This window comes from Eleginops maclovinus, chromosome 1, assembly GCF_036324505.1.
Source record: "Eleginops maclovinus isolate JMC-PN-2008 ecotype Puerto Natales chromosome 1, JC_Emac_rtc_rv5, whole genome shotgun sequence".
Lineage (NCBI taxonomy): Eukaryota > Metazoa > Chordata > Actinopteri > Perciformes > Eleginopidae > Eleginops > Eleginops maclovinus.
The window spans coordinates 5,346,716-5,418,804 of record NC_086349.1 but is presented as its reverse complement, the minus strand read 5'-3'; the positions used below and the strand labels follow the sequence as shown (position 1 = coordinate 5,418,804).

The following is a 72,089-nucleotide window of genomic DNA, read 5'->3' as shown; positions in this document are numbered from 1 at the left end:
TTTTTCTTACTTTTGTCCTTACTAATCCCACAAACAACATCTTGCTTCTAGGAAAAGAGCCCTAAATGCAGTATGATCTTTGCTGAAAATAGTCCCCAATAAATGCGTCTCCTTTGGAGTGAATTTTTTTTTTTTTAAGAATACAATGCAGTTTTATGATATATAATCCATGTATATGGATTTTTGCCTAGTTTTTGGGGGCTGAGTAATACATACAGGCTAGGGAAGTCAAAAAGACAAAAAAGTATGAGGTATTCTTGCAATTAAATCAGTCACTCGGCACTGTGCAGTGAAGGAGGGTCATTTTCTCTGTATCCATGTATGATGTTCTCTAATTTGACGACTTATGGGAAGCTCTGTTGTACCTTTTGAAATGTATATTCCACAAAACCTGCTTTCAAGTCATGAGATACTTGTAACTGAGTATTTGAGTATTTGAGTATTTCTCCCACTACTGCCTACTCTACATTTCTGATAGTCTCCAGTCTCTGGGGTTTACTTTTGGAGGCACCCTGCAGGGCATGTCTGAGGGTGTCTGGGACCAAGTGGTTGACCACAGCAGAACCCTGCCAAGCCATTGTAATGTTAAAACAACCACTGCATTCCTAGCACTGCAGTACAAGCAGCGAGCCAGGCTTGGAAAGTTACCGATTGGGGCCCACAAATTCCCCATTGCTTCTTGGAGCTCAGATAATAGCCGTTCTGCTGCAAAAGGAATTAAAAAAAAGATTATCTTTGAGTGAAAAGGACTTTGTGAACCCAGGGGTTTTTAATTGCTGCAGAAATGTTACAATGCTGGCAGGCATCAGATTGAGATATATAACTTTGACACTTGGGTGCGATTCTGCACTGGCTGATAATTTTAGACACGGGTTGCCAATAGCTACATGCATTCTGAATGAGCACCCAAATTCAAACATTTTTACGATCCACTATGCGAGATTGCCAAAACTAGAAAGCTATAAAACCATGAGGTTTTGTTCTACTTTCTGGCAGAGAAATGAACGAGGGCCACATGGAGCAAAACTGTCCTTCAAAGTTATTAAAAATGTGTTGGAGATCTAAAGTATATTAAGAGAGATAATTATGACAAGAAATCTTCTTTTTTAGCTTGGTCAGCCATTCTTTTTCTAGGAAAAAGGTATTCTACATCATTGGTATGCAAATGTGCCATTCCCTTTCCCCGATGTCTTGAAATGTGTTGGTTGTCACTGGATAATAAAACAGAATCAAAACATTAGATTATCACATGTTCATTAGAGGCCAAAGTCAGTCAAATGGCACTCTTTTTCCCCTAATTGTTCTAATCTGATCCCTATGACAGGCTATCTACAGGTGATTAGATTGTTGTAATTGGTTTCTTGATTTGGTAAAGACTTTTGTCTTTGTACTTTTGGTGTTAAATTGTTGCATTTGAGTCCAAATCCTTGTGTCACGTTCTGGACTCTAGGACACTTGTGCCATAGAGGAATGAGGCACTTCTGTCACCCTCAATTTTACATTGTTGTTGTGTTGCAAAGAAATCAAAGACCCAGATTATTCAGACTGAATCACATTTCATACCAACCCCTAATGTGGTTTGAATCCTATTTGCTTAAAAGGAATTTCATGAGTTTTTTTGCTGACTTTCTCAAATATGGATACATCTGTTTCTGCCAAAGGACGTTTTTGGGCCAAGTTATAAGTTCAATTGGCCAACCCATGTAGAAAGATTGTTATACGACGATTTAGAATATGTGGGGTGCAGATATGTGGTGTCAAGGCTCTGACTTTATAACTCTCCAAAAGCTAGTCAGAGAACGGCTACTAATGGATGTATGTATGTATGTATGTATGTATGTATGTATGTATGTATGTATGTATGTATGTATGTATGTATGTATGTATGTATGTATGTATGTATGTATGTATGTATGTATGTATGTATGTATGTATGTATGTATGTATGTATGTATGTATGTATGTATGTATGTATGGATGGATGTATGGATGGATGGATGGATGGATGGACGGAGGGACGGACGGATTCTTTGAATCCCATGTTGGGATTTTTTTTTTCATTGGTCAAAGCATGTGAACATTCATTAACAATGTTTGACAAATAAAAATAATAATAAATAAGATTTCCACAGTAGAAAAGAGATGCATCAATAAAGTATCTAAAATGTCCAACATAGATACTACATGTTTTACAAATTGTGCAACGCAGCTGTTTTTAAAAATAGTAATAATAATGATAAAAATTAGATCCCATAAATACAATATGCAGGTGCAATATGTGTACATTTTTAAGGGTTAAAGAAAGGGAAAAACTGAAGAAAATATGGAGAAAGTGTTCGTTTAGCAGCCGAGGACCATATGGGAACTTTTAAGAAGAAAACAGTTGATACAATAAATACAGTTTAGCTAGGCATCTCTTACATTTAAGCTGCTAAGACTTACACAAAAAATACTTTGCTCTATTCTGGCTGAATGACTGTGTGTGTGTGTGTGTGTGTGTGTTCTCCATTATACAAGTTCCTCATTAACCTGAGATTTGAACCTGTGACCTCCTCTGTCACATTTCCAAGCCACTCTGCCAGCCTTCAGCTCGGTGCCCAGTTGACTAACAAACACAGAGTGATTCATTATTACTGCAGTTGGCATCAGCAGGACTGAAACTAAATAACTCAACCTGAAGCGGTTTTACCTACAGTATATAGCCTCATTTATAAGCCACTGGTGGAGCTATTGCTGTATGTTTTTTATTCTTGTTTGACTCTTTAGGTGATTTATTTCCATTAACTGAAAATATCTTGGTCAGACTACTGTGAATTTGCTCTTTCTGTAAATGTTATTTTGTACGATAAAGCTAATAAACATGCGTTTCATCTGCATACAGCATGATCTGTTAACACATGATTTGCTTTGGATTTGCCAATCGGAGACCTCCAATTGGGCTTAATTTCCTGCATGTTGTCCAAATCAGATAACTGCAGCTTTGACATAACGCACAGCAGTCAAAAGCCTGGCACACACACAGCGGGACTTTGTGTCGGCCTTGCGCCTGGTAGAAATTCCTCTTCAGATATCGGTAAAGGGGCTCCTGCTATCTTAAAAAAATAGGTAGGCAACTTTGTCTATTCTTTAGAAACAGTCGTCCCTCTGTCACTCTGTATCTCTCATTTCCATTACCGCTATTATTCTGCCATCTTTCTGTCATGTTCCGGCAACACACTCGGCCAATTCACCCGATCAAATTTAATCTTTTTTAGTGTAATTGCGCCGCGCAGTGTCCTGCCAAGTGTTTGTTTGAATTGGATTTGCTCTCAGTACAATCTCATCATGTCTCCCACCAACCAGTCTGACTCATTCCACAGAGGTCCCATCCCCAACCACCTTACATAGAAGATAAATAACACAAATGACTTCACCTCAATAAAAACAAACTGTGTCCCTGCAGTGGCTTTATAATGATTTCTACCAAACATATTAAAAAGGTCTAATATATCTGTGAACACAACACGGGAGTTGATCTTGAGCTGAGTGCTAATGGAGGCTTTAAGGTTTTTGGCAGTGGGTGAATTGACTTGTTGTTCCCTTTTAGGGTTTGGCTTTTGGGTAAAATCAGTCTGATTAAAGGGAGCATTGCCTGCTTCAAGCAGAGCTGTAAGGCTTTTGTCTCGACCATCAATCTGTGTCCATTAACTGTTCCTTCCAGCAGAAAGACTCCTATTTAACCTTAGATACTGGATGTCGATTTTTTATAATAGGGTGTTAAGTATCAAAACTTTTCACAGCCCAGAACCTGGCAGGTTTCTAACACAGAGACGTAGGCCCCATTTACAAGTCAACAGTCGCGGGTGAAAACGCTAAAAACCTTTTATCAGATGTGCCTTTAGTTTAGACAGCGACGGCGTTTTTGGGGCTTAAAAACGCAAAAAAGTAAAACCTCCCTCCAGAGTGTAAATCTTAAAATCGCTCCACCGTTGCAGTCCCATCTAATGGGTAAAAACGCTCCGATCTGCTCATGTCCTGTAGGCGTTTACGTCACAAGCATGCGCCAGTACAGGAAAATAACAACACGCATGTCAGATTATTTCCATCCGTCGAACCTTCAAGTTGCCCTAGCAGCTCTAACAAACATCCAAGAGTCTTTTCAGCAGTTGTACCGAATCTTTACAGATGGTATCCCTGAACAGAGAAGGCGCATTAATTACCTCCTTCAAATTGTTGATGCACCAATTTGTCGGAGGCGAACCAGACGTCTTTGGACGAGACCTAGGAGAACCGCGTGGACTTGGTGGTGTTGTGTGGCAGTGTTTCACACCCCCACATAGCCGCCTGGCGTGCATACAACATGGAATTCCACACACTTTTGCGTCACCATATGCACGCACATTTCCCCCAAAAAACGTTCGTCTAAACGCGGAATAAAAAGTGAGAACGCAACGCCACTTTTGCGTTTTATGTTCAGACCGTTTCCGGTTAAACATGGCCTTAGATATTTCAGTCTTTCCATCGTTGGGCCTTTATCAGAAGCAGGCCTGCAGCCCATCTTTCATCAGCATTATGGTTTTCAGCTGGTTAAAAAGACCCTGGACTAAGCCACAGCATCAGCTAAACTGTTGAAATGTCAATGAGTAAAACACTGGTTGCATCGGAGCTTTTCCAAATACTCTCACATAACACCAAGTACAATGCATTGTGGGAACCCAACCCATCACAGATGGTAGCAATGAGTGTTGTCCCATGTTCACGTCACATGGGAGGGATGACAGAGATAAGAAGAAAAAAAACTGAAAAATGTTGAAATGAGTTGAGCCCTGTCTAAAATGATCTGCGTTTTAGGGCTTTCCCTTTCCTGTAGTGTGTTATAGGTTTTCCTGTGGTGTTTTCGAATGTAAATGGTCTCACACAAAATACAAATAAGAATCTGAAGATTAGCATTATCCCTGTCTCTCAATGTTGAAGATATACTGCTTTTCATTGAATAATTATTATATTGAAGTACTTTTAAGCACATTTGTTTCATTGTACTTTTACTTAAGTAACGCTATCAATGTAGGACTTTTGTTTGCAACAGAGTATTTTCACAGTGTGATATTAGTATTTTTACTCAAGTAAAAAACATGATTACTTCCTCTACTTGACCTCTACCTGATCAGACACTGATGAGACACACCTGGGTTGACCAGGATCGCACTGGTGGAGGAGCTGACTTCTGTATTTGTTGTTGGGAACTATGTTACACAACTAGGACATTGACAGCCAATGTTAGACCTATAAAATCAAACTTGAACTGCTTCAAACATGAAGAACAAGATGGTAAAACTGGATTAGACCTATAAGCTTGGTTACTTACATGGACTACAAAGACAGGCTTGGGAGGGTGATTTCTGTAAAAGAAGAAATCAGTAGCCTTATATAGCAATCAACATGCAAAAGTAATGTAACCTGATTACTTTTTGTTACTTTTGGATTACCTCAATGTCAGATATGAGAAGTGTATTATGTAAGGAAATCATTATCATGAAGCATATTCAGGCAGCCTATACACCAACAATGAAACACATGGATAAATATACTACAGTTTAAAAAAGTAGTGATACAATGTGACCTGGAGAAAACACTTTGTTTTAGTTTCATATACATTAAACAATGTACTCACACACACTATTTTATGAACATATAGGTTCACCTACTGAATTATAAAGACCAAAAGTGAAAACCATAAAGGAGATCAGACAGGCGGATAGATTCACACTTAAAGTATTAGCCTACAGAACAGAACAGCTCACAGAGAAGAAAAACCGTCTGATCCTTTTACAACAAACACTATATGCTCTTTTAAGGTTTTTACTCATATTGCAATGCTGCTAGTAATCCCCATTTTTTTTAATGTAAAAGTAATCAGATTACATCTATTTTGATGTTTATTGCATGCTGATTATGGAATCCAGTTATCTGTTACTTCCCAGGATGTTCCTATTTTCCCCCCAGGCTCTGGGCTGGTAAAAGTGTTGTTACTTCACACCCTTTAAAAAAAAGGACATCCAGTTAAAAGGTTAAATAAGAGTCTGTATGCTAGATGGAACAGCTAATGGTGCCAGGTTGATGGAGATTGAAGACCAAAGTCTTTTTGGACCTGATTACGTAAACTTGTTACATTTAATCCGTTGCTTCCAAAGCCTGGTCATATTGTGCAAAAGCGATACACAGGAGCAGGATGTTATAAAGACTTTCCCTTCTTTCTACCCCAGTGTCTGTTAGTTTGCATAAGTATTTGTCCACCAAGCAGACGTCTTGCATCTGGGTTCATATGACTATTTTACTGCCAGCGCTGCTTTCAATATTGAGGCCCGGGATAGTGCTTGTTATAAAACAGTACCTCCCGTGGGATATCTGCTTTCTCTAGTACACTGGAATGTACAGAAATTGAGACCTTGTGAAGACTTCAGAGTAGGGCATCCTAGAGAGAGGAGAAAGGTAGCAACACACACACACACACACACACACACACACATACACACACACACACACACACACACACACACACACACACACACACACACACACACACACACACACACACACACACACACACACACACACACACACACACACACACACAGACAAGTAAGTTTTGTCCTGGACACAAAGCTTTAAACACTACCACATGCTAAGAATCCAGCAGCAGGAGAGACACACACACTGTGTACACACATGGTTGTGCAGGACAGAGTGTGTTCGTGTATTCATGCTCACTTATCTGAGTCTGTATAAGAGTTAGAAAGAAAGAGAGTTGATTGTATTCTCTACTGCTGATGGTTCTGACCAATTATAGGACTGATTAAGCTGGATTTGGCAGGAAACCACAAGGCTGTGTTTGCCTGCTAAAAGCCAATAAGAAACACGGCCAAAGATTTAAAGTGTTGTTTAACTTGGTCTCTCTGAATGATGCTTTTTACAATGAACAATAGTTCTGTGGGAGACTTATGTAAGAGTATGCATGGCCGGTCAAATGTGTTTTACAGAAACTGTCGTCCAACAGTTCCTGGGAAGCGTTACGGTTTCCTTCTGTGGTCGAATAATATTCCGGCCCTCGTGTGTGTGTGTGTAGATATTTGTGTATATACTACAGTACATTTTTCCCCACTTTTATATGAATGTCAGACCAGCCCTGGACATTTCCAACAGAAAGCATTCATTCAGTAAAATGATCCAGATCCAGAACCACAATGAGATGAGAAAATCACATCCAGCACATCTCACAGACGGAGTCTATCCAATATTCAATAGAGTCCTTTATGTGAATGGATTGGAAAAAAATGGAGGGTTCCATAAGTTGAGTGTGTTTATGTGTGTTTGTTTGAGTGGGAAGGGTTATGTTGTGTTTGACATTTCATTTGCTGGGCAATTTACTGATCACCAGTAGCACTTGAAATGATGTATAGCACGCGAGTGTATAAGAGCTCTGCAAAAAATACTGTTCATAAGTTTTAAAATGACAGAGCTGCATTATATTTTTTTAAATATCTAATAATAATAGTTAGTGTTCGAACTATGCCGAGATTTTCGGGGGGTCCCATTTTTCTCTCGGGGGGGGGGGGGGGGCGCTTGCTCTTGCGCTTGACTTGACTGATATTTTAGAGACCCCCCAACATTTCCCAAATCATGTTTTCGGGGGATCTCGTGTCAGTTTCAGGGGGTCTCGGATCCCCCGAGTCCCCCCGTAGTTCGGACACTGATAATAGTCTTCTGCTTTGTATGATTGTACAACTATGACTCCAATGCATTGCTAACATAAAAAGAATGTTGTCAGAGACTTTTATACAAATGTGTTAGAAATACACAGTATTTGCATTAAGTTAACAATGCCTAATTCGTGTTGATTTTTAAACTAAATTTGCCCTAAAGTAAGGTTACTCTCTTACCCCAATGGTATATTGTTTTAATTACAGTTTCTCTCTTGCCCCTAGGGGTATCTTTTCATGATGGTAGTGGTTTATTTGTCCAGGCTTTAGAATATGCCTACAATATATACAGTGGGGCAAAAAAGTATTTAGTCAGCCACCAATTGTGCAAGTTCTCCCATTTAAAAAGATGAGAGAGGTCTGTAATTTTTATCATAGGTATACCTCAACTATGAGAGACAGAATGAGAAAACAAAATCCAGGAAATCACATTGTCTGATTTTTAATGAATTAATTGGTAAATTCCTCGGTAAAATAAGTATTTGGTCACCTACAAACAAGCAAGATTTCTGGCTCTCACAGACCTGTAACTTCTTCTTTAAGAGGCTCCTCTGTCCTCCACTCGTTACCTGTATTAATGGCACCTTTTTGAACTCGTTATCAGTATAAAAGACACCTGTCCACAACCTCAAACAGTCATACTCCAAACTCCACTATGGCCAAGACCAAAGAGCTGTCAAAGGAGACCAGAGACAAAATTGTAGACCTGCACCAGGCTGGGAAAACTGAATCTGCAATAGGTAAGCAGCCTGGTGTGAAGAAATCAACTGTGGGAGCAATTATTAGAACATGGAAGACATACAAGACCACTGCTAATCTCCCTCGATCTGGGGCTCCACGCAAGATCTCACCCCGTGGGGTCAAAATGATCACAAGAACGGTGAGCAAAAATCCCAGAACCACACGGGGGGACCTAGTGAATGACCTGCAGAGAGCTGGGACCAAAGTAACAGAGGCTACCATCAGTAACACACTACGCCGCCAGGGACTTCAATCCTGCAGTTCCAGACGTGTCCCCCTGCTTAAGCCAGTACATGTCCAGGCCCGTCTGAAGTTTGCTAGAGGGCATTTGGATGATCCAGAAGAGGATTGGGAGAATGTCATATGGTCAGATGAAACCAAAATAGAACTTTTTGGTAAAAACTCAACTCGTCGTGTTTGGAGGAGAAAGAATGCAGAGTTGCATCCAAAGAACACCATACCTACTGTGAAGCATGGGGGTGGACACATCATGCTTTGGGGCTGTTTTTCTGCAAAGGGACCAGGACGACTGATCTGTGTAAAGGAAAGAATGAATGGGGCCATGTATCGTGAGATTTTGAGTGAAAACCTCCTTCCATCAGCAAGGGCACTGAAGATGAAGCGTGGCTGGGTCTTTCAGCATGACAATGATCCCAAACACACCGCCAGGGCAACGAAGGAGTGGCTTCGTAAGAAGCATTTCAAGGTCCTGGAGTGGCCTAGCCAGTGTCCAGATCTCAACCCCATAGAAAATCTTTGGAGGGAGTTGAAAGTCCGTGTTGACCAGCGACAGCCCCAAAACATCACTGCTTTAGAGGAGATCTGCATGGAGAAATGGGCCAAAATACCAGCAACAGTGTGTGAAAACCTTGTGAAGACTTACAGAAAACGTTTGACCTCTGTCATTGCCAACAAAGGGTATATAACAAAGTATTGAGATGAACTTTTGTTATTGACCAAATACTTATTTTCCACAATCATTTGAAAATTAATTCATTAAAAATCCTACAATGTGATTTTCTGGATTTTCTTTTCTCATTCTGTCTCTCATAGTTGAAGTGTACCTATGATGAAAATTACAGGCCTCTCTCATCTTTTTAAATGGGAGAACTTGCACAATTGGTGGCTGACTAAATACTTTTTTGCCCCACTGTATGCTGATACACAATAACAATGGCTGTGAATGGAGTTTTGTGATGACTGATTAAAATTGTCAACTGAATTACTTCTTAGAAACAATGTTTTTGTTACTCTGGTTAGGGTTAGGTTTGTTTAATCCAAACAGCACATTTTGTGTTTCCTTTGGATAGATAGAAGATCCAATGAAATTCCAAACTACAGGCTTACCCTTGTGAACTACAAAACTATCAATTATACAACCAGTTTTGTGATTCTGTCGATGTAATATATTACAAACTTTTGAAAACAATATATTACGCATAATCAGATTTCAAAAATGTTTATCTCATTATGGCATTTGTAACAACTAGTAAATCTCCTTTTTAGTACAAAGCAAATATGCAGAATAAGGATGATATGTGTTCGTTTAGACTCAGTGAAATATTTAATCTACTGTATTGATCTGGTGTACCATCAGTTAGTGAGAAAGTCCGCTAAGTTTTACCATTGATTATATCAAGCAACAGCCCAAGGTCCTGCTGGCACTCTGAACGCTGCTTGGCAAAGAGAAAAAGAGGTTTCTCTCTCATGCAGGAAATAAATACTTCTCTCTTTCTTCTCATCGGATGCAGTCACTTTGAAAGTCCTCCAGAGTGTGACTCACCACAGACAGAAAATGAAAAGCGGTTCAGTGGCATTCTTTTGCATCATTGTGTGTACTTATGATTCGACTCGAAAAAGCGCTTTTGCAGATAGAAACCGCATATGTGGTCATCAAGTCTCATTCAAGGTTGCACTTGAAGGAATACATATCACAAATAGCACTTTTTACACACACTGGGTAGGTCTGAGCCTTTCAGAGTTTATTTTTTAAAGAGCTGAGAAAGGCCAAAGTTATAGACCCTTGTAAGTACCTTCTGTTCTGGTGCTCTACTAGTGAGCTTGGCAAGGCAACTTGGCAACTACTGAGCACAATCACGCCATACAGTTGCAAAATTCTCTCAGGACCGGCGATTATATGCCACCAGCTGTCTTGAGCTGTCAGCAAAAACAAAAAAAAACACAAACCAGCAAACAATGACAAATCATAATTTGTTTTTGATATGTGAGGAAGACCATGGAAGGAAATGCTTCATGTCCTGGATCGGTCCACTGAGGTCGGAGAAAACGCAGGTAGATAAAAATACTATGAGAAATGCATCCAACAGTATCACAGTGCATGGGTAGTTAAATATTCAAATTTAACGTTAGAACAACAAATAGTAATGGATATACAGATGTTGCGCTCTGTTGTTTTGCTAGGCCTAGGTCAGTAGAGTAAAGGAGTGTCTTCCCCTCTGCACTGTTTTACAACCTCTCCTGCCCCTGGCCTGCTTCCCTTTACTCACAGCAGGTCACTGGGTTTGGGTGGAATCAAAGACTCTGCTCACTTCATTATATAAGAGAACTGCTGCTTGTTATCAGCCTTTCTGAACTGTCTTTCAGGCTTTAAACTTTCAAATATCTTCTATGGCTGCAACCCTCCTTCTTCTTTTTTTAAGTTCTATAAGTAGTAACTCCCTAGCAGTGTATGCAAATGTAATTATAATAGTTCTACAAACTGCAGAAAAACAGAGCAATTGTGCTACCCAAAACTACCCACTATCATGCTAAATACTGAGAAGACAAATTGAGGACTTTTTAATGGAAATATTGGTCCTAGCTCAAAAGTACCTATGCTTCCTCACAAAAAGCTCCTTTTGTTGATTTAAGCTGATTTAGCTGCTTGACCTGCATTTCAGTAACATGTTGCTGCTTGCAATGTTAGCTAGTTAGGGAGGGAAAGTAACTGATTTAGGGGATTAGCTAGCCCATTAGCACCATTAGCACAGTCCCCCAAAACCGACAAGAAATCTTTACATTGCTGAACATTAAACACTATCAAAACAGAGCATGTTAGCATGCTAACTTAACTGCTATGGTGAGGCTATGTGAGATGAACGAGAGCGGTTTATGTAGCCAGTACATTACTTTTAGTCAGCTAACACATTCTAGTGATGTGTAATGTATTATGTAGGCATAACAATCTTATCTTTGATTAGGAATATAACTTAGCGTAGCAAGTTGGCATTATCCAAAGATTTAGCTTCTGTTAAAATGACAATAAATGTTAAAATGAAAACATAACAACATATCTAATCAAGGCTAATGTATTTAGTTAAAGTTAATTATTAATTGAAATTAGCAGCAACACAGTAAGTTATAGTTGCATAAAGTACTTGTCAGTAGTCTTTTAACTTAGTTCTGATACTCCACAGATACAGTTCTACAGTAATAATACTTAGCATTACTACAGAGGTGGTCATTGGTAATAGCAGCAGTCATAGTGTTCCTACAGAGTGTGACACAGGAACCACAGGGTGACATGTAAGCAACATGAGCAGGTGTCCCCCCCACATGTGCTTATTGAAGAGTTAGCAACTGCTTGAGCGACTGATATGTACCGTGACAGTGTGTAGAGATAAATCACACTCACACATTACTGCATAGTACGGTCTCACTGTGATATAAGCAGGGTTGGGAGAGTTACTTTTAAAACGTATCCTCCTGAGTAGCATACACACCAACAATTAAACACATGAGCACATTGTACAGTTTAGAAATAAAATGCTTGTTTTATACAGACAAGCTCACACACACAATTTTATGAACATATAGATTCACCTACTAAATTTAAAAAAGAACCAAAGAAAGTGAAAACCACAAAGCAGATTCAGGCAGTAGGCGTATAGAATCACAATTAAAGTATACCCTACAGTACAGCTTACAGAAGAATACAATCTGATCCTTTTTACAACAAACATTATATGGTATTTTTAGTTTTTAGTAACATTGTTATCCTGCTAGTAATCCCCAATTTTTTGAAAATGTTACAGTGATCTATTTACGTTGTTTTTTTTTACTGTAAGGGAATACAGTTACATTTTTGTTTTCAGATCCAATTCGCGGTGGAACATGTTCTTTATTTTAAAGTGATTCTATTCTAGTAATCTGTCATTCTATAATACATTTGAAACCTAAAAAGCTGCTCAGTCAATATGATTTCCAGTCCCATGCTGCTATTATTGTGAATTTAAGAAAACAAGTGGGACAATGAATAAATTCAAATATTTGGAAACAGAGGCAGCAATGAAAAATAGTGAGTCAGCCAGTAGCAACGTCTGTGTTTGTTAATAGGCAGAGTAATCACACACTGACGGCTTCTCAGCAGACAGGAGACGTCAGTTAAATGTTCTCACGCGACCCAGCTGACCCTGACCCTAAGCTCCTCCACAGATGCTGGTGCACTGACCACCCCAAAAACCCTGTCTCCTTAAACTAGTTCCAAAAATGCCGCGCACAAGACTCTTTGACCTCAACACTTGAACCCATGGACTCTAAACTGCTTGAACCCATTTGCACTTTAAGGAGTTATTTATTATATTGCTATTAGCTCATTCAAACTCAACTAAAAACAGATAGGTTGTATCATAGAAACCATTTTACAACTTTCTGTTTCTTTTTTTTCTCTTTTTATTTAAATCATAAACTTATGATTGTTAAAATGAACGTTCATATATTTGTTATTCCCAAAAATCCCAGTGTGCAAGTCTTTTCTGTTCACCCAGATCATTTGCAAAGGGAAATGTGAGCAGTTATTGCACATCTGTACAAACCAAAATGCGTTTACAACAAAATATATCAAAATAAACTAAATAATTGAATCAAATAAATATACTTCAAGATTCATTGGCCTCTTTCAAGGAGGTCCCAAGTTTGGTCTATTTATTTCTACATTTGTATGTCATTATGATTATGGAAAAACTAATGGCCTGATTTTCATGAAACTTGCTGAAACGTTGTCAAGGAAAAAAATTCACATTTTGGATTGGTTTGGACTGCTGTAGATAATCACATTATTTTCTACTTATGGGAATGGCCTTGGCAAAAGTCTGTGCTCTTCAAGTCCAGCATTTAATCACGCAGTTCAGCATTTTGGGAAAAATCTGAAGCTGATCAGATTGCAATACCAGATTCAAGAAAAAGTACTTTATTGAGAAAGATACTCATAAGTGTTTATCGTTCATCACCATGAATTATATTTCCTTTTTGACAGTTTAAAATCAAAAGGGAACCAATAAAAAACTCAAATTTGAGGTGCCAAAACTTTCAAAACACTTTCCCCACATGGGCCTGTAAGACAATGAGGAGTTTGTGATGAAAATATATCCTTGAGCAAAGGTGTTGGCACAAACATCTCTTTACGGAGCTCCAGTGATCAGTCATACTGTAAACTTGAGCATGATTATGCAAGACGTCCCTTTACCAGCACAGACACTCGGCAGCAGCAATTCAACAGTTGCTGATCTCAGTTATTTTCAGTGAAAGCGCAGGCTAACACAGGCTGACTTTCCCTACAGGTAAAAGCTCTCTCTTTTTGATCCAATGGCTATTAAACTTAGTTCTTCTACTTCCTTCCACATTTTGCTTGCCCAGAGCATGTGATTCACTTAAAACTAAACCATTTTATAAAAAAACAGCAAAGCAATAAAGTTACCAATACACACATGAATGATGGAAATCACCTCCAAATTAAATTGTGATCTATTGTAGAAAGGAACAGAGCACAAGTGGTAACCATAACTTGATGTGATAAGCATATATGAAGCTAAAGAATCAGTCAATGACGTTGGTTGACTGCTGAAGAATATTTAAGGAGTGGATCAGGCTGAAGAGGTGCTTACCAAGGTGCAGACCTGGCACCAGAGGATATCTGCTGAACGGGCATGTGATTTCCATTAGAAGACCCGCAAAGTGCTTAAATACCATTAAAATGGCCTGGCCAATAGCATTGCTTAAAGCCGCACGTGACTCGCAAATAAGCACAAATGAACAGCAACATACAAACTACCTTTGCAACTGTGCATTGTGCATGCAAAAGACATGGCAATAAACAGCATGCATGATCATTGGACAACTGCTGACCACAGCAGCAAACAAATTATCTCATGGCTTATTAGCTTGACGCTAATAAATGGTTTTATTAGTTGATGTGAATAAGCCATTTCCTGATGTCCATTTTTTATTTGAAACAGAATTGTCAGGAAACAGAATTCAAACTCAGAAGGACTCCAGAATAGGTATCAGAATAGTGTTATGCACACAAACTTACTTGCGTGATATATTTTGAATAGCACTGGGACTTTAATGTAGTATTCAACATCATATACATCGTAGCATTAAAGTAATCAAAGGAAATGCTTCCTATCCTGAATTTAATTGGAGCATGTGACCGTGGCTGTGGCTCTTGTCAATCAAAATGTTGTCTATACCTGCTCTCCATAGTACTGTACCATGGGCTAACAACTTACCTTAAAACAGACTTCAGAAATTAAGTTTAGGGTTCTTAATCTCCCCATGAGAATTCACATTGTTTCATTTTGAGAGCCTTGTGCAATTGAACGTGCAGGAAACATGATTCTCTCAGATGGTTCTTTCACTTATTACCTTAAAAAGATGGCATACATGTGAAGGAGATTCACAGCTATCCTACCGAGTGTACTTCCACTGAGTTTGTTTTTGTGAAGGTCATTTGCTGCTTATTGTTCCCTCTAGATAAATCCAATAAAGGCTAATGTTTTTTTTACGTAAAAAGAAAGGTAACCTTTTTAAAAGGGAGCACGTGGGCCACATAGCGCCTTTTTCTAAGCGCCAGCATCTTTTCAAAAGTGATTCCATTTCTCACTGGAACAGAGCATATTCTGTCTCATGGTGTTGCCTCAAAAAAATAGGCTGCTCCCAGCATCTTTCACATTTTTTGAAAAGTGCTAGTGACATCATTATAGAAAGGAAATAATACGCCTATTTTTGGCTGTGTCGGACAACGGAAACTATCATAACGAAGCCTGTTTGATGAAGAACATTCACACGGCAAACTTAGATGTTGCTCCTCTCTTGCTAAACGACAAGCTCATTCACACAAAGTGTGAGAGCGATACTCTTCCAGTTGGTTGAAATAGTGAGAAAACAAAGTGGCACCAACATCTCATAAAATCCAAGGGGGAAACGCTAGTTAGTCATGACAACACTGATATGTTGTGACCATATCTGTTATAGTAGCAATACAAAAAACAGTATTCTGATTAGATTAACAGAAAAAAGCACCATGTGGCCAAGTGTAAACAAACATACACTGTTACGTCTGGGGCACAATAAAACCCAAATGCACGACTCGACACAAAAAGAGTTTCCAAAATAAGTTTTTTTACTAGAGGTAATATTCCATAGTCACAAAATTCTAAGCATTCGCTCACTAGTGTGGTGACAACTCAAAACGATCTGGCACTGGGCACAGAGACAAACACAGCTTAAATACACAAGGTGAACACAGGTGTAAACAATAAGGGCGGGGCAGTTAATCAGGTCAAGAGGAGGGACAACCAAGGAGGGGAAATCAAGCGAGACACAACACACACAATCTTAAGAAATTAAGATCAATAGTGTAACTCAAAATGTTATCATATGTTGCCCCCCCCCCCCTGTTTTATTTTCACATTGCATCACACACACAAACATTGAAAGTAAAAGGAGACACTTCCCACAGTAGCTGTAATGACACAACTAACACAAGTAAGAGTGGGTGAAATACAGCAGTTTGTGCAGCAGTGTGTGTGTGTGTGTGTGTGTGTGTGTGTGTGTGTGTGTGTGTGTGTGTGTGTGTGTGTGTGTGTGTGTGTGTGTGTGTGTGTGTGTGTGTGTGTGTGTGTGTGTGTGTGTGTGTGTTTGACAGTGGGTGAAGTGGGAGTATCACAAGGCCAACAGCTGCTGGTGTGACCAGCACCAGGTGCTCCAAGGTAAAGCAGAGGTACAGTGAGACAAGTAGGCCTTCAACATATTTAGTGAAATACCTCTTTGTCGATACCCATACTATATATCTTTCCACTCCAGATAAAGCCTAGGCCACTGCAAAACACCTTGATAAAGTGTGTTTTTGGTGGTGGTCAGTTACAGGTATTGTGCATTGGCATAAAAACCTTTTACCCTGACGTTTTATACAGATAGAGAAATGGATAGTCAAACTAGTAATCAGGACAGATGTTTGACGAGAAGACACTCAGATGCAACAAGAGATATATCAAGAGTGTGCCATGATAGCGTGGCTGGCAACAGGGGACAGGGACATTTATTTATAGCAACATTACAAGTTCCCATGATAGTTTCCAGCACGCAGGCCAGAGACCCTGGAAACACATCTATCACAGCTATCAACCAGGTTGCTTATCCACACACAAGTTCCAAAGCTACTCTGTCTGCAGCAGCTTATCAAACACTACAGGGAGCAAGACTGTCCTAAATCACAATCTACTGTGTGGTCTGGGGGTTGCAAAAGTAAACAGAGTGCTTTGACGTTAATCTCCATTCTGAATTAAAAAGTCAATTATATTAAAGGATTTTATGCTGCAATTTAGTATCAGGCTTGGGGAATAATGGATTACATGTAGCGGGATTAAATAATCAGGATAGGAAAAAAAAAAAGTATAGGTATTCTCTTACAGTTACATAAAATCGGATTAGAACAAAAAGAAGCAACCCTTAAACCACAGAGGTGAAATTGAATTTCTGCATTCGACCCATCACAGTGTTAGGAGCTGCCATAAGTACGGCACCCAGGGAGCAGTGTAGGGAACGGTGCCTTGCTTAGGGCGGCTCGGGAACACTTGGTGTTTCAGGGACTTGAACTGGTGACTTTCTGATTCCCAGGCCAAGTCCCTATAGACTAATTACTGGTAAAAAACGTAAAGTGGGGATTCCTTCGAGGATTACATTTTGATACAATGCATTTTAAAATAAAGATCAATATACAGTATTATACAGTAGGTATTGCCTGAATTGTTTTCTAATATTTTAACGTAGGCTACTTTTATTCTTTTTTATTTTAAATATCTTTTTACTTTAATGCAGAAGGCAGGCAGCTTACTTGCTAAACAAACATTATGACATGTCTCCATGCTGTAATGTTCAAAAAGCTCTTTATTTTCCTCATACTGCCTGTGCTGCAGCACCTCTTTTCACCCTCTGTCTGAAACCAGAGCCCTGTCTGCTCTGATTGGTTAGCTGGACGGCTTTGTTGTGATGGGTCAACTGCTTAGAGATTTATTGCCCCTTAGCCTATCACGAAAAATGTGTTAGAGAATAGAAGCGTACAACATAGTGATGTCACTATGTTCTCGAAGTAAACAAAGGATTCCAATGGAGGCTTTTCGGGGTGGGGGGACTCTCTCTGAAGTGAAAACAAAGGGATTTTAGCCTTTGCAGACAATTTACATGCACCAAAACCTATATATCACACTACAGGAGAGGGAAAACACAAAACAGCATATCTTTTTTGATAATCACTAAGTTAATGGTTACCTTTGTTGACATGTAACAGTATTAATCGAGCAGCATACATGTGTGAAGTAACCCTTTCAAACCCTGGTGTGTATGTTAAATGGAGTACACCATCACTCTCATGGCATGCTATAGTATGGATGTAAAGCCTTAAACTCTAAACTTAAACTACCATATGAAGTGAAGTCAATGAACCCCTTTTGATTATTATAGATTTGAATACCGTATTGGCAAATTAATATTTCATAAAGTAAAAAGTGCAATCTTTCAAGCGGCTCACTCCGAGTTTGTAAGGTAGGATTTCTTTAAAAAATAGTTTAGTCTCCAAGCCCAAGCTGAGATAAACCTGATCACATCACCAGTGTTATTTAATCACACTTGACACAGCTCCCTTCAGAGCCACAGAATACATTAAGCAACGTTTTTTAGAGACTCAGTAGTGCTTCTCATGACGAGTAAACAGATATATATATATGTATTTGTGTAACTGGAGTCCCCTCTTACCATCCATTTCCTTTTCACTTCCTTTTAAATTAAATTTAACTTAGGAAAAATAATCTTAAATCACACTTTGTGACAGTACCATAATACTTTAACAGCTTGTTCCAACGCTTTAGACGTGTTAGAGCAGGTGGAAATACTCAATGTTTTTTCTAAGGCTGCAGGAAAAAAAGATTTAACCAAAATTCTGACATTTGTTGAGTTGTGTTGCCATTTATATATCAGTCTCATTTTTAAAAACAGCTCACTAAGTTTCCAAAAACAGTTTTTAACAAATATTACTCAAACAGGAGTGATAACTGTATTTATAGGGAACTATTTTCAGTGGAATAACACACTTGATGTTTACAGTTTCAAGATGGCAAATGTGTGACTCAAAATAAACTGCCTATGGTGTAAAATGTAACCTAGTGTTGCTCACTGACTTGTTTTTATTAGTTTCCAGGTCCTAGATTTATGAATACTGTCAAGAAATCTCACGAGACTCGCTTCCCGACGACCCATCCTAACCTTAACGATTCGGTGTCAATGCCCAACCTTAACCCAGCTTGCTTTGCAAATCGAGGTTTACTATCTAAACACAGCCACAGTTTTGGGACAATGAAGCTCTATGGCGCAGAGGAATAAGATATATCAGGCCTAGCAGGATCAGTAAGATCAGTTCATTGTTGATTTTGATCTTTTCTGGGACAGCAAGATAAGAAAAATGAAGCCTTTAAAATAAAGTTCAGTGTGTTTAAACAGTGTTTGGCTGCACAGCGTGGGTTTGTTATGATGGTCCTGCTGCTGGAACCTCATCTTAAAGAGGACAAATTCTTAGTTCTCAAATGTCCATATTATCTTTTTGAGTAAAATCCAAAAACCAGGTGAGTTAACAGTTTCCCATCTACTATGTGCACAATACGGTGGCCAACAGGTGCAAATGCGCTAAATACATGCAAATGAAAACACAACGGAAACAGGGAAACTAAAAAGTGATGCACACAGCCAGTGCTGGTTGTCAGCCAGTGCTTGTTGTCTTTCGGGATTGTAAAAATGGCCAATTGTCATTGTTGTTGGGAACTTAGCAAAAATGTTAGTTTTATTGTCTTACTTAAAAAATGTGATAGCATGATTCCTTCCAATATCACTATTTTAGCACTCAGGGATAGCTAAATTAGCTAGTCAACAAGCTCTCCAGTCCCAGCAGTGTGCATAATCTATCCTTGTGCAGTATTGTCTTTAATTTGCAGCATTTTGTTTGTGCAACGCTTTTAATAAACCCTGGGCAGGTTTCGTCTAGTTGTTGAAGAACTTTCTTCATTTGTAATTGTTTTGGCTAATTGGTGTTTTTATATCTAAAAATAATTTCTAAGGATATATAAAAAAGAGCTGTTTGTCCTATGTTTTTTTTCACTGCAGTGATGGAATGTTATGTGGATATAATCTGATCTAAATCACCAGCATTAACTAGTGTATACATGTCATGTATAGTTTTATATATAAACCGCTAAACGCGATAATAATCCAGCCAAGCAATTTGGATAGAGATGAAATTACAAAACAGCTATGAAACTACGTTCTGGCAAGTCCCTACTTCTATCCAGCTCTGAGCAGCTCTGCAGTGCAAAGAATGTCTTTGGCGTGTGTGTGTGATCATATATATTTCTATATATACAGTATATTTCTCTCTGTATGCATGTGCACAATGTCTGCCTGGAGGCGTTAATGAGGTGCTGAAAATGCCAGGGCTCACACAGCCACAGTGATCTGAAGCCAAAGAACACCACATGATACATAGTGTACAGATTTTTTTTTAAAAGACAGTAATGTATATCCAAACATAAGGAAAGGCAATTTAAGTCTTTCCTGGTTTTGATTAAAGTTAATATGTGTTGAAAATAAACAGTGAGGGGCTGTAAACCAGATTTCCATAACCTCCAGGGGGCTTTGGACCTCTGAATAGAAGGATAAAGGAATCTATAACTATGGCATGGATCATGTTACTAAAAACTTAAATAAGTACATGACTTAAAGCCTGTTAGGGACATATCAGCCTAATAGACCACCATGCTGTCCAAACCACCAGGACTTCCTGCCGTTGCCACTCTCCTACTTTAAGATCTTTGAAAATTGCTCTTCATACTTGTCAACTCTAATATCTCAAACTTTTTGTACAAGCCTCTTTGTTTGGACTGCAGCAAACTGTCCAAGTTTTCTTGAAAAATAAAGTCTCTCCACTGGGGTCTGTTTTTAGCAACAGTATAATGTGGCTGCTAAGTGAGAACTCTGCCATGCAATTGATTGTTTTAGAAAATAGTTCTGAAAGTAATTATAAAGGCATGAGCTTTTGGTTCGCTAGGTCTAATCAATGCTACCATCTAGTGGATACATGGTGAACTGTTGGGTAGCAATATACAGCTCTGAAAAATATACAGTGCCCTCCAGAATTATTGCAACCCTTTGGTAAAAATGAGCAAAACAAGTTGAAAAAAATGTCTTTATTGTTTTCCCTCATTATATTTCATTCAAAACATTAACACAAATCTAACCTTTTTACTGAAGTACATTTATTTTAATAATAATAATGTTGACTTTAAATAAATATTTTTCTCCAAAACATGTGTGCCACACTTATTTGCACCCCTTCATTTAATATTTTGTGCAGCGTCCTTCAGGACTACAGCTCTGAGTCTCCTCCTGTAATGCCTGATGAGGTTGGTGAACACATGGCACGGGATCTGAGACCATTGTTCCTCACAGAATACCTCCAGATCCTCTTCAGCTCCTCCCACACATTTTCAATGGCATTTAGGTCTGGGGACTGTGATGGCCATGGCAAAGTGTTTACTCTGTAGTCAATAAACCATTTTTGAATAGATTTTGAGGTGTGCTTCAGATCGTTGTCCTGCTGGAAGGTCCAACCACGGCCCATCTTAAGCTTCCGAGCAGAGGCTGTCAGGTATTCATTTAATATCTGCTGGTATTTGATAGAGGCCATGATACCATGTATCCTAATAAGAGGTCCAGGGCATATGGAAGAAAAACAGCCCCACCACACCAAAGATCCACCACCATACTTCACAGTGGGTATGAGGTGCTTTTCTGTATGGCTATTGTTCTGTCTACACCAAACCCACCTTTGATGTTTGTCATCAAAAAGCTCTATTTTGGTGTCACTGACCATATAACCCTGTCCCATTCGAAGTCCCAGTTACGTTTGGCAAACTGTGGACGCTTTAGTTTGTTGATAATTGAAAGCAATGTCTTTTTCCTGGCAACCCTCCCAAACAACTTGTGGTGATGTAGGTGGCGTCTGATGGTCGCTTTGAGACTTTCTGACCCCAAGACTCAACTGACCTCTGCAACTCTCCAGCTGTGATCCCTGGAGATACTTTTGCCAGTCGAACCATCCTCCTCACGGTGTGTGGTGTCCATGTACACACACGTCCTCTTCCAGGCTGATTCTTTACTCTCCTGTTGCTTGATGCTTCTTAATTATTGCCCTGATAGTGGAAATGGGCATTTTCAACTGTTTCGAGATTTTCTTGTATCCATTTCCTAATTTGTGCATCTCAACAACTTTTTTTCGCAGATCATCACTGTGTTCTCTGGTCTTTCCCATAGTGATGAATGACAAAGGGAATTTTGGCCTGTGTCACCTCATATGTATACCCCAGTAAAACAGGAAGTCATGATTGACCTCTTAAGAGTTCTTAATCAAACAGGTGAACCTAAAAATGTAAGTTATGACTGGAAATATATTTCAGTCAGATCTACATCAAATGATTTTCAAGGGGTGCCAATAATTGTGGCACACATGATTTGCAGAGAAATATGTATTTAAAGTCCACATTTTTTCTTATTTTAATAATTTTACTTGAATGCAATATTATGAGGAAAACACTGAAGACAGTAAAAGGGTGCCAATAATTCTGGAGGGCACTGTATATTGGGGAATTAGTTTTCTTGTAGCCTTTCATTCATGTACAGCCAGCCTTTCATTATTTACAATGTGAGTTACAGTGTGTATGGTCTTGAAGGTTACTCAATTTGCGACTTGGTCTTGTTCTGATCTGGAACTGGTCTTGGTCTTAACTCCAACCTTATTCATTGCTTTTTATAGCTTTAAAATGTCTTGACCACCTGACCAAAGTAATTTCAATGCATTCATTTTTCTTCCACTTAAACTTTACAGAGTTTTCTTTAGACAATTAACAACACAAAATGGACGAGTCCCCATTTGTTACGCCTCAATCCTCCACCTCCAACCACACACAGTTAACTATATTCAAAATAAGGTCACAGAATACTCAACAAATCCAACAAAGATCACAATGAGGCTCTGGAGTTAGCAGCAGAAGAGGAAGGCCTCTGTTGTTGGAACTGCTGTGTTTCTGCCTCTCATCCTAGGATGCATATTTGTACACTTCAAATTGTTTTATAATAATAACTCCTATGGATTTGATTATTTTAAAGATGTCTTCTGTGTTATGTTTGGGTCGGTGGTTGAATTTTGTTAGCCCCATAGGGTCACCCAATGGTCAGGCTCAACAAAAAGCAACATCAGGACAGTACACTTCAATGTTGCCAGATATAATGTGATGTAGAGTTATAATAAAGTAAATATCTGTGTTCTATGGATACAAGCGATAATTTATTAATGCATGACGTATTTTGCTTGTATATAATCAAGGTGAGTAGAATTAGCGTTCCCAATAGTATAGGTTATATCTACAAACAAAGTTCTCATTTCAATATATATATTATTACCATTTAGATCTTGTATAAGTGTTTTCTTGGTGTTATAAAAATGTCAGTCACTCAAACTTATGAATTTCTCTAATGATTTTGATCCAACCTCTTAAGTAATTGCTTTTGTACTGCTAGAGTTATTATTTTCAGAAGCTATCTTTCTCTCGCTTTTATTCCTTCTGGTAGGTCACCCAAGTGAACAACTACACATCTGTATGCCCAGAATATGTTGAGAAATGTTTTCACTCAAGAGGTATTGAAAAAATGGAAATATTTTTATAGTAAAATTCAAGCCAGTATCTGGAAAATGTAGTAGAGGAATGTGTTTCATGTTTTGCCTGTTATGATTACTTACCGTCGAGGCACCTCTGCCAACTACAATTTCTCTGTAAATTAATTCATATTTTATAGCAAATTACATGTTTCTTTAACACATACAGTATGTTGCACCCTTTAGTAGTGTTAAATATGCTACAGCAATGAGTTCATCTACATACTTACTTCAGTAATGAATTTGATGATAGCTAACCTGCTGCATTTGTTACTCTGCTGCAATAAGCTTATTCATCTGATCACCAGTAATGGAGAACATGACAGGCAATTCAATTCAGACAGTTCACGCTTCATACTAAAGACAGATATCATATTTTGTTGTACGTAAAGCATAGACGCAATGACTGTGTGTAATAAGGGGGTGTGGGCTGTGATGAACACCCAGGGGAATTATCATTCCCATGTGTCATTGTTGTGGTTTTATGGTCTGTAACCCACCTAGCTTGGTTTAGAGTTTGACACTCAATCTGAGATAAAAGGGATAGGAATAATAAGGTTAAATTCAACAGGTGATAACTCCAAATGATTGCTAATGTACCTTTATGTCTGCTAATATGACAATGCAACTTTATAGGTGGAAAAGAAAACAATGCATGCAGGTTGAATGACTTCAACCATACAACTTCTAGTGCTTCCCCTTAATACTTGTTGCACGGAATGTCTGTTTAATGTTGGATAGGGAGTGGCAATCTTACCTTTTCTTGGGCTTGTGCCTTGTTGTACTCTGTCTTGATTTATGTGACACACAACGCAAACAATTAAGTATTATGGGACTACTTTAAGCTTTGTTAGATTTTCTAATTATATCTTTATTACAACTTTTGTGTTATCAAATTTGTTTGAACAAGGGTTAGCAATGTGAAAACTATTGCATAATATGGTCTTGAACGTGACTCAATTTGCTTTGGGTTCAGTCTTGACTTGGTCTTTGTCTGTATTTGGACTTGGTTTTGTTCTAAACTACATCCTTGTTGTCTGGCAAAATATGACATGTTCCACTACAGTTCAAAAGCTGACATGTAGTGTAGTGTTAAAGGAGAGCAATAAGGGGAAAAAACAGAGATAAATCCTCTAAGTGACAGCTCAAATAAATGCTAATGTTCACAAAGTTAACCCAAAATTAAGAAAGAAATGTACATTTTATTAGTTGCCAATCATAAATTAATACAGGTTAAATCGCTATAAATACATAATTTGTAGTGCCTATCCCAAATGTGTGGGCCATTTGGCTTTTTAAAAAAATTTAGAATAGCAGAGCGGTAATTGTGACTTGCGTAACCCCAAAAAACAAGTATTATGGGACAGGAATTTAAATTAAACTTTGCTACTAGCTACAATTTTCCCTGTGTTCTCCAAAATAAGCTATGATCCAAACTGTGTTCAGAGGGCAAAGGGTTAGCATTGAAAAGACCATTGCCTATTATGGTCTTGAACGTGACTCAATTAGCTCTGGACTCAGTCTTGACTTTGTCTTGTCTGCATTTGGACCTGATTTGGATTCGAAAGGATCTGGTCTTGGTCTTACACAGCCAGTAGCTAGTCTACTATAGTGCTATAAGTGATACAATACAGATACAGCTATGAGTAACAGCAACCAGCCGTCAGAGCAGCAAGATATCTGATCTGTGGTGTATAATTGAAAAGAAGACGTTCTCAATCTGTCATCCGCATGAATGAAATTCACAAGTGGGGACTGTATTTGGACACAGACCACAAAAGTATTAACAACATCACCCAGGCTTACCCACTGAATGTCAGAGCCTGCGCACAGAGTGGTGTCCTATGACAGGCTACAGTGAGTGCCTGTATGAAGACCATCATGCTCTTTTACAGCATGTTGCACATGCTAACAGGTGACAAAATCAGACATGCCTTGAATCCAAAAGACATGATGATGATTGAAATGAATAATTTTATCATTTCAACTGGCTGCTAAATAGAAACATATCCAAACAATTGATAATATAATGCAGTAGTTTTGTATACTACTCCTTATAAGAATAAAATAGTGGCAATAGTGCAAACATAGCTTTAACACGTTCAGATGTTAAGAATGGGTACTGATTTTTCTATTGTTATTTTTAAATATATGGTGGTTCCTTGCCTGCTGCTGTCACCAGTGGACCAGAGATGGAAAGAAACAGGAGGGGGATATCGTTATCTGCCAATGCAATGAAATTCAAGACCGTGCCTCATGATGCATGCCTCACACACACAGACAGACACACACAGACAGACACACACACACATGCACACACACACACACACACACACACACACACACACACACACACACACACACACACACACACACACACACACACACACACACACACACACACACAGTTAGCCTAATGCACAAACGTACGTTGAAAAATGCACGAGCAAACCCAAAGCGGAAAATACACTCACGCCTTAATATAGACAAGACATTTACACTCCAACACATACACACAGCATAGCAAGCATAGTTATTATTGGGCACTCGCGTTCACTTTAGCTGTGCACACACACCCTCACAAGCTCTGGAGACAAAAGGTAAGGACGAAATGTAGAATAATTCAGAAACATATGTCATCTGTGTCTGTTAAAGGCTTATTTCAGCTGTTGACAGTCAATGAACAGCAGTAATGTGTTTTTAAACCATGAGTTAATGGGAGTGTGCAACTGAGCATGTGTCTTCATAATTATGAATGCCTGCCACAGGTCTTTTTTCAATTTCAGCAACCATTTAGGGAGCTTTAGTTATAAATTAGAATTTGGAGTGTTGTAGCTGACTTTACTCGAGTTTTCTCTTCTCTTGTTTTTGACATGCTGTAATTCTGTCCTAAATTGTCAATTCACCTGTTTTGGGGGTCTATTACTTAATAAAAGTCAGGACCCCTCGTGTTATGAGTTTATTATATGTAAGTCCTGACACTTCAGAGTGACATGAAACTTATTTCTTCATTAAAAATGTGGAATTCTTCCCAATTTATTCCCAAATGTCTGTAACGCTCACTTTCGTCACAAGGGGGCGGGGCTAGCCAATGTTTATCCAATCAGAAAGCGCCTAGTAGTGTAACCTCGGTTACCGGGGAAGTGATATTATGGTACGCAGACATGGCAGCCTGTAGTGGAGGCATGCATGTCAACAGAATAATTTTTATCGGCGTTTTGTTGTTGTGACGCGCATCTAATGGAGCTGCGGAGATATTCGGGTGTTTCCAGAGACTTTCGTCGATACTGTGTATATACACATGTATAGTGTTCGTTATCAGCAGGATCCTAAAGGTATCTAGCGTTTTTGTTTGTTTGCATGGAGTGGTTCATCAACAGAACCATCACGTAGAAAGATGCATGTGTTGAATGGGCTGCTGTTAGACACAATTCGCGGTATACACGTACACTATAAGGTTTTATATCCATTGACAGAAAAACGTACTTACTGTAGCATGCAAAATAAAGCCACCATCAATGCCATTATACAGGTTCTGCTTCAAGGCTATGAATACCAGTAGTGGAGTGTAAAGAAGTAGGCTACATGTACTCAAGTATTACACATCTGAGACAATTGTTCTTCATGTATTTAGATGTTATGCTACTCTATACTTCCACTACATTTGGGAAGCTAATACTTCACCCCACTTCATTTATCTGACAGCTTTTCATACATTTAGATTACAAGCTAAAACTAAATATAAATCTACTAACAATTAAAACATTGACATATCATTAAAGGATAATTAAAATAAGCTCCACATTTACCAGCTTTGTTGAGCACATTAATGTGTCATTAATCAGTGATATTGATATGGTATTATAATATTACAGATAAAGAGTACTTTCCACTTTTGGTACTTTAAGTATACTTTGATGCTGATACTGTTTACTTTTACTTAGGTAAGATGTTTTATTTGGAATTTGTACATGCAACAACATATTTTTACAATTTAATATTGCTAGCTTTCAAAATCAAGGTACTTTTTTAGCAAATGACGATATAAAATATTATTGAATTTGTTACACATTACGGTTAACTTAGGTATACAACAATATTTATATATAATAATAATTAAGTATTTAGATGATTACACAAGATATTCATCCCTTTATTTAGGGAATAACATTTTTTTCAATTTCAATATGTAAAACTTATATTACCTGCGGCCAAGTAGCTAGAAGAACATAATTGTAGAATAAGGAAAAGTTGAATGAACTTTACCACGTGAATGGAAATAAAATAAATAATACAAATGAAAATGTCTAAATCATTGAAGGCTAAAGTTAAAATAAAGCTATTTTTTACTTCTGCTGCACTTTAACAGGATCCATACTGACGAGATGTGCGGGTACAAATGGGATAAAACAAAACCTGACATACCAGATGTCCCCACCAATTAACCACATTTTTATTCTCTATCCCCAGTTTAATCCAACACCACCCCAGTCTTCACAGCCACCACCGCCATCATGCCCGGGGTGGACAAACCACCACAACAGACCCGCCAGAGGAAAAAGAACAAAAAGTCTCGCTCCAAGGGGAAGAGCCCAAGCGCAAGTCCTGGTGTGGTGGGCTCCATAGATGAGCAGGATGATCTCCTCTTACCCCCAGTGGCCCCACTTCCTTCTAAAAAGGCAGCGGAAGAGAAGCCCAAAGTGTCGGTGGCTAAAATGGAAGATGAGTCCTCCATCGCTGTGTGCCTTCAGGTGCTTTTTCCCTACCTGCTGGCCGGGATGGGCATGGTGATGGCTGGCCAGGTGCTGGACTATGTACAGGTGAGTGCAAGAAACAGTGAACTGACAGTGTGAGCAGAACACAATTATGGTGACAGCTGGAGATTTTACATTTTTAAATTTCATTTTAGATGGATGTTTTATTTTTATTATTTATTTGTTTGTATTTATTATTATTATTATTATTATTATTATTATTATTATTATTATTATTATTATCATTATTATTATTATTATTTATATTACCATGCATAAAATTCAGCAAACAAAAAAACCTTTATATATTGTTTATCCGACAATTAGGCTAATATAACAATTATATTTATAAAGACTACGTTTAAAGTACACATATATAACATACAAATACCAGCACAATTTCTAGTAAAACACAAATATTTAAATGATTTGCAACTAAAAATGTAAAGTATAGTCCACTCAATTTTGACAAGACTGGTTGCTCAATATCCCTTTTTTTACACAACGGTAAAAGAGTAAAAGCACATTTTCAAATCAAATCAAATTTGTTTTATAGCCAAATATCACAAAACTTATTTGGTCTGAGGGGCTTACAGATGCACACATGTCAAGAAATGTAAAAAGATCAAATCAAATTGAACAAATTTAATTAAAAGTTACAATTTGAAATACAAATAAAGTATTTAAATAAAATACAATAAAAGACCATCAAATCTAGGACCAATGATGATGTTCTAGGCAAGCTTGAAACCAGCCCTTATTTTAGGTTTTATAAGAAATAATAATTAAATGGCCGTACACACATGCCTGTTTTCTGTTGATTTCTATGACTTCAAGCGCTTTGTCTTTTAACCTCTTTCCTTCTCTTGTACTCTATTTCTTTTCTTTACTGAGGACAGTTTTGCCATATCCAATGCTGTGTAATATATGTAATAAAGGCATCGTTGTAGTGCATGTGATAGTGATGTAACCGGTATAATGATTTTAAAATTGGTCATTTAGATAAACACATTAAATTGGCTTCTAGTAAAGTTATTCATTGTTCTTTGTTTTATGCCACCCATACATTTCTTTATTTGTTTGTCCTTGGTTTATTTTCTGCAGCCAGCTGTGCTTAGTGAGATCAGACACACCGCTGTCTACTTTATACTAAACTAACACTTCTTTCTCCCTCCACTAATGGACACTTATCTATCCTCACATGGCGTATTCCCTTCACTCCATCTATTGCTCATCAGTATTTCTTCCACTCTTTCCTCTATAGTATCTGTTACCCTCTTGTGTCTGATGGAGGACAATTAGTAATGAGTTTTGGCTGAGTGCTGTGTCTCAAAGCACAGGGGACATAGAAGGACATGGAGAGAAGCCTATCTAAATGGAAAGGAGATAAAGACTAGAGCACCTCACAATCAGCACTTATGATTATTATTGTAGCCTGTAGTGGGCCTGGATCTGGTCCAAATAAGCACTTTGTGTTGTCATAGACTATTCAACTTGTATCCCACATGTTACATCCTACATCATGTGAACGCCAACAGGCTTTTTCAGTTTTAACCATCCATGTTCTTCCATCGTTTTCCAAGATATGGCTCACATTACACAATGATCCAAAGACGCCTCCATAACATTACTTCCAATGGACACTGGAGCCTTACATTTCTTGTTCCTGAACTACTTAACACATAATGCACCCATGATGTCTTCTCCAAAATGTAGTTCTATAGGTTAATTAATTATCTGTAATGTATCCATGGTTGGTTAGCATCCCAGAAGCTAAAGGGGGTTAGGGTTAAAAGAGACCAAGAGTGTGGGTGGGCAAGGATTATGATTAATGTATTGCATTCAAGTGAAAAAAGTAGAACTGTGTAGGTGAGGAAAAAAAACATGCAGCAGTTGAATCCATGGATAATGGAATGACCATGACAATGGGACGTTTAAATGCTAAATCTGCTAAAGGCTTGCTAGGAAAGTTCTGTCCAATCCTAGAAAAACTTGCTTGATTCTAAATATGTAATGATCTATGTTTGCTTGCATTGTTGTGAAAATAAACATAACATAACAATTGCATCAAAGTAGAAACGATTCAAAAGAGTAGGAAATAAGCCGAAAAATGACATTTTGAGGCAGAGGCATTTTGTGTGTTATGTGTCTCAATGATCATATTTTCATCATGCAAGAAGTTCTACACGACCTTCGGGGAAGATATCCTGATAAAACCATTTAATCAGTGATATCCTTTCATGCATGACTGTCATTGCCCAGGTTTGAAAAGGAGGTGCAACTGCAGTAATGGCAGCTTACTTCAGGCTGTGGTGCAGGGTGATGCACTGATCTCCGGATCTTTGCATCAGGGGAGAGCACGGTTCGTGTCCCACTGCAGTCAGCATATCATTGTCTCCCTGGCCAGATACTTCACCCTAAATTGTTCCTGAGGTTATTGCCTTTACAATCAATGTATGTAATTCGCTTTGGATAAAACAAATGACATGTAATGTTTCATCTGACTGATTCATCCAAGATCTTGAATGTATTGACTGCTTGTTTGTGGTGTAAAGTTCACCAATCTTGAGTTGTACTAGGTAGTATAATGTCTTGGTTCTTGAGATGGATAATGGAAAATGTTGGATCCTACCTTTTGACCCATAGGGTACTAAACTAAAAGTCATAGAGTGGTCAGGTAATGTTGTATTTATGTAGGCTGACCTGGAAGTGAGCATCACAAGGGGTTCCTAGAAAAAAATCAATGTGATTTCCCATTTGATTTCAAGCTCTTTGGTTTATACTATAATGTATTACGCATTTTTTTTCAGCAGAATAATCTCCACATATTAACACCACTTTCTGATATTTGAAGTGTAAATGCAATCGGCAGCAATAAAATGCTAGTGTTAGGCTATAAAAAAACTACATTATGGTCCAAGTCTGCGCATTACTGATGCTGAGCTAAAGGCGGACCCGTGTTGGTGTGGGGATGTTTAGTAGTTTCTTTCAATCACCTACTAACAACCAACATTTTTATCACACAAAGAAGCGTTGGACATTCACAAGTGGTCTATTCACTGAGATATTTTATGTCGAAGAACAAAAGGGAAACATCTCTTCAGCTTGTATCACCAAATAACTGATTTCAGGTGTCTAAGCACAACAAAAAACCATTGACTTTGTGAGGAATGGTATGGTAAATGGTAAAACGCTGAGTCATTTCTGAGTTTCACGACTCATTACTGCACCACTCAGGTCTGGGTCTCTTCTGCTTAGATACATTTTAAACTAATCCCAATACTTGAAGGTGTATGACCAAATTACTACTACATTGGTTCTATGATGCACCAATTTAGAGGTAGATAAATAAATTATTTATTCTAGTTTGATTCCTTAAAATAAAAATGTAAATCAAATAATTTCCAATAGTCCTTTTCTAGTTAAATGGAAGAATCTAATTATTTACTAGATTATGATAAGAAAAACTAAACATGATTGCCATGCAAATCAGAAACTGACTGCATTATAGCTGCACGTCTGCATGAAAGTGTTTCGTGGATGCTTGTGACCTGAAAAGTGCTCTGAAATCAATATTTTATTCAAGAGAAGCTTTTTGAAAGCAGGGTGATGTTTTAGCCACACATTAAAATATTAAAGTATGTGTTTGTGCAATCTCACATGTTATGTTGCAGATCAAGGAGATACAGTACCTGGCTCTGTAAATGGATCACAGAACAAACATGCAAATAAAGCAGGTGAACACGAGCTATAGATGGATTGAAATGACCGAGAGAATCAATGAGTCACGATGTGGAGAGAGAGATTCAAAAAGAGGGATGAGAGAGGGAGTAATGCAGCGCAACCGGCCGACGTTGGTAGAGGGATGGAAAAGGGGAGGTAGGGTGAGAGCAAGGCACGCAGCAAGAAAAAGGAGGGAGAGGGGAGGCGGTAAGCCGGTTGTTTCCCTCATGAGTTTGCATGTCGGGCAGTGCAGTCAGCTATAAACGTCACAGCAGAGCGGAGGAAGCAGGACTACCCTGACGCTGACAGGAGGAAAGAAGCACTTCAGACTGCCAGAAGCCTACTGCCGCATCTTGTCAGCGGACCTCTTGTATCTCTTTTTGACATTACGGAGCTCTTTCTTGTTTTCCTCTTCGTCCTGAGCTTGCCAGAACAGATGATCTGGATAGAAAAAAAACAAAAAGGACTCCGTAACTCTCAAGACCTCTCGGACTATCTTCTTGCCTCTGTCAATCATTCAGGTGTCCCGGCGAGTAGTACTATCATCTTTTGTGGATAAAGATGTGCCTTCACAGTGGTCAAGCTGATCAGACTGGGTCAATGGATTGAGGACTCTATCCATCAGACACTAAACTCCATTGGACGGACTTTGAGCTACATCAAACTGATTCTTTGGTACATTGGAGAAACTGGATTTTGTCATGACTCTTCATCAGACTTATACTCTTTAACCTTAGACAATGTCAAAGTAATCTTACTAACCTTAAACTATAAATACAAGGACTTATGGATCATCTGTGCTAGTAGACAAACATTGTGAAAGACGGCATAGGTTTTAATGATTGTGTCGTGGTGACAAATGGATACATCATCCTGGCTGAGTCACCACTGGGCTAAAGAGGCCACGCTCTATTGCCCTCATGTGGAAATGAACGCCTCTATATTAATACGATCATTAATCAGAACAGATGGGTGGCAATCTCTTACTTCTTACACCTGATTTTCACTTCTGAAGATTTGAAGCTTAAATTAATTTTCCTCTGAGGTAAAAAGGATTTATATATGCTGATAGCTTTACTCTTCATTGTCAAGAACGATTGAAGTAAAGCCTGTAATTTCTTTATAATCCTTTAAGAGTGGATCAACCATGCATTCACAAATCCAGTGTCTTTGCTCTTCAAACATTTGCCCTTGCACTTTATGAACCAAGGACAGCAACATCAAGTGGTTCCCCGTTCACTCTCCTCACTTCTTTGGAATTTGGACGCATCAGAAGCAGATTTCTTCCTTCCCCCGCTTGGACTGCAATACATCTTACCATGGGATAACTATACGTTGATCTAAGTACTCAAGTAGCCCCCTCTTCCATCATGGTGGTGACTCGTCTGGAGGTGGAGCTATGCTACCAGGGCAGGAAGTTACGTGGAGTGACATGGAAGTTGACTCGATCAGAATATGGTTTCCTACCGGAGAGTTCCTGGCTCATTGCTGCCCAGGTTATAGTGCCGTACCTGGTGTCAGGGCTGGGATTGGTCTCCGCTGGCATTGTTATGGACCTTATACAAGTATGAACACTTTTCTTGGAGATTGGTTCATGGGTGGTTGAATAGGGTTGTGTTCTATCTGAAATGTTCTGATATATGTGCTGATATCAAAACAGTAACTTGTATACCTTCTTTAACAGTTTTCTGAAAAGTAATTTTTTTTATTAACCAAAAGTTTCCAGATGTTTAATGCAGTCACACATCTATTACCAGACAAAAACCCAAGCTTGTGTGATTCGGGAAAAACCCAAGTTAATTGTACCACATGAAAAATTACATTGGAGTCAGTTTAAGTCCAACTAGAGAAGTAGAATTGTTTTTTATGGAATTGTTCTGGTTCTTGATTGTTTTTAATACACCTTGGTACTGTGAGCTAAATTTGGTTGGTAGTTTTTAAAACAATGAGGTTCAACATGGACCTGCCCAGCCCTATGGATAGATGTGGGAATGGTTGACTTTACACAGACAGTTTAACATAGTGGCATGGATAAATTATTAATCTGGGCAGATGCTCATATATACCGACAGCTGTAGGCAGTTGAATGGGTCTTCCATGTGGCAATAATGGATACACAGCAGTGTGAGAGGCAGAGATTGATTTTTCCTGCTACTCGGGTATGAATGGTCTCAGCTGGCACCGTTTTTCATATTCTTGTGTATAAATTAGGGTCAGACCGACATTGTCCTTTTATTGAATCTCACAAACTCTTTGCTCACAAACCTAATGCCTTAGGTTTGTGAGCAAAGTTATGAAAAATAATTGATGGACAGAATCACTTTGGAATAATTGAAGTGGTAAGGGGAACAGATTGATTAATGTATGCAGCAGGATAGAACCAGCTACGACATGCAGTAGTTTCCTCTTCCCTTCAATGGTGCTGTTCAACAGATGGAGCCCTGTGTGACACACACCTTTCTGAGACTTCCCAATAAGAATTTGCTGTCGGGAAGAGAGGAACGCCTTGGAACAAAAGTGGATAGGTAATTTATTGCAAGGGTTAGAGAATGGGAGATCAGATGTGAAAGAGAAAGGGTATAGTAATGTGGATATGCAGCACCTGTTTTCACCCTCTGTCTGAAACCAGAGCCCGGTCTGCTCTGATTGATTAGCTGACCGGATCTGTTGTCATTGCTGAACCGCTGAGAGATGTTCCACCCCTTAGCCTATCACGATCAATGTGTTGGAACACTAACTGATAGAAGTGAGAGTTTACGGAAGTAAAGAAAATGGAGGCATTTCAGGCAGCCCAAAAAATCTATATAACACACTACAGGAAAGTGAAAAACCCAAGAAGCTTAATAGGGCCCCTTTAAGCTATAATTATAATATATTAACTGATAACTAGTACGCTTTCAGTGATACGTTTCAAATTGCACCATTAGCTCCATGTTCAATTCACAAATCAAAACTCACCTCCTCAGGATTGCTTTTAATCTGTAATATTGTTGTGTTTTGTATATTTTAAGTGCGTGGGGTTTTTTTTTTCAATTAACTTTAACCCTGTAAAGAGTCTTTGATTGCCTTGAAAAGCGCTTTATAAATTAAATGTATTTTTATGATTTTTAAAATATTACATTAATTTAAAATAGTGCTTTTCTAATCACTCAAATACATCATCAGATTAATATCAGTAATTATGACAAGTGAAAATAATACAAATATCGTTTTTTTTTTTTCTCCTGAGGGATCTAGAATATTACAGTTTTTGGGTATCCTGGCTTTTTGCCTGTCACACTCAAGCAGCGGCATTACAGCAGAAGTGGGCCATGTCCCAAGATAGCCTCCCAACGTGACAACCGACCTGTCACTCCTGGTCCTGAGAAGAAATTGTATAAATAGACACACTCACTAGAACACTCAAAACACACCCCTCACATTTACTATACTCTTCTTTTATTCCTTTTTCCTCCTTTCGTGTCCTTGTTTCGCTGCCTTGGTCCTCATCACCATTTCTACTTCTTATTGGCTGTTTCACAAACAGTCCAAAAAGGTGGAGCCAGGGTGCACAATAGACAAATTTTCAAGTAGCTAAAGTCAAAACAATTTGAGAAATATCTGCTTTTTCACTTATTCTTGGACTTGGCATTCATGGCCTAGCTAACTAGCATAGCTGTAACATTTCCTTGATTAGGTCTTCCTCAGTTTTAGGAACAACAAACCAAAAAGAAAAATGATTCAAAAAGCTCCCATTAACATGTCATTTTAGCGTGGTTTCTCACATATCCACATCCATCAGCACTGTATTTTTGATGTAGTTTTTCTATCTTAAAACTCTGAACTAGCGGCTGTTAAGTGATTCTTAAAGGCTGCCAAAACCAAACATGTAAAATAGAAATATTCCATTGTTTTCTGTTATTTTTTATTTAGATTAAACTACCCTGTCTATCAGGTCTTGCCAAAGAGAATGGTCCAACATCCCGGAAGAGACCACTTCCAGTTCCCTCTTCTCAAAGTCAATGTTTTTTTGTTTGTAGGGCCTAAAATAAGGTCTGTGGTTAACACAAGATGACCAGATTTTCAAGTTTTGTCCTGTGACATAAAACATGTCAGTAAATACTAGGGCTGAACGATTAATTGGATTTGCGATAATATCGCGATATGACAAAACGAAATTTTCCAACCGCAAAGGCTGCGATTTGACTGGTCACGTGACTTGCGAGCAAAGCCGAGCAGGCAGGGAAAGAAGTCAACGCTGCGCTTGAATTTGTTGCCTCAGGCTCGTCAAAAGAGTGCACGGCTGGAAGTTTGGTACCAAAGAGGGGCGGCACGTCAGTTGTGTGGAATTATTTTGGCTTTAAAAAGGAAGATGCTGCGCAACGTCAGGTATTGTGCAGAACGTGCCTCGCTACTGTTGCTACCTCACGAGGTTCACGATTGTAATCAGGATTGATTTATTGCTTGTGTTTGTTGAAAAATATACGGAGCCCGCGAAGGGTCATGTTGGTAAATATTTTTATTGCGTTCCCTCGCAATAGTTTTGCGTTCCCTCGCAATAGTATTGCGTTCCCTCGCAATACTTTTTGCGTTCCCTCGCAAAACCTTTTTGTGATCATTTTTTAAAGTCCAGGTTATCCATGGTGACTGAAATCCAAATCAACCGTGTAGCCTATTGTGAGGTTGGAAATACAGAGCCCTATTCAAGGGAACGCAAAAAGTATTGCGAGGGAACGCAAAACTATTGCGTGGGAACGCAAAAAGCATTGCGAGGGAACGCAAAACTATTGCGAGGGAACGCAAAACTATTGCGAGGGAACGCAAAACTATTGCGAGGGAACGCAATGAAAATATTTACCAACGTGACCCTTCGCGGGCTCCGTAAAAATACATACGAGGACCTTGAAAAAATATAAAAATCGCAATTCGATTATTTTCCAAAATCGTTCAGCTCTAGTAAATACCCCACTTATATCCGATGCTTCAATTCGCACAAGTGACTAAATGAGACCACTACTTGTCATGAAGCTAAACATTAGCTGTCTTTAGTCTGGTGACGTGCACCCACGCAACTGTTTGTTTATAGCATTACATTAGCTTTTTATTTCTGCGTGTGGTGTTGATATATGAAGATTATCCTGCTGAAAAAACGTGTAAGGGTCATAAATGTGTTTTGGCCACAAACGTTATTTTATGCTATATATCAAAATCGAATGGGGAAATCCTGTATCTTCCAATTCTGTCAAAAAGAACACATATGTTAATATGATGGATGGACTTTAGGTTGTAGCGTGCGCAGCTGTTTGCTGGCCAGAAAAAAAGCGTTGCAATATTTAATGAGTCATGTCTAGATTGTTGTTCTTCCTGGAACTTTGTTTAAATACTAAATATTCAAGAGTGTCTCCGGGTTGCTTATTGCAGTCATTGCCTTCTCAGCAAAATATGTCCTTACTTCATGAAACTCGTATCTGAATTACTGATATTATATGTGCTTCCAGGACATTTTCCCCTGAGAAATGCTTTCATAACAAAACAGCTTATCGGACACTTTCTCCTTCATATTCCCCCTTTCATTCCTCCGTTTCCTCCGTCAGTTCCTCCTCTCATCTGTAATTCCCTCGCTCCCTGCCCCTGCTCCACATCTCTCGGCTCTTGGCAGCCGTGCTGTTCTTTTATATGTGCATCTATTTAAAGATCTACACCATCTCGGAACTGCCAAGTGGAGTTGTATTCAGAAAATATGAAGCATACTCTGAACTGTTCTTCTAAACTCACTGAACCTCTGCAGTATGGCATAGCGTCATCCGATGCTTAGAGACACAGCAAAAGTAGGCTACTGGGTTAGACTAGAATACATGATGTGCTTATTTAACTTCATGAATAATAGACAGCGGACATGGGGTTCCGACCGTAGAGAGGTAAATGACTGTTTCTCTTTATAATAATGTAGATCTTTATTTATAGCACCTTTAGCCCTATTATGCATTTTGTGGTTTTCCCTTTGTTACAGCATTAAATCAACAGTTGTGGCTCACGTTGAGACCCGCAACATAGATTTAAAACGCCAAACCGATCGAGGTTGCAACAACAATGTTACTTTATTGAGCATTTTTCAAAGCACACAAACTTAAAATGATAGAAGTCTGGAGGACTGGCCACAAAGAACAAACAAGATAGAGGAAGCCTGCCACAAAATGCAGGACCAAGAACTCTCCCCTAAACTAAAAGGCAGATGAATAAACAAAACGAATAAATAAAGCCGCGAAGACAGGGCTACTATGTCCTCCAGGTTAAAAAGAATAAACAAAAAGAAAGCATGCTAAATCCTGTCTTGAAACAACTGCCTGCTGCAGTGTCAGGGAGACAGCTCCTTCTCCTCCATCCTCCCTTTTATGCCTTGACGAGGGGAGATCAGGGACACCTGAGTAAGGCGGAGCCAGGAGATGATGAGGTGCACCTTTGCAGTGAGGAGAAGGAGAACAAAAAGGGGAGGAGCACGTAATACTTGTTGTTACTTGTTTAAAAGGCTTGAATTTCCCCATGGGGAATAAGAAAGGTACATCTTATCTTATTTTAAAATGAAATTTGTCCAGGGACTACAGATGAAAAGTAGCTTCTCTGCTAACTCTGGCACATTTGCAGAAATGTTTAATATGCATTGTCCCTGTTGAATAAATGAATAAATACAAACAAATAACACCCTTAATAGCACTTAATAACACCGTCATAAAGGTTGTTGTGCATGTACATCTGCAAAGGTTCAAATCTCTGTGTTCCCTCCAGGGGGAGTTTCTCTCCCACACTCCCCTCCCCTGATATTGGGAATTGGAAATGTTGGATTGAACCAATAAACGTACATGTTTGTCTAAACTGAGGTTTGCATCGAGTATGACTTCAAGATTTCTACAATAAAACTGTCATTTAGTGAATTTATATCTGTGTGCAATGCTTCTGTAGGTGCTAATGTCATATCAAATGTGTGTTTCAGCACTGGGAGGTGTTTAAGGTGATAACGGAGGTGTTCATCCTGGTGCCTGCGCTGGTTGGACTCAAAGGAAACCTGGAGATGACCCTTGCTGCTCGCCTCTCTACTGCTGTAAGACGGACTGGGTGTTCAGTATTTTTATATCCTCATGGGAATCAAAACTTCCAGACACCTTGTCCTGGACAGAGTTTATACACTATAAACTCTGTAAACAAGGATCGAAGTCTCCAGAAGAACTTGCATCAGCAGCCATCTTCATCAAATACTGTTACGTTACCCCAAAGTGTTCCCACACACAGACTGCCTTAGGCGCTAATTATTCATTATTAGCCCTAGCGCCCGCTATTGACCAGCCGCAGGTATGAAGGTATTTGGACCTTTTAGGTTACGCGAGTCAGCCCTCGAAATTGCCTTGTAGGCTTAATGTCCTTTGAACATTGTATTGAGGATAATCGGCCACTACACATACATCATAACAAATATAAACCATTACGCAGAGCACTTTTGCAGGTGTTAACATTCTTATTTTCCCACGTTTTATAAAAAACATACATACATATTGCAACTACATTATTTTGTACGTATGGAATATTACAAATATACTCACTGGGGGCCTGTACCAAACTAATACTCATATAATGACTGATGGTATCTTTGTGTTTGTAGGCAAACACAGGCCAGATGGACGACCCTGATAAACAATGGACCATGGTGTGCAGCAACCTGGCGCTGATACAGGTAACATCCCTTAGAAAAACCTTAGAAATACTTTGTTTAGGTACGTGTGGTACCCTGTGGTCTAATACTAATTTTGTATACACATACTTACCGTGTTCACCAGGCAAAAAGAGTAATTAAATTAACCACCGAAATACGTTTTTTAAGTATATATGGTGGTCTAATTTCAGATTGTCTACAGATTTCTTAGAGCCTCGTGAACATGTCTTTACACTGTATGTTGAATGCATTGTTAAATCCTAATAATAACATAATGTTTGCCATTGTTTTGCAGGTTCAGGCGACAGTGGTGGGCTTCCTGGCAGCAGTGGCAGCCATTTGTTTAGGCTCCTTTTCTCGAGGGGGGATTGAACTGGACCAGGCCGCTGTTCTCTGTGCCAGCAGCGTCATCACTGCCTTTGTTGCTGCTCTTTCCTTAGGTGAGTAATTATGGTAGTTTTTTCTCGTTTTGTATTAGAAGTATAATAAATCTATTTAATCTGTAATAGTTTTGGCTGAGCTTTCTTGATGAAGTGTCAGTTTGCAAAACATATTCTGAATTCTGAAATGTCTCTGAATTATTTCTTCTTTATATATTCAGTGTTGATTACCTTGTTTCAAAGTGATTGCTTCTTCTCCATCATCCTGTTTTCTGTTTCTCTCTTCTCTCTGTCTTTACTCTCCACTCTCCTATAGGCCTGGTGATGATAGGAGTGATCATCGGCTCCAGGAAAGTGGGGATCAACCCAGACAACGTGGCCACCCCCATCGCTGCCAGTCTGGGGGATTTAATCACTCTGTCCCTGCTGGCCACCGTCAGCACCGTACTGTATGAATATATAGGTGAAGAAATAATCTCAGCTCTGATCTATGACTCCCTATGTTCCCTCACTTTTTTTTCTCTGGAAGTAATGAAAACAATGTCAATCTCAATTGATTCATTGTAGAGTATCAAAAGTAATCAACAAAAAATCGTCTTCTCTTGTTTTATTATTTATAGGTATGTCTTTGAGTTACATGATTTTTAAAATTGTTTTATTGTATTCTATAAACTACTGAGAACATTTCTCTGTGTTGGAATTCAACAGACACTGGAATGGCTGCCATACATGTAGAGATTGAGATTTAGGAAACATTTGGAGTGGTCTTAATTGTTTCCAGAGCTGTACCTACATATACAGCATCAGATGTTTGAGTGTGTCTCTTCCTGTCCCACAGATGTTTGGTACCTGTCTCCCCTGGTGTGTGTGTTCTTCCTGGCTCTGATCCCCCTGTGGGTGGTGTTGGCGCAGCGGAGCCCACAGATCAGCGAGGTTCTGCGCTCAGGCTGGCAGCCTGTTTTAGTAGCCATGTCCATTAGCAGGTATTCACTTTTCCAGATTTGATTTAACCTTTAATTAATACAGAGTTGTTCTTAACAAAATGTATAGTACAAACAGGTCCTAAGATGTATGATAAAATTGTGCAATCAAAAAACATTCCAGAACGGGGAATAACATGAAAACAATCTAAAATGTAATTCAATGTAATCTTATTTCACTTCCAGCCTACAGTGTTTGAGTGTATGCACTGTGAAGCACAGTATTTGTTAAAGGGTAAATGTGTGTTGAAAAAGCATATTGAAAAAAATACTATGGAGCTGAGCAAAACATAATTGTTAGGAACAGATCATCCTATAAAATCAGACCATAATATATCTTTGAATGGTCATAAGAATTATGATTCCAATGTGAGCAATCCCTTCTATATAGTGAATCATATCCCAGTTGCTATATCAGTCAAATAGTCACAATACTTAGTTTTTTTCAAATTATTCAGCCCTAGTCTCTACCTCTATGTTTTTTCCAAGTTAAAGGTTGAATAACTTCCTGAATTTAAGGCAACCTAATTAATTATTTTTCAAGCAGTGTGTCATTAAATACATTCAAATGATAATCCAGGTTAATGTGAGCTGTTTGTAGTAGATCAGGTCAGGACTCTAAGCTGCTAATAAAACATCTGAAAATAGTGTTACCTTAATCTGAATAAAAGGGTTTGTTCTGACATGAGGCTGGGAGGAGACTGCATGTGGTTCTGATTCTTTCTGTGTTTGTGATTCCCAGTTTTGGAGGCCTTATTCTGGACAAGACAGTGAGTGATCCCAACTTCAAAGGCATGGCCGTCTTTACGCCCGTCATCAATGGTAAGCTCTTTCAAGCTAAATATTGCAACAGCTCAATATCAAAATGAGAGATGAATTAACATTGTTGCCATTTATTGGTTATTCTCTAGATTTAACATTTCAGCAACACTTGCATTAATAAAGGGGCTCTATTATGTTCAGGTTCATATCTGTATTTTGTGCCTCTACTGGGACATGTCTCCATGCTTTAATGTTCAAAAAGCTCTTTATTGTTCTCATACTGCCTGTGCTGCAGCACCTCTTTTCACCCTCTGTCTGAAACCAGAGCCCAGTCTGCTCTGATTGGTTAGGTGGGTGGCTCTGTTGTGATTGGTCAACTACTTAGAGTTATATCAGAAATGTCCCCACACCTAGCATATCACCAACAATGTGTCGGAGCGCTAGCCAATAGAAGCACAAGTGTTACATAGCGATGTGACTAGTGTTAGGCAAATAAACACAAGGGTCCAACCCAGGCCTCATACATTGTTTCAAATGACACTGAGCTAAAGTTAAAAAATGATGGCTGTGTTTTGGCTGTAATATCGTTGGTGCAATATATTTTGTGAATCTGACCTAAGACAGGGGCAGATTGCTCTTGCAAGTGTTGCAGGAGTCATGGTGCTTTCAGTGCCTCAATCCCTGTATATGTAGTGGGACATTTTGCAACCATTATAATGAAATCATTTATTCTCCAATAACTTAAATACTTAATCATAATTCTGACTTCAATCTAACAACTAAAAATAAAAAAACACTTTTGTCAGATCTCCAAAAGTGTTTTCACATGTGGCCCTAATGCTTATCCGTATCCCACATCCCTACTTATTCTGTCTTCTCTGTTTCCCTCGCCTGTGTAGGAGTGGGAGGTAACTTGGTGGCAATCCAAGCCAGCAGGATTTCAACATACCTGCACTTCTGGAGCATCCCGGGGGTGCTGCCCTACAAGATGAGGCAGCACTGGCCCAATCCCTGCATCACCTTCTTCTCCTCAGGTAACGCTGCCATGCTGAATGCCTGACTTTGCACCTTTCTACATCTTTGGGATCCAACCAATGTGCTTACTCAGGATGCCTCACAATAACAGCAACTTCCTGGTGTTAAAAGCAGTAAGATGTTAAAATGTTACTTTCTAAAGACATGATAGATTTTCAAATCAGAGTTCTAGGATGTATTCCAATTTGAACTGAGTTAACCACAAGGAAAATCCATCCATAGAAATGATCAAAACTACTAACAGAAAGTTCACTCTTCTCCGTGTCTGCCAGGGGTGAACTCCAGGTCAGCGCGGGTGCTTCTGATGCTGGTTGTCCCCGGTCACCTGGTCTTCCTCTACGCCATCTCTCTGCTGCAGGGAGAAGAGGCGCCTATCAGTGTGGCCTTCACCATCTGCTATCTGTGTGCTGCTCTTCTGCAGGTAAACTGACTAGTTTTTTTTCTGTGTTCTTCAGTGGTGCAGCAATGACGTATTTTTTTAGGCCGACCATGAATTTAGCATTGCAAGGGCTCCCTCAACAATAAGAAATTGTTGTTTTTATGACACAATAAAGCTTCAGTCATTCACAAGTGGATTACATATTACAGAAAACAATTGCATGTGTAGACAGAAAGACACTTTTATTGCACTAGTCCAGTTATTCAACATAAACTGAACTAACCGTGGTCGAAAAGCATTGACTGTAAAAATAATGGACAAACCCTCAGTGACGTCACCCATAGGTTTCTGAAGAGCTCAAATGAAGCTCAAATGGCCGCCATCTTGTCAGTGCCTGACTCCGCCTGCTCCCGGATAATCCATAAATGGTTAAAGGGTTGGGTTGTGAGTGAAACTGGGGCGGGGCGAATGAAGCCTGGCTGCTGGAACACGCCCACCTACCTCGAGGTTACCAAGCTAGCTAGAAGTTAGGCTACCGGTATATGCTAACCTGAACTGTAACTCGCAGCACTCACCAGACGTTGACATTTTCCTCCGGATATAATTTCACAGATGTGGTTATAATACAGTTTAATTGTTGGCGCCATTTAGGTTGGTTTGGTCTGACAAAGTCTGTCAAAACCCTGGAAGTTGCAGCTTTATATCAGTACTTGACCTGCAAAATGACCATTTTATATCAAAACTCACTCCATGTTACCTTGAATTCTTTGAGAAAACTTATTTTTTGCATGCCTCAATACGAAAATGAGAACATTCTTGATAAACTGAAGGAAATGGGGGTTGTGTTAAACAACAACTTTATCCATTCCTCCATTTATATTTAGTTGTCCGAGCCCGGAGCTCGCCTGTATGATCTGTGAGACTTATGGTGTGTGGTCCTTAGTGTAAGGCGTTAGCCAAAATTCATGTTTTAAAAGTAGAGACTTGGATTACACCACGAATTGTGTGACCCTTTTGGATTTGTTGTTCACTGTTGATGAATCCAAGAAAAATGCATTTTTTTTCATTCATAAAAACTAATCGTTTTGAGGATAATCTCCCTAATTCCACTTTCCATGATTATTTCCAAGTGTTGTCGTTGTTTCCTCTTATTGCAGCCTATTCAGTTCAGTTATCTTCCCCCTCTAGGTGGCCATCCTCCTTTACTTAGCCGATCTCATCGTCCGTGTGATGTGGAGAAGGAGTCTGGACCCTGACAACTTCTCTATCCCCTACCTGACTGCCGTGGGGGACCTGCTAGGCACCGGCTTTCTGGCCCTGTGCTTCCACAGCGTCTCGCTGGTTCAGAGCCTGGGACTCTGAAGGTTTTCCCTTTCACTCATGAACTCTTTCCCAGCCACTGTCTTGTTTCACCTGTTTTGTTACACAGAAATGCTTGGATTGGACAATAAAGCATTCTTCAATGGTTATCACCGGGACAATCCAAACTGAGGAATCTGTCTTGTCACAAGATCAAACCTTTAAAAGGATGGAAAGACTGCACATCTAACAATTGTATTTAAGGGCTAAAGCCTTTAAAGTTTAAATCCTCCGCCTGTCAGTATGTCAAACTTTATTTTGCTATCATTCCTCTCTATCTGTCTTTCAGTTTTTCTCGCATTAACTTAATGTCATTCTCGGACTTCAGAGAAATATCAAGCAACTTTACATCGCAGCAGCAACACTGAAAAAAATGGTTCATTTGTGGACATTTGTTTGTATGTGGATAGATCAAACAGACTTGTGTGGGTGGAATGTACTACTGTATGCATTAATGCTAGAGGTTGTGGAGTTTGATGTAACTGGAATTGAATCAATGTTTATCCAAAAGGGACAGACCTTAACAGTCACCTAAATATAACACAGTAATAATAATATATTTCACTTTACTTTACATTTTCTGCAAATTCAGTTTTGAGATAGCGTAACAGAGTCAAACAGAAAGAATTATACCAAGAGTCATGATGCTAATCAGGACATAGCAGATTCCCCTTAAACAAATCTAATATATGGAAACTGGTGTTTGTAGAAAATCAGCACGAGATGATATACATTACTTTAAAAAATGATACGTGACCGATTTAGTACAACCTTATTATCTAACTTTACCAGGAGAGAAAAAATAAAATAACAATCAACAGCTTGAGTTTTTGAGGAATTTGTTAAGTAAGGGCTAGGGTTGCTAATAAGTATTTGGGTAAAGACATCCTAAAACATCCCTGGTAGAAGTCAATTTCACTTCAAGTAACAAAAATACTATGCAGGAAAGGGAAAGATGTATTTGTGCCCTGTGAAAGTAACACAACTTTAACTCAAATCCCCAGTAGAGTAAACAAAGAAACAGTCTTTCAAATAAGAAGTGTTTAAAGTTCAAGGTGTAACATTAACAAACAATAACTACAACCAAAAAAAGGCAGAGACTGCCATCTACCTAATCTTTCTGGAACTGCGGTATCTGGAATCTATTCTCTTAATGTTCGTATCCATTTTAGTTTAAGAACAAAGGCCAACACAATGATTTTAATGTCACTCTTAGCCACTTAAATAGCTATCTTTATTTGTTTAGCAAGTGACAGCATTGATTTGACCAAGTTGTTTTCATCCGTCCACCCACATTGACTGAATGTGTTTACTGTTTATCTGTAGAGGATCTTGGGTACTCGCTTGATGCTAACAGTCCCTTTAATGGAGGGTCCATTACGCCTTACTGTTCATTATGATGTTGTCGTAACCATAAAACCTCATCATTACAGCGACGAATGGATTTACATGCACAAGTTACTCCCAAAGGAATGTTCAGAGAGAAAGCAAAGGCCTTGTGTCATTCACTGAAATTGAACCGCTGTATCTAAAATTCAGACCTCAACTTAACCCTAACTCCAATTTATTTGTATGTGTATTCTCATCTCTACACATATATGAAGCAAATTCATAAAGCCATGGGAATGTGATCATGTATTGGGTCATGTTAGGACACTTTCAACTCAATGTCTCAAAATTATGTCTGAACACACATTAACAATTACGATGAGTATGGACAAAAAACTCACAGTATTTAAACATTATAGTTTAGAGTAGACTCTTTTCTATAAGTAACAGAGAGAAAAACTTCTGTAAACGCACGTGTGAAGTCACACATGACTCGTTTGCTGTTTGTTGTTACTGGTAATACCTATTGTAGAGGCAAACGGCATAATCACTCAAATCTTAGCTGTATCTTTTATGTGAGGTATTTCAGTGTTAATGGTGCGTTAATAAAAGCTAATAGTGTCACTGTTGCACACTTCTACACTAAAAGATAATTAAATAAAGATACGTACAATTTGAAGAACACTTAATTCACTCAAGCTTATTGGAATCTGTGTTTTAACTGTGATAGTGAGAATTAGTCCACAGCTAAGGGTGTGTTGTTCCAGCACATACGTGTGTCTTCATCTGTAGGGATGGACTATTTATATGAAATTCTTATCATTATTCTAAATTGTCATTGTCAGTTTGTCTTAATTATTTGCGTTGGTGTAATGCCTGACTAAGTGACATCCTATTCTGTGGCGTAATGGACAAGTATTCAGAAATGTTATTTGAATTATTGATAATGAAGTATTTTAAGTGACTATTATTATGGTTATTTAAAGCAAACTGGGAAATGTTTTTATTCATTTATTTGCTTGGACTTAAATGAAAAGATAAATAGAGAGCGAAGTTAGGGGTCTTTATTGAAACATTTCCCAAAATGTAAAACTATTCCCCCTGATAAAAGACTTTGAAACTTGTGGAAAAAATACCTGATTGTAAACATGCCAAACTATTCGTTTAATAGTAGTCTAAGGTTGCCTTGAAAACCGAATTATGTCATCTGTGTAAAAAGTCAGGCATTTCATTTTCATTTTTGCTTTCGTAACGTTGTACTGTGCATCATAGTTGACACTGCCACATTATGACTTTAGGGGCTTTTAAAATCCCTTTATTTTCTAACAATGCTGTGTTTACTGTCACCTGAGCTTCCACAGCCACAGTATGTTATGTATTATGTGTGGAAGTGTGGAATCCAGAAGTGTTTGTGATTTTGTGGGGATTAACAGTTGTATTTTAATAAAAACCAACAGTGTAATGAATTATAGTGTCACTTTTGTAGCATCACCCAAGTCAACCAAAAACAAATGTTTTCTTACTTCAGTTGAAAGCACTAACAATAAAACCACCAGGATTCCATCCAATTTTAGCACACCAAAAGTATTGAAAATGCACACAACCAAAAAACTGTTTGCGTGAATGTGTTGGATCCTTGAGTTATTGCTTTTTGGTTTTATTGACCTTTGCTATCTTTTTATTTTAAACAAAAGCATATTTTGAAGTAAGGGTTGAGGTAAATTGGATAAAAACATACTGTATTTAACAGCATGACAGTATGTCTAAGAAAAAAAACACAAGTGTTTAAAAAAAATCTGTATTATATGTCGAAATTATATTTAAAAAAAGACAAAGTATGTATGTATGTTGAAATAAAATATATAGTATGGTAAATCTAAAATATGAGGAAAAAAACGACTCAGTATACTTTGGTAAAAAAATCACAGCATGAAAACATGTTTTTGTTGTTTATATTTCTAATGTTTTCAATTAACTATACAATGTAATGTTATATAACATTTTGACATACTATACTATGTGTTTCGACACACCATACTTTGTGGTTTTTTGAATACTCTGGACATACTATACTATGTCATACATACACACATACTGGAGTATAGCATGTTGAAAATATGCACGAAAACAAAACGGTGTAGTGCAGTCTGTCGATTTTGCAAAAAAAAGTCACAGTATAGCATGGTGGTGGCGAAGTCCTACACTGCTCCCCAGACAGCGTACATATGGAAGCCGACTGCGCCTAGAACTAGGATGGGTCAAATGCAGAATGTCAATTTCCCCTCTGTGGGACGATTAAGGGTTCCTTCTTGTTGAAAATATGTTTTTTAAAACCGCATAGTAGGGGACAGATGGTAAGATAAGCCAATGGGTTGACCCACCCCCTTTATTTAGGCACATTTGTTATCATATCACCATACATTCAGGAAGCACCACTTATTTATATTTGGCTGTGATGGAGAGAAGCACATGGCGCTAAATGTATTTTTTTCACAATAAACCTTGGAATGCATCTTGATTTGCCACACCTGTGCGGTGGCTAGATTATCTCGGCAAAGGAGAAGTGCTCACTGACAAAGTTTTAGACACATTTGTGAACACTACTTGAGAGAAATAGGCCTTTTGTGTGCATAGACAAAGTCTTAGATCTTTGTTTTCAAAGTGTTGTGTTTATATTTTTGTTCAGTGTAGATAACCTGAACCTGTTCCAGATATGTCGGAAACCAAACTCTGTCCTGTCTTGGTTCATAACTGGTGGAACACACAGCTCAGTGAAACTGTTTTTTATTGATCTCTCTAATCTATTCTCATTATCGCGACGAGGGTTTTTTTTTCTCATTTTCATCAACAAATCTTTTAAAAAATGAAACACAACCAGCAGTCCCTGTGCGGGACCTGAGTAACCTGAAAATGGGAAAGAAACATTATTTATATTGTATGCAACTGTTAACGGTGGAAGGTTTGTGGGTTTGGAAAAAAGCATTTTGCATGTTTTGTATCTTGAGTTTATATGGTAAATAAATAGTATGAAAAGTATATGTTTCTTTGCATATTTGCATTTCTCATTGGTTAGCGATGCCACACTTGTTGTCCTGAAATGTGCAATAAATCTTCATTGGAGACAGATTCAGATTACTTTCTTAAAGTTTTAAGGGTTTGTTGATTGTTATGTGTGTACCTGCACAGTGACGGCAGATGGAAATGAGCTAATAGCAAAGCATTGCAAGAATTTCATTTGAGATTAATGTATTTGTATGCATGGTCCTAATTTAATCTAAGACATGATAAATCCCCTTACTTTTCCCATTGCCAAGAGTCAAGCCAAGTTTATAATGATAGTGTCTTTTTATTAGCTATGTAATTGATATTTGGGCTATTTCATAAGACAATTCCCCTAACATGTTGAATGGAAATGTGGCTCTGTCTTTACTCCTTTGCGTAGTTACATTAATTTAAAATGAATGAGAAGAAAATACAAAAATACTGGTCTGTATGGGCCATGAGCACTTACAGTTACAATAAGCATAATAGATCAATAACAGTACCTTTCAGTTTGCATTGAAACTGTGTTGCTGTTGTCTCTGTATTTGTCTCTTCGGAGGAATTTGAGATATTTGTGCAAGGACCTTTAAAAAGTGGTTTGTGTTGTAGCCTGACCAGGTTTTCTAGCAGGTTGGACAGAATTCTTGACAAACAGCTTGTCCAAACATGTAAAACAACTCTGCTAGCAACAATTACACGTTACACTTCTGGAACCAAGCAGGAGTCTGCAGGTCGTAGAAGTTCCTCTGCACTTTTCTGGGGTAACATTTCTCAGAAGTTCTGTTACATTGAAAGCCAGGAACACGTGGATACGCAGGACATGGATATTTGTCACCACTATTATTATAATGTATGCAGATTGACACCTTAATGATTGGTTTGTAAAGATTACTGTACAAAAACAATATTTGGATCGCTGTTCTAAAGTTGCAGCTGATGATTACAATACTTGTATTAAATACTTTATTTTGTAAAGGATCCATACACATTATTTAGATAACAATGATTATTGGTCCATCTAGCTATGTAGTGTTCATAAATGACTAACAGATACTTATAATAATATAGTATATGAAATATACTATGGTTATTGTCTCGTAAAAGCTATTAAATGTAATATATAAACTAGTTCTCATATTAAATAAACTTAAGATAAAACAGCAATCAAAGTTAAAATTATTCAGTATCATTTTATTATTTGCTCACATCAAAGTAAACTGAATTTCAATAACTATTCATCCACCGTTTATAGTTGATAACAATTGCTGTTTTTCCTGTACTGTTCATTAATTACGGTATCTTGATTCTTGTCGAAAAGAAATTCTGAAAGCATTCCGTTCTTTATTCGTTAGGCCTATCATGATTGCAACAACAGTATTTCTCCAACAGCTGATCTCAAATCCAGACAGACTAAACTATTTAGTGGAAGAGGCAAAAGAGTTAGCTTTTGCGCAAGGGTTTCTTCAGCGCACAAAGGAGAACCCCAATTCATCTGAGGTAGGAACACCACCTAATTGTTTGCATGCAGTTTTAATAATTTTTCATCAAATGGCTTCCATTGGAGGTTAGACATGAAATGAGAATCCCTTGGTAAATCAGTGTCCAGGAGATGGGAGGAATATACATGGTAAAAATGGACTTGACTCAACATTACGCAAGTAAGGTTAGTATGGTTCTGGATAACTGCAGTCAGCATGCTGTCGTGTCCCTGGGCAAGACACTTCACTCCAGACTGCTCCTGTGGGGATTGCCCACAGTATTGAATGTAGTGCAAGTCAGTCAGAATTATAGTATAATCAAAAGTTGCATTACACATTTATATAACGTTTACTGGTGTTTACAGATTGTTATTAGTCATTACGTTTTTCTGCTAGTTCTGTTAAGCACTTTGGGCTGCATCCTGAATTTTAGGGGCAATACAAATAAAGTTAATGTAGTTATTATTATTGCAGCTTTAACTTTTTCAAAAGATATGAAATTGAAATATTAAAACCCAACCAGTCATATATCCCCGATTTTGGTTTTTATGTCACCTTACATTCTTATATTCATATTCTTAATAAAGGTGGACCCCCACCAATGTTGGCTACCACTGCTTAGAAAACATCACAATAGTCCATTGGCACTTTCATACAACAGAATTTGTTAGATCAGCCAGGACCCGGACTTTCTAGAAGACGCTCTTGCAGGGTACAAGGGGAATTTTGGTGACAAATAAGAACATTTTGTTGAAGTTTTTTTTTAAATAAAAAAGATGTCTAGATGCAAGGTGATATGATCGATAGTTTACGTCACAAACTGCACTCATGGATGTATAAAGTCTAATGATTGTTCTCCTTTAACATCACAGAACTGTCCAGGCCAATGATTTCACAGTTGTTTGACATATACAGACAAGTGCAGCAGGAAGGTCGCACACAGGTAAGACATTTGATGTATAATTTTGTTAATAGATTAAATGGCTAGGAAACAGTATTTGCCCATTTTTTCAATATGTTTCTAATTGCCAACAAATACAATAAAAAAGACTTGTTTCTCTAAATCATTAAAGTAAAAGTTCTGTGGCACTTAAAACAACGATTGTTTTCCACTGCGGGGACCTACATCTGTAAAAACCAACATACATTATTGAAAAAGTGATTACCTCAAATCAGGGCCGCCGCTCCCTATACGCAGAGTAGGCAGAGCGCGTAGGGCACCCGGTAACTGGTGGGGGCCCCCGAAATTAAGATTGAAAAAAGTCATAATAATCATTACATTATTACACGAAAATATATATATATATTAGTTATGAACAGGCCCACCGTTGTTAAAAAAAAAAAAAGTATGTACCCTATCCCTCAATTCGGGCAAATTAGATGTTCTTACCTAATATGTAAAAAGAAGCCCCAACCCCCACCCCTTCCCCGAATGTAAAGGTACAGTCTTCAAAGTTAACGTGTTTTTGGCGGGGGGACATCTTTACATCCTTAGTGTCGTTATTGTATATATTTTCTTGTCTAATTTTTGCACTATTTTATTTATCTTATTTGCACTATGTATGTTGAGTTGTTGGAGGAGCATGGGATATAAGATTTTCATTGCCAACAAATACGCTGTATCTGCTGGCATATGACAAATAAAACCCTTGAACCTTTGAACCTTTTGAACCTTTGAACCTGTACACATACAGGGATACAAACAGGAGGAGTGATTGGTTGTTGGTGACATTAACCCAAAGCGCCAGAAACACCCACCGTCAAGCATCAACGTAACGGAACCGTGTGTTCGCTGCGTAATTCGTGTCGCGTTGTTCGTGTTATGCGCGCCGCCGGAGCGAATTTGCTTCTCTCCACATCTTTACGTTGACTTCACATGTAATTGGACGTTCCAAAAAATAGAAATAGATCACGATTTTGAGGGCCTAATTGTTTACCAAATTCCGATTTTGTTTTTGTCAGGGTCAAAAGGTGTGGTGAAAATGTGTGTTATTAGGTTGATGGCAAAATATGTTTTTTCCTACAAGTCGGAAATTTGGTAGACATATGAAGCAAAGGGAGCCAAACAGATAATCCTCTAAGCGTAATATAGTAAACCCAACAAAATGTGGACATTTTTGATTGAATTTATGTGCAGTCTTTGGCAAAATGTTGCACTTGGTGGCGCAAGGTGGTTTACTTGAACAATCGCCTTCATATTTCATCCAGTCGACAGTTCCATATCAAAGATCAAAAGTTATTAAAAGCATTACTCTCTAATTGTCTTAAATCAGACTGCTTGCTTTGTCCTCATTTGGGTCCAAACCTGTATTTTATCAAATTTAAACATTCAACACTCTGTTAATTTCACAGTTTAATGACATTTACTTATGAACTTTAATACTAAACAAAGATGATAAGCTATACATTACTTCAGATAAGTGTGAGATCACAACGAACAAACTAAAGCCCTTCGAAGCCAGTGAACATGACGATCATTTTAGTGTGATGTGTAACGTTTGTATCGACATGATTATTTCTGCAATGGTTAATTTAACGAGTGAATTCTGTATCATATTTCCAGTCCATTATGGTGGGTATAATCCGGTTTGACTACATGTTGGATCAGAGGGGGGATGTGACCTGTTTGAAGCAAATAGAGATCAACACTTTTTCCACTGGTGGTTTTGGGGTGTCTGACGGTGTTGCTGAGATGCACAGGTACCCGAGAGAATGTAAAAGACATCATAGTTAATCAAGTCATTGTGCTCATTCCAATGCTACATTTGTGATATGTATTTGTGCAAAATAAGGTTCTCTCTGATTTGTCAGGGTAATCCTGAGGTCAGTTGGTCTTTTGGAGGAGGGCAAAGTGTGTACAGAGTACCAACAACAGTCCTGCAATGTCCGCTGCTATAGCTAAGGCCTGGGAGCTCTATGGCAAACCTAAGTGAGTGAGTAATGGTGGATGTCAACATCACATATTGCACATTTCCACTGTATGGTACAACTTGACTTGATTCCCGTTTGTTTGCATTTTGTCCGTCTTTTTTTCATATTCCATTGCAAATAGTATTCCCTCAATGACACTGCCTTAACATCATATAGAACATGATACTCACTGAATCAATGCATCGCCAACTGTAGGAATTAGAATTTTGTCAATTGCAGGGGTGGATTTTGCAGGCAAAGTGTTGGTAATTTGAATACAAAAATTGTTTGCTTTTAATTGTAGTGTTAAAGCTACAATACAATAGTAGAAACATATATGTTGTTAGTATGGCGTGTTTGATTTGAAGAACACTCTTTGTTACTAATTACAAAAGAAATGTAATTTTTCATATCACATGGTGTAGAGATTCTGTCTAATAACCAAATCATAAACATTATTATCTTTCTGTAGGGCAGTTTTCCTGTTTCTAATTGACAATGTCTCGCTACACAAACTCCAACAACGATGCGTTGAGGAACAGCTTTGGAACAGGTAGGTAGGGTTTACAAGAAAACTGATGTCATTAGAACACGTTTCAGCAGAAACATAGATATAAATACAACAATTCACTTGCTTTCTGTTCAGAAACATTCCTGTTATCCACAGAAAGTTTGAGGAAGTATCCAGAAGAGGATCTCTTGATGGTGACAAAAAGTTGTTTATGTGAATTTACTTAAAGTTGTGAAGTGATTAGTTTGATTGGTAATTATAGAGTGATTGTCATGCAGAGTTGTAATATATTGTTCAATGCTAAGCTAAGCTAGCCAGGCCCTAGGCCCATTGTAAATGATTGGATTTGAGATTGACATTACTCTTCTTGCATTCAGCAATCGAGCTTTTAACAAAGACAAGCTGATGACAAAAACAGGGGAACCAGACAAGGCAAAACAGAACAAAGGAAATAGAGTAAAGTAAAGGCTACTGCTCAAGGTACAATAGCAGGAAAACAGGAAGGACAAAGAACAATATAGGAGAGACCGGCCTATATACTCTCAAGACTAATCATAAAGACAAGACACAGCTGGGGAGGAAACACAAGAGCAACAGGTGAACACAATTATACAATCAAACAGGCAGGGGAAAAAAGAGACAGGAAGTGAAACCAGACAATACACTGAGAGAAAATACATTTCAAAATAAAACTAAAAACTTAAATCACTTGCTATGAACAATTTTTCTACCAAGGGGGATAAATATTTCGACCATAATAGCAGATTTTTGTTTCGCTGACCAAGCTATCAGTCCCTTTAATCTTTTCACAGAAATTTCCGACCAGCTCAACATTTTCCAACTGTAACTTTGTAGAGGTGGTCTGGAGGTAGCTGTGGTGTACTACCACTATGGCTACATGGCAGGTCACTACACTGACCAGGTAAGATATAATTATTGCATTTAGTTACTTAAAATCAGCATCAATTAAATACTTGGTAAACAGTGTTTTTTTTAGCAGATCTAACAAATTGATAAATGTCCAATAGTCTATTGTTTGCTCTCCTTTTAGTACAGCACACAGAAAACATGGCCAAACCAAGCCATCCAGACAACAGCAACATTAAACTGGCCTATAGAATCTATTCTTACAGACAATGTTTGTGATTCCAAAAGAAGATAGATGTAGATGTTTTGATTAAACACTTTCACAATTTCTACCTAGGAGTGCAAGGAAATTACAACAGGGGCTCAAGCTGCAACCTCTGAGTCTGTAAAGTGAGGCTAATTTTAAAATACAAGTGTATTTATATGAGAAAGTATGTTTCTTAATGGAGCTGACCAGAAGTAGTGACACTTGCATTGTTATTTGTTAAAAATATTTATCAGATCTGCATTGAACCATTTTCGACTTCCAGGGGCTAGAACGTCTCCAAAACAAACTCTTAAAAGTGACATAGAAGCTAACTCAGAAGTGGGGCTGATTTTAATGCAGATTCTCCTCATGGACAAACAAAAAACTAGGAAGATATGTCACTGCATCTCCAGATCTCAGTGACAGCATTGCATAATTAGGCCCACTTTACTATTTCCATATTGTTCTCACCTGTTTGTTGATTTTCAGTCCATTCTTCAGATATTTTATTGACGGAGAGACATTTTCCAGTTGTGCATTATTTCCAACCAAATATTCATGATTGGTGTAGGCCTGGGATGCTCGTCTGATGATGGAGCGCTCTCTGGCTGTCAAGTGTCCCAACATCAGCACTCACCTGGCCGGAACCAAGAAGGTCCAGCAGGTGCTCGCCAGAGCTAGAGTTCTGGAGAAGTTCTTCCCCGACCAGCCCCAAGTAGTGGAACAGATCTTTGCGACGTTCACTAGCCTCTACGCTCTTGACCTGGTGAGGAAATAAAACATATTACTATAATACACAGTATTAAAAGAGCATCCACTATTCCAAAGGAAAGGTGCTGTGTCGAGAACTTCACAGCAATACCTTTAATAACAGACAGGACAGAACTTCCCAACAAACAGACAAAGATCTGACGAAGCAAATAAAAGACCATAACTTAAAACATGCGGAATTATCACAAGGACAGCTGGGGAGGGCAGGCAAAAACACAAGGGTACCAGGTGAAACGAATCAGACAATCAACCAGGTGCGAAAACACAAAGACAGGAAGTAAAAAGAAAACACAGTGGTGAACACTTTTCAAAATAAAACAGGAAACACAATGATAGATCATGAAATAGGCTCCCTTCTTCTTCATGTCCACTACCCACTTCCACGCTGTTTGCATGGAGTGTCCACCACTTTAAGGGCCTTTTTCAAACTAATAAATGGGGAATGGGAGTGGGTTATCAAGACCTCGTACAGCGAGTCTACCTTGGTCCACCTGAACTACCTGACCAAGTGCAAGTAGACTTGTTTATTTAATTGTAAAGTTTTGTGAATTTACCGTGACTGTTGGAAAAATAAGGCAGCTCAATCAAGATGATATGCTGATTTGAAACCCTTGTTAGGAAAAGTTAAGACGGTGCCAGTTTTTCTTGGAGAGATGGGAGTTTGTCCCAAGGCTTGCCACTGTATTTACACTCTCCACCTGCCATAATGTGTTCACAGCAAATGCAAAGTGAATATTTGCCAAGTTGGGTGTGCCAGAGACGAGGAAGGGGCTTGCAGATAGATATCAACATTTCCTCATCGATTGCATAAAAAAACCCACTACTGCTTCTACATTACGAGTATGTACATGTTTTTGCAGCCATCGAAATGTAAACAATGAGACTGAAGCAAAGAAAAAGGATCAAAAGAATGCCAAAAAGACAACATCATAGTTTGCCGATTTATAATTCATGCTTTGACATATGATGTCTTTTTATTGTACTCCTCTGGGCTCCAGGGTCCACAAGGTGACCACACTGTGTCCATGGCTCTGGCCGACCCAGATAAGTTTGTCCTGAAGCCTCAGAGAGAAGGAGGAAGTAAGATGGCATCAGCAAATCTTCCTAAAAAAGCTACAAAATGACATATTTCAATTTTTATTCATTACTTTTCTTGTTAGCTTATAATCAAGTAAAAGTGCTTCAAAATGTAACATGTCCAGTACTGGGTTAATGTACACTGGAACGACGTTACACCTTTGAGCAGTGGTGAAAAGTACCTAAGTTAAGATTACCCTTGACCTCCCCTGTCTGACCACTTCTGGGAACAATTATATGGAGAGGACATTACTCGAATACTGCAAGGTGGTAAAAGTGATGCGAGTACAGCTGCCTATATCCTCATGGACAAGATCCGGCCAAAAACAGAAGGAAACATCCTGCTGAGAAGAGGACTTCCACCCAAAGTCGCCTCTGTGTGTAGTGAACTCGGAGTGTTAGGAGCCTATGTGAGGTACAGTATACACAGAGCCATACTGCATTCATAGGGTATACATCAGGGGTGTCGAAACTTTTTTCGTGGAGGTCCTCATACGTAAAAATATACGAAAGGCTGGGCCACTCACTAGAGGTCTGATGTATTGCCTCGTAACTTTAGTTATAAGTTAGCAAAATCTATCAAATGTAGGTAACATATACTTGAAACAGCCAGGATCAGTTAATATAATTATTTCTTATCAACTAGGATTTGTTAGAAAATGTTTTGAACTTTAATTGACTGAATTTATTTGAAAACTACGCTTGTTAACACATAAAATACAAATGTTTTATATATTTTGACATATACATTTAAGAAGTACAATAAAACAAAAGCAAAAGTTTCAGGTGTGGGTCGATTCAAAATGGACAATGGGCCGCAGTGTGGTCATCCCTTGTATACATTAATCCAAATGTTTTTATTTGCATTGATTCATTTTGGACATTAATATCAAAATACAGTCAGAATATTAAAAGAGTTAATTCCATCAAATTCATTGGGGTTCATACTTAACATTTTTAACATGTCATATTGCTGAACTGACTAAAACAATATCCAGATATGGTGGTGTATTTTTGAAATTGAGGAATTTTCTGCCAATTCTATAAAGGTCACTATTTGAGCCTAACATACTTTAGGGTTTTACAATCTTGTTCTCAAGATTCCTATAGCTTGTTGGGGTGTTCCATTTTACATGTCTCCATTATGTCTCATGATTGTACCTGTATTTTTGTTCAATTTGTGAATAAATGTAATTCAATTGTCTGTGTCTCCATACTGGCGTGGAGAAGAAATGGTTCTCGATGAGGCTGGTGGTTACCTTTTGAGAACAAAAACATCAAATTCAATGACGGGGGATTAATAATGGAGTTACTGTTTTTGACAGTGCGATGATTACCTGAACTCTCTTTTTGGTGTTTACACAGGCCCCACTTCATTTAATTTGAATGACATTTACAGGGTTTGGGCAGCAACGGATTACATGTAATGAGATTATGTCATCAGAATTTAAAAAAGAAACTGTATTAAAAAAAACTGTATATAAAAATAGGACTTTTTGTAAAAGGATCAGATGTTATTTCTTATTTGTACTGTTCTGTAGGCTAATACTTTAAGTGTGAACCCGTGAATCTTTGTTTGGTTCATCTGTTCTGTTTTTAATTCAGTAGCTGAACCTATACGTTCATAAAATGGTGTGTGTGAGCTTTACTGTCTGTATTAAACTAAAACAGAGTATTTTCTGTAGTGTGTTCTCATGTGTGTCATTTTACATGTCAATAAAATCATTTTTGATCCTAAATATCTTGGTTTCTTCTTTCCTTTTCCTCTTTCAATCAGGTTCTCCACATTAAGGCGACGGACCGCACTAGGGGAGTGAAAGATAACTGTAACAAAGAAAATCTGCATTTACTTTACACAATTTAGATTCTATTCATTTCTGTGAATAAAAGTAAATTAATTTGGCATCTTTTAAAAATATATATATTATTTTATTTTATTATTACTACAGACAATTTATGAAGCAGGAGGGCAGAAAGCATAGCTCATACAAAAAGCCCTCCCATTAATCATCCAGTTGCACAATAAAGAAAGTTAAGATAAATCAGTAAATGAATATGCACACAAATAAACAAAATTCTATATATATACACGTATATAGTATGTACATGTATACATACACCCATTTCCAGGGTGAAAAGAAAAACATAAGGACAATTTATTTCATACAAGTCCATGTTCAGATAACAACAGTTTCATTTCTCATCCTATTTGTATATAAATTCAGATCATTCTGATCTTGATTTGAATTGTTGATGACAGTAAACACTTGAGAGAGTTTAGTTAAGACCATTCCATAGTTTAACACCTTATATATATAAGCTGTTGATGTTATGGTTGTTCTGTAGGGCTTTCTAAGTGTTTGTTAGTTTGTTGAAGACAGGCTCAAAGAAGACACTTATTTACACAAGCTGCTAGATTCACAAAGCCTTCCCTCTCTGCTGAACAGCCTTAACCAGCATTAGTAAGAAAAAACAACAACCAAAGAGATAAGGATAAAAGCATGTATAACAGATACGATAAAACGGTGACAATGTGTCAGGGATAATGAAACGCTAAATGTGTAAAAAAAAGAGCCATACTGACATTTGAATGAAGTGCTACTTATATTAAGTGTAGAATGCAGGACTTTCACTTGTAACAGTTTCATTCTACACTGTGCTATTACGTATCTTTCTAGAGTCAAAGAACAAATGTGTTAGCATCAAGATAACCTTAAAGTATCAAAGTAAATGTACTCAATCTGTACATCATATAATTACTATTATTGAAAAGGAAGGAGTTTGGATTTTTACTCTATAAATTGATCAATAGCTTGTCATTTTACCAAGTATAAATACGTTTACTTAGACCGAAAATAATACATGAGTTTCAAGTATCTAAAACAATGTATAAGATCAGTGCTGAGTAAATCTATTTAGTCCACCACTACCTATTAAGTGTGTACGATTGACAAAATTGAAAAACAAAATATTCAAACGTCCTAGAAATAACAGGAGACGTATCTCTGATGGAATATTGACACAAAATGATCTAGTAAAAATTCATCCAAGTTGCTCTTTTTACACTTGATGTGTACACTATGTAGAGTTTATTAGGACTTTGGTTTTGGTATTGTTCTGCAATGTATATAGTATAAAATATATCCATAAGACATGTTGTTTAATTAGGGTTCGTCAGTTTACAATAAAGTACAAAAAAGCAGGACACTAGGGAAAAGGGGTAAAGCAGCAGGAAGTAAATACTTGATCAAAATGAAGCAGCTTGCAGTTGCCTATGTTAACCACTAGGTGGAAGTAAAAACAAAGGCATGTTTTTTTCACCAAATAAGAACACACCAGCAGATGTGCAGTTCACATGAGGCCATAGAGTGTTTGTCAACACTACGCAGCAGTGCAAAAATCGGGCACCGAGCCAACATGTACTTAAATCGTCTAAAGCAGTGACAGGAAATATTTTCCCCTTTACCAAATAAAAGATTATTTCTACTTCATTAAAGAGGCCCTATTATGCTTTTGGGTTTTCCCAAAAGAGAGACGCTCCTTCTGGAGGGAAAACAGGGATTTTAGCCTTTGCAGACCATTTACATGCTCAAAAACGTATGTAACACACTGCCAGAAAGGGAAAACCCCCCAAAGCAGTTTAGGGCCCCTTTAAAATGAAGTTTTTGTTCACCTCCTGTTTTTGTTCCTTCTTAACAATAAGAAATTCTTCAGTGCTGACTTGCAAGAGTGGCACATTCCTGTTAGTGTCCAGGGTCATCAAACAGAGACGGGGGTCACTGTCAGCAGCGGCCGTCAGCAGCACAGAGTCTCCCACAGGAAATACTCCAGCGGTGGCTCATTTCACTTCCAGCTTCAGAGAAAATAGTGTTTTGTTCCCTGAAGCAGCCGTCCCGGGGAGAGGGTGAATCTGAGGTAACGGATGTTGGCAATTAGCCTACTTTACATTAGTTCAATTTGTATCACCTTAATCCTTTTTTTCCATGTACAGTGTCACATGATTATTAAGGGGAGTTCAATTGAATTCCTTTCAACACATTTTCCATATAACATCTTCTGAAATATAAATATGAAGCCAGTGTCAAACAAGCACAACTAACTGATGGATGGAATCATGCTCCTCCTGATTTACATTTAATAAGATTTGTATGGTCATGATAGCGCAGAAATTTAGTGGATCCAGTAAATCCCTGTTACATTTTCTCTCCTTAAAATCCCATTCCCATAGCTCAAAAACTGCTCAAAATCCAGCTCCAGACCAAACATGCATGCGGTGTAAAAAGCCAGTTATGCAAGCAGTTGGCCGACTTAGCCAGTGACCTCTCTCTCTTAAGTGCGAGTGTGTGGATTTAGAGAGTGTGTGTGGCCCAACTGGAGGACAGGAAGTGGGTCATGGCAGGATGGAAATGGGTCAGAGTCACCGTGACAGGTTGGGGAGTGATGATGTCAGCAGGATTTGTTTTGCGGTAATGTAGTTAATCAAAAACAGCTCCTTGTAAAACACACTGCTCTATGGTAGGTATGTGTGTACTTATCCTGTGGTTCTACATAGAAAACAAAGAGAAGACTCTAGATACTTTCTTTCCATCTAATTCATCCTATTACCAAAAATAGCTGGAAATAGAAACACTGTCCTGGCGCTCATTGTACCTTCACGTTTTACATCCTGATCACAATTTCCTTCTGTTGGTTTCCTTTTGGAATGCTGGAAATACAGATGAGTTAAGCCGGCTGGCGTCAGCTCACCTTTATTGCCTTCCGTTCAGGAACATGCGAAATTACCGGCCTCCCTCTCAGAACTGTGCTAAAATAAGCCTTGAGTCGAGCTAACACTTGTATGCTAAAAATAAACTGCAACAAAGGACATCCTACAATGCAAAGATAAACTTGTTTTTGGTTGCAGGGGGTTGTTGTTTTAGTTGATTGCTCAGTCTACTACATTTAGCTGGACTGAAATATAATGGGAGTGCTTGCTGTTACATTTTGTACAGACATAGCATGACCTCAACTGGAAGAACCCCATCAACTTTGAAGTATTGGACAGTGGTGTATAGGAGCTAAGTACATTTACTTGAGTACTGTATTTACTTGTAAATGGTGTACTTTTACTCCACTACATTTATTCAATACCTTTAGTTACTTTACAGATTAAGAATAATGATATGAAATATAATTAACACTTGAATCCGACTTTAATCCTTCTTGCCCCCCTATTGGATACATTGCAATACCCTGACTTTGATCACACCCTGACTTTTTATCTGTTACCCTAATCAAGTGCCATTTTTATTGTTTTAATCTTCAAATATAGTAAAAATGTCAACAATTGTAAGAAAGTCCAGTTGCCGCTTGACTTATTGCTTCTAGATATCTTAAAAACTGATATTCCCATTGGCCTCAGCTGCACTGTGTGTTCAATGCTAATTAGCAATGTTAGCATGCTAAACTAAGATGTTTGTTTTCATTCGTTTTTTGCTGTTTTAAATTGTGATATGTGCCTCACTTTGAGCTGCACCTGATGCATGAAAAGTGCTATACAAATAAAGCCTATTATTATTATTATTATTATTATTATTATTATTATTATTATTATTATTATTATTATTATTATTATTATTATTATTATTATTATTATTATTATTATTATTATTATTGCTGAACAAAGTTAACAATACCTGCTCAACATTAACATGATAGCATTTCCATTGGGAACTGATATGCATGCAGTTATCAGCTTTCAGATCATAGCACCAAACAGCATTTGCACGCCAAGTCCTTATCTGTATCCAAATATTCTCTCACCTTTAAACATAAATAAGATCTGACATAGTGTCAATTCCATTGTGCTTGTTTTTATGCTTGTTTTCCCCATATGTAAAAATCCTATAGAATGTAGTTTGACCACTCGCTCAATATGGCTTCTGTAAAGATGCTTTACTTTCTCTGACCAAGCACAATGAAAGATGGATCATTGCAGCTGATTGCACAATAGATTGGAATCAGGGATGGTAGATACTTGGGTTAAATATATGAACAATCAAACAGGAGTGATGTGCTCTAAAGAGCTAAATGATAGCTTCTTGCCTATTTACTTTCGATCATTAGACCCTATCATCACCCATTTTCCCCAACTAATACAATAAGAAAACACATCTGACTCGAGTGCAAAGGCTGTCTGTATAAAGATGTTCTATCCATTGATATTTTTCCAAAAAAAAACATTTGTATAATACAAGCTTTTTAACAGTTTAACTGAATTGTAAGTATCATTATTCATTGCACACACACAGACATGTCCAATACACAGCCATAAACCTTCACCTTCCTTAGGTCCAGATCCAAGGCGCCATCTGCAAAGTCACTTTATGTCAGCTGATGTCTTAGGGACAGACAATCCTTTCAAACATGTTAAGAAACATCAAGCACCATATTATAAACAGCTGGTCATTGGTTAACGTTTGTTCCACATTTGAACCTGATGTGCAACAAGTGTTTGCCAATTATTGCTCAAGTGTTCGATTCACTGGAAGTGTAATCTGCACTCCACCAGATGGGTGTTTTGTTCCTGTACTGGCAGACATTGTATCTCTGACTGTTCCTTAAAGTATAAATACATCTATATTTGTTCTGTTGATTTCATCGCTAGTCCTTTTTATTTGTTATGAACTTAATTTTCACTTTCTGCTCCATCATCACTGTCGGATGATAATATCCTGTCTGCTGCTCTGAATGGAGCCAGTACCAGCTAGGACAGTGACAGACACTTTCAACACATCCAAACTCCAGTGACTCAAATGTACATTCCAATGTCAACACACAAACACACACACACACACACACACACACACACACACACACACACACACACACACACACACACACACACACACACACACACACACACACACAAACACACACACACACACACACACACACACACACACACACACACACACACACACACACACACACACACACACACACACACAGCTTTGTCCACCTGAGTTTTCTCAGAGGAAGCATACACACTTACAAACAGCCAGCAGGAAGAGTCAAGGTCACTTCCTGTTTTTTGTACCTTTTTCAAGTTCTTCATTACTATAAACTGCAGGCCGCATAATCCCCAGTTTCCTCTGGTATTAATGAGTGATTAACAAACTGCCCAATGGAAAGTTCAGGCTGTGCAGTCAGGGGAGCTTTATGTAATTCATGGTCAGCGGCTGACAGGCTCTCTTTACTCAGCAGTTACTATCAGCCCGGTTGGAGCCGGAAAGCCTGCACTCTCCAACAGAGCGAGAGCGGGAAACTCATCACATTATTTTATTCACTGCTGGAAAATGAGCCAGTTAGGGGGAACAAAAAGTGTCAAGGGGGCTTGGTCATAGATTTATTTCCAGGAGTGTTCCTAATATAATGAGTGCTTACCAGCAGAATATGTTTCATTGTTGAAAAGACAAAGCAGGTAAAACAATGGCAAATTGTCTTTTGTTTTCAGGGATTATATTAATATTTGAGCAACAATAAAAAGAAATCAGTGTGCAAAAAAACATTTTAAAGGTTGTACCGAAGTTCTAACAAAATGAATAATTAAGCTAGAGAAGGCCCACTGCAGGTAACATCTGAGAAAACAGGAGAAAAAAAGGTTTTGTTAGTTGAAATATTTTTTGTTAAATGTCAGTAAGTTCTTGTTGATGTAGTACTACTTTCAGCCACAAGAGGCTAAAATGCAACATAACCCTAAATTACACTAAAAGCACACTTGTTTTCTTCCAAGTGCTAATTTAATGTACCCATGCACTCATAACAAAGGTAATTTGCTGAAAATATAGTTTAATCACTGTAAAAAATACTTGCAAAACCTCTTTTCCAGCTGTTCTTAAAGGGGATATTATGATTATGATAGGGTTTGACCTTTCCTTTAGTGTGTTATATAGTTTTGTGTGCATGTTAATGGTCTGCAAAGGCTCAAATTAAATGCATAGAAAATGTATAATCTCATAATTCATAAACACGAGAGTAAAACGTTTCTGTCAGATTTGCCTCTCATGCCTTCCCCTTGTTGTTTTGCTCAGTTTTATTGTTTTTTATTGCTCATTGTGTCTTTTCACCAACCCTTGCCCAACCAAACAGAAATCATAGCTCATAAAACCTGCTCACTGCACCTGTCTCATTCATGCAGCGTTGATAATCATAAATCATTGCGGAATCAGTCACAAGCCACTGACAATCCACAACAAAAGCGTTAAGAAATGCAGTGTATAGTAATCACTTCAAGTATGCGACCTACAAACACACACCGAAGCCAGTTCTAGCAAGCAGAAGCTCGTGTGTTGCCACATCAGTGTTCTTTATTGGTTTTTCAGGAATGAGGAAGTGTGTTAGGCAGCATTATTACGGGAAGACAGCGAGTCAGTGTGGTAGGGAGGGGCTAATGGGAATTCATGTGGGCCGGGAGGTTATGACAAATATTTGTTAAGACACACAGTAGGGATGAGAAGCAAGGCAAAGTGCAGAGGTGGAACACTTTAATTACATTGGAGGCTGGGTAATCACGTTTCTCATAGTAGTCACACTCAACTGTCGGTCTCTTTGTATCCACCCTGCCTTTGAATTATCATTGTTGCTACTGGCAATCCTTTGGCAAATATGGTGGTTATTGTGAAAGGAGGTTTAATATCTTATTTTGCAAACTGAACCATTATTCATAAAGGGAATTACTGTATCTCGGGGCGTTGTTACACTGTGTTCTCTTTCACAATTACATTAACAGTTGGTCAAATAATGTTTCAGTTGTAGGGAAGTACAATCTGACAGACATGGAAAGACTTTTTAAAAAAAACACACACTGTGTAGAAATAGTTAGGTCAGTGACATGCACGTGTTTGCACCACCTCATTGATCTGTGTGTGTGCGCGCGCGTGCGTGTTCTGTTACTACATGGATGAAGTCTCCATTGCATTGCAGTGCTTTATTGTATTTGCTTCTTATGTCCATATCTGGTGTTGCTGTGTCTGTTTTCCCACCCGCTGACAGAGAGTGATAGCAGGCTGACCTTTTCCCTTAAAGGACGTGGCAGCAGCCGGCACCATGTGCAAGCTGGTGAGTCAGCCAATAAGAATGCATAACACTCCCCTGGAATCTCCTGGAAACCTCTTGCCTTTCCCACAGAGAGATGGAGAGTTTAGACAGCGACCCTCTAACTGCTGCTGCTAACTCATATTTGTCTTGCGATAAACATACATGAAAGCTTTTTTTGTTTAGCACAATTCTCTTTTTTAGACAGGCAAACCAAAGAGCCACCTTTAGCAAACACTAAGTCTATTTCCTGTATTCTAATCAGGCACTGACATTAACATGATCATTGCCAAGTGAAACTCTTTAATCCCACTAAGAAATTAGAACCTGATGGACCTGGATAGAGCCTGCTGGTTTAGCCCTTCAGTTATTGACACTCCCTTAACGTCAGGTCTGACTTCATTCTGCATGTCAGCAACACAATACCAACAATAACTTTTACTGATGTAAGTAAAGTTAAATAACTTTGGAGATGCTGCTGAAACTTAGTGGAGCTCCAGTGGGAAGTTTCCATCAAAATTGTTCTGGCATCAATTCTCCAATGTGAACGTGACGCTAACATACTCACAAGTTGTCCTGCTTTTTTGTTGCTTTATTAAATAGTTTGACATTTAAGGAAATAAACATCATACTTCTTCTTGCAAAGAGTAAGTTGAGATAATAACACCACAAGATAGGTGTCATTCTTGTACTGTAGCCTCGCAAGGAGGCGGTTAGCTTCGCTTAGCTTAGCTTATCTTAGCATAAAGAATGTTAGCAGCAAGCCTAATTCAGTGAAAAACCTCCCAACCATCACCTCTGAACCTCACTAATGTAATGTTTGGAATGTTAAACAAATGTTTTACAAGCAAGGTAAAAAGAAGGGAAGTTGTTGTTTCAAATGGAGATGTGCTGCTACCATTTCTTGGCAAGGTACCAGCTCGGCACAGTGACTTCTTAGGTCTCTGCTGTTGTGTACAGATCAACCCAGATATACACATTTGTAAAATTAAAAAAAGGTGATAGGACTTCAGAGATACTTCAAGATCTGTGGAACAAATACTCAGGAACTTCAGCACTTTTGAAACGTCACAGGAAGCCCTCCATTTATTATCGAGTTCTACTTAAAACAACAACAGAACAAACACATTAACTCTAAACCCAATGCCTACAATACTATTAGGTGAAGCTAAAACACAGCAGACTGTATACTTTTTTCATCGAAAAAAAATGAACACTAGTGTGACACAGGAGTTTATACACAAAGCTTTATTCTTGGATAGCCCAGCTGCCAGTAGCAACAACCATTTTCTCTTTAAACTCGGTGAAGATTTTTATTGATTGCATCTTGCTATAAATACGTTTTACAGGTGCAAGTTCTTAATAATTGCATCTTGCTAAAAGTACCAAGTGCAGACATTTTGATGCCAATGAAAGGATTCACAGATAGTTGAATTGAAGATGATGTCACAACAGTTTCATGTGGCGTCGCTGTGGCTATCAGCCTGGAATCCAGTCCAAGCTAAGTAGGTACTATAGAAAAAGGCCTGGCACCAAGTGTGAGATGTATCGAGTCGGGCCAAACAGTGCATCGGAGACATGAGTATTATCCCAAGGAATCAATCACTATTTCTTAATGGCGACAGTGTGCATTAACTGGACATTTATAGGGACAATTAAAAGGATCACACATTGAGGTCATGAAAAAAACTCAAACACTTTATCTGAATGCAGAGCAGAAGCTTTTTTTGGGTGATTTTGTCTGACTCCATTCTTCCGAGTTTCCTCTACCTCCCCTTCCCATAACCTTTCAGACTGGAGGATCCGCTGCCTCCCCGTCCCACAGCCTATCAGCTGCTCAGGGAATTAGCCAAAGAGAAAGTCAGGGTCAACCCTGGCTCAGACTCCCACTACCCTGGAAACCTAACAGGCATCCTGGAGACAAACACAGAGCCACTGAGCTACCACAGTGAGTTCCTTCACTCCCACGGTGTCCAGTCAGCCCCTGGGAAAAATACTTTGCTTAAACCAAGGCAAATACAAGAGCAGAGGCTGTTCCAGTGTGTTTGGTGAGAAGCTTTAACTCGCCTGTGTCAGATCAGGACTCCTAATTTCTTGAATACACTCTGTTGTTTATGAGGAAGAGGAACGTTTAGGTCATGTCTAGCTGCTCAAATACTTATTTGTCCTTCTGGAACCGGCCCAAATTAATTTCCTCTTTGTCAATGGTAAACTTCCTGTTAGTATGTTAAAGCTTCTTTATTACATTAATTATGGGACAGCTTCTTGTAGTGAAGAACTGAACAAAGCCTGACTCTGAACCCTGTACATCGCAAATTCCTACAAAACAAAATTGCAACAAAACTACTGAGTAAAAGGTCATGTTTCGGTTAAAGGAAGTATGTTTGTCATGTTACAGTATATGATGTAACCAAAATACTTTTTCTTTCACACAGGTAACAAACAGAGGTGATATGGTCAAAGCAGGGCTGAATCGATATTATGTCAATATCGTGATATGAGACTAGATATTGTCTAACATTTTGGATATCAATGATTGAGACATGTTCATCACATGTAAATGAGTAGCCAGAATGAATGAAAAATCTACAGCGGACCCCCCTACAGAGGTTCAGGTAGCCTGAATGTTTATGTTGTTACTATCGCTCCACTGGGCCAAAACCCGGTCAAAAAATTGCGTTTCCATTTCTTAAATGCGAATGTACATTAACTATGTGGTTTTCAGGTCAGTGAAATGTCCAGACACATATGTAACTATATGTGTAGATTTAGGGAGACATGCTTGTAATTTAACAACAAGATCAATAAACTGATGTGCCCGCACCACCAATTTTTATTTACCTTGGGCCCACCCTCACAAATCAAATGCCCACCCATGGATTTAGGTCTGTAGCCAGGTCTGATCTGACCTGAACTCCTAACAACGCAAATATTCATAAGAAACATATTTAGGATATATCAAAAAGAAATGTGAGAAAAAATGTGTTTCCCTTAAAACAAAATTCTAAATTGCAGCCTTTAATGTGTTGCCAGTTTACTTGGGAATTTGAAATGTCAATGCATGCTCTCCAGATAATCCCTTATCTGCAAATCTGGTTTTTCTCCTGTGAACTTCAATGCATAGATGAGTGGTAAAAAGGTTGTAACAGGAGCCCAACACAATATAGTGTGTGTGTGTGTGTGTGTGTGTGTGTGTGTGTGTGTGTGTGTGTGTGTGTGTGTGTGTGTGTGTGTGTGTGTGTGTGTGTGTGTGTGTGTGTGTGTGTGTGTGTGTGTGTGTGTGTGTGTGTGTGTGTGTGTGTGTGTGTGTGCAGCCTACCCAGGCTAAACCACCCCTGTTGGGGCTTGTTCAGAGGCATTACGCAGGCCAGAGAAGGCTACAACCCGTGGGATCCTACGTAACTGTTGAGAGAGTGCTGAGGCAGGGCGGGGAGCTGTCCGCCTTCTCTCTCTGTCTTTCTCATTGGAAGTCTGAGTCATTCATAAAAATGTGCAAACCAAGTCAACAACGAAACCGTCTTCGTGTGACTACAAGTCGAGAATGAAGAAAGACCGCTGGCTGTCGTTTCATGCAGATTAAAGCGGACAGAAGGAATTTACGCAAACAGTAAAAACATCCTCACTTAATGAGGTGAATAAATAAAACCGCCATGGGAACATCCGTTAATGAACACATGCCTTTTCTGTGGTAGCTTTTATTTATTTCACAATAGGCTGTTTACTATTTGCAGCAAACCTGTTGATGTATCATGAGTGGGGCTCTGAGTATACTTTTATTGCTCTGTGCTGAAGCTGTACTGCTCAGGATGGATGGTTAGGATGACGTCTGCTATAGCTTACAGTGTAAATGCAATATCAATAACTGAAACATAAAGAATGACAGCGTAGACATGTCTTTCAGTAAATCATATCAATCAGTCAATTGGTCTGTCTCTTAGTTTTTATTTCGCTGACCGAACATACTTTTATTTGTGTGTGCATTTGATTTATCCAGAGTGGTACAGTAGCAGATGGGTTGGGCCAACTGACATTGCATTGTAGTACAGTGTATCACTGTGCTGTTGTATTGTGATCTGCTGCAGGAGGAGTAAGCATTTTTATCATGAACCCTCTGAAAAGAAACAGGGTTGAGATATTGTTTGAATTTCATATATACAAAACACATTTTCAGATTATTCAAATATTATATTCTGTTTCTGCTAATAGTTATTCCTAAATCCTACACACTGGACATTTAAGGCCCACTTTTGATTGTTAATAAGACCTACCTTCCCAAATAAATGAGAAAAAAAAACAAAACACAAAAGTAACTGGGCTGCATTATGCCACGGTTATTGTATTGACCAAAATACTTACACTGCTTATTTTAACCTCTCACTTCCTGCCATCAGGAATCACATTTACTCAAGGTCAGATTTCCTCACCAATTGCTTTGAAACTTTTAGTGCTGAAAGGTGATCCGCAACCTCACTTTTTTTGTATGTATAACTGTATCCAAGGGAACAATTTTTAAAGTTTTTATTTCGCAGGAAAGAGGGCGGGGCCGTAATTTTGACCAGGAGTGATGTAGCCCCATACTATATTTTTCTGGAATAAACCCTCTATATCAGGGGTGACAGGTCGATCGCGATCGACTGGTCGATCTTCAAAGCCTTCACTGTCGATCCCTAGCATTTTCACATTTTCTAAAAAAAAATTCAAAATATTCATTCTCTGCTTGGTTGGTTGTTTTAACAAGCTTTTTAGACCTAGCTCTGGTGTGTTGATTTGAATCACACAGGTCATTTTACAAACTCCAATTGGTTATTTGATATGCTGAGGTCTATGCTAAAAAAAAATCATATCCTAACGGACATCTTGAGAAAGTAGTAACTTTAAACTGCCAAGTTCTGCCAACCTTAACTAACAGTTAACGTTGATATGGTTGAGGGTCCGGCGAAATAGAAATCAAAAACGTATTATTTCCACCCGGAATGGGAGCATGGATATCTTTTCACATCAGCAAAAGAGAAGACTATATGCCTCATATGCCAACAGGCGAAAAGATCAAAAAGAATAGATGAACTAAAAGAGGACTAAAAGCACAGCAGTCGCTTTTAATCGCGCCTACAGCAAAGAGCAAGGCAGACAGAAACGTCCTTCTGAGGTAGCCATATTTTGGCTCAGCACAAAAAAAACATTTACGGAGGGTAAGTTGATCAAAGAATCAATGAGCCCTACAGCTGACGTCTTGTTTGCTGATTTTAAAAACAAAGAGGACATAAAAGCAAGGATAAGAAGTGTACCACTCGGTGCACCTAGTGTAGCCAGATGAGTCGATTGTCCGAGGATGTATCCCAGCAAGTATTAAAAGACTTATCTTTTTCTGAATACTTTTCAATTCAATTTGACGAGTCTACCGGTTACATGCTGCTATTCCGACATACCTCTACACCGACATTGACGTCTAATTGTCGAAGTGGCGGCATTTCCATTTTTTTTAAAAACATTCCGACATGAGCATTCGGAGCGGTAGTTGACACTGTCCACGCAGGGCTCCCCTCCTCCCTCATGGATGCTTCTGATTAGGGCTGCGTACCTCAACATAACATCAGGTACAGGTACCGGTACAGAGGTTTGGGTACAGGTCCGGACCTGTACCTGTACCTGAACAATTTGACAAATTAACATGTGTTCAAAAACTTACCCTTAATGTTGAACATGGACGCAGTGATTGTTCCATACTCATGTGGAGTTGTCTCAATCTTGTGATGACGGCATAAATGTTTTGCTATGTTAGACGTTCCACCGCTGCACTGAATGGTGGCATTACAGAGGTTGCACCTTGGGTTCTGGCCCCCTGAAAGCTTTGTTACGTGATCCCAGACCTTACTGGTCTTCCCACGTGGCATGACAAACAAATTCACTCTGCGCAGTCCGCAGCCTTTAACTTACGTGGCAAAATTACAAAAAGCAACAAAGGCCGCCAATGCCAGCAAAGCAAAAATGGCTGACCTGCTTTTGAGTCTTTATGACCAATCACAACGCTGGATCAGCCAAGCTCTCGCAATGTCTCATGAGACTGTGGCGAGAGGATCTCAAATCAAAGATGGCTCTGATTTCAAGTTTCAGCGCGGCATTTTACGTCTTTTCCAGTGCTAAATTTTCGTCTTTGTGGTAGGATTTACGCATCTTCAGTCACAAAATAAGCACATACTTGGTGTAAATGTATATCGGTA

At 38.5% G+C, this 72,089-nt stretch overlaps 2 protein-coding genes across 3 annotated transcripts; both read left to right on the top strand.

The window, feature by feature from the left end:
- The first annotated feature begins 26,067 nt into the window (after positions 1 to 26,067).
- On the top strand, positions 26,068 to 47,355 carry LOC134870435 (solute carrier family 41 member 1-like). Of its 2 annotated transcripts, none has more exons than XM_063892609.1 (11): positions 26,068 to 26,111; positions 27,982 to 28,331; positions 38,956 to 39,063; positions 39,619 to 39,690; positions 39,965 to 40,109; positions 40,366 to 40,512; positions 40,888 to 41,032; positions 41,772 to 41,851; positions 42,691 to 42,825; positions 43,099 to 43,247; positions 44,394 to 47,355. In XM_063892609.1, the coding sequence occupies exons 2-11, from the start codon at positions 28,026 to 28,028 to the stop codon at positions 44,565 to 44,567; spliced, it is 1,461 nt and encodes a 486-aa protein (XP_063748679.1). In that variant the 5' UTR covers positions 26,068 to 26,111; positions 27,982 to 28,025; the 3' UTR covers positions 44,568 to 47,355. The 2 variants fall into 2 exon arrangements, with proteins under 2 accessions (XP_063748679.1, XP_063748672.1); XM_063892602.1 differs by lacking the exon at positions 26,068 to 26,111 and adding an exon at positions 26,659 to 26,846.
- A 3,249-nt stretch (positions 47,356 to 50,604) lies between these two features.
- On the top strand, positions 50,605 to 56,843 carry LOC134861380 (glutathione synthetase-like). The gene is given in 12 exon segments (XM_063878603.1): positions 50,605 to 50,709; positions 51,085 to 51,125; positions 51,286 to 51,309; positions 51,311 to 51,356; positions 52,977 to 53,113; positions 53,225 to 53,258; positions 53,260 to 53,342; positions 53,796 to 53,876; positions 53,970 to 54,047; positions 54,690 to 54,756; positions 55,520 to 55,714; positions 56,718 to 56,843. Coding segments are annotated over 12 exon segments (1,017 nt in total).
- Positions 56,844 to 72,089: the final 15,246 nt, after the last annotated feature.

What these genes read in the sequence shown, in the direction of transcription:
- LOC134870435 (XM_063892609.1), top strand. Translation starts at nt 28,026, where the DNA reads ATGCCCGGGGTGGACAAACCACCACAACAGACCCGCCAGAGGAAAAAG. An exon ending in GCAACCTGGCGCTGATACAG is followed by an intron (nt 39,691 to 39,964) that starts GTAACATCCCTT and finishes ATTGTTTTGCAG; the next exon opens with GTTCAGGCGACAGTGGTGGG. An exon ending in TGTGTGCTGCTCTTCTGCAG is followed by an intron (nt 43,248 to 44,393) that starts GTAAACTGACTA and finishes TTCCCCCTCTAG; the next exon opens with GTGGCCATCCTCCTTTACTT.